The 72,089-nt window shown below is 41.1% G+C and overlaps 2 protein-coding genes across 2 annotated transcripts in view; one reads left to right on the top strand and one right to left on the bottom strand.

Annotated features, from left to right (window-relative positions):
• SRPX2 (sushi repeat containing protein X-linked 2) overlaps positions 1-12,260 on the top strand; it is a 20,062-nt gene extending 7,802 nt beyond the window's left edge. Inside the window, exons 3-10 of the mRNA XM_004441002.3 lie at positions 4,065-4,256; positions 6,361-6,537; positions 6,839-6,965; positions 7,125-7,246; positions 8,354-8,533; positions 8,877-9,010; positions 10,919-11,040; positions 12,045-12,260. Coding sequence (XP_004441059.1) covers positions 4,065-4,256; positions 6,361-6,537; positions 6,839-6,965; positions 7,125-7,246; positions 8,354-8,533; positions 8,877-9,010; positions 10,919-11,040; positions 12,045-12,225 — 1,235 coding nt within the window. The 3' untranslated portion in view covers positions 12,226-12,260. The remainder of the gene's footprint in view (positions 1-4,064; positions 4,257-6,360; positions 6,538-6,838; positions 6,966-7,124; positions 7,247-8,353; positions 8,534-8,876; positions 9,011-10,918; positions 11,041-12,044) is intronic.
• Positions 12,261-15,473: 3,213 nt separating this feature from the next.
• Positions 15,474-63,830, bottom strand: SYTL4 (synaptotagmin like 4). Its single transcript, XM_087427335.1, has 18 exons — positions 63,695-63,830; positions 63,106-63,200; positions 39,512-39,691; positions 39,044-39,259; positions 38,799-38,908; positions 38,471-38,573; positions 30,177-30,278; positions 29,640-29,715; positions 28,951-29,041; positions 28,734-28,837; positions 28,159-28,251; positions 26,969-27,147; positions 26,569-26,671; positions 25,882-26,043; positions 22,152-22,260; positions 19,959-20,058; positions 19,000-19,208; positions 15,474-17,116 (listed from the first exon to the last, which is right to left on the bottom strand). Exons 3-18 carry the CDS (start codon positions 39,619-39,621, stop codon positions 16,968-16,970), a joined length of 2,016 nt encoding a protein of 671 aa, XP_087283461.1. The 5' UTR covers positions 39,622-39,691; positions 63,106-63,200; positions 63,695-63,830; the 3' UTR covers positions 15,474-16,967.
• Positions 63,831-72,089: the final 8,259 nt, after the last annotated feature.

The raw sequence follows: 72,089 nt of genomic DNA, 5'->3' as shown, positions 1-72,089 counted from the left end.
TGTTTAAGAAAAGGATTTAAAAAAGAAGAGGTAACCAGTAAAAAACAGATCATTATTGTAGAGCAAACTGCCCATGTAGTTTGGTGCCATTTTCACTAATCTTGAACGAACATTCATTCCCTTATCCTGACTCCTAGCTTGGAGTGAGAAACCTTTCTCTGAGGTATGCCCTCAGTCCTCTGGGCTGCCGCTTTCCTCGCAGATGGCTTCAGCCCTGGGCAAGCTGGTAACTCTGCCTGGGTTATCTGAAGATAATCACAGAGAAGGCCTTTTCAATCCTGTTGTCAGCACTTTGTTTTCTTATAATCCCTAAGAAGACATAGGTGGATAGCTTCGCAGAGCAGAGGCCATGGGCCTGAGTTCAAGTCCCAGCTCCTCCAGCTTCCAGCTCTTTGACCCTGGACAAGCACATATTATGTGCCAGTCACTGTGCTGTGTATTTTATAAATGTTATTTCGTTTAAATAAATTGCATGCTTTCTATGTAGTGATATGGGAAGATCTCAAACACATTAAGTTTATTTACAAAAAAAAAAGAAAATTACAAAATAAAAAAAAAGTTGATTTAAAAAAGCCTTGGTGGGAATAGTGGGCATAATATGCTACTCTGTGTTAAAAACGAGGAGAAAATAAGAATCTATAGCAAGATTTGCTCTATATGCATAAAGAAACTATTAACAGTGGTTCTTTATGAGGGCCTAAGTGAGGGTAGTCATCGGAGCTGGGGTGGGAGGGAGACTTTTTACTGTGTAACTTTTTATACTTTTTGGGTTTTCAACCATGTGGCTATATTACCACAATGTAACTGTATACTTATACATGTGTAAATGTATATTCAAAAATGTAAATGTATACTTCAAAATAGCAGCCTAAAATGCTACAGTGGCAGATATTATGGTTAGAAAAAAATATGGATTTTAAAGCCAGACAAAGCTTGGGTTCAAATCTCAGTTCTGCCCCTTACTTGCCGAGGGACCCTGGGCAAGTTACTTCCCCATCTGCAAAATAGGCATAAACACCTAACCTACCTCACAGGCCTGTGGGGAGAGCTATATGAGATGATGGATGTGAAAATGAAAATGTAAAGCGTGGTGCCTAGCACACAGTAGCTACTCAATAATGACTAACACATTTCCTACCAGACATTTTCACCATGCTGTATTGAGCCACATTCTTAGTTTCGGTTTCCCATCAGCATTCTTTGGGTACAGTTGTTCAGCCAGTTATGAGTCTCCATGACTGTACTGTCCCCTAGCCTGTATTTCTTCATCTCATTCACATCAATGGCATGAAAGGCATTATCACATGCCTCGCTTACTTCCACATAATGTACCCACCATTTCCCCTCCTCTACCAGTCTGGTGACCGTACCCAAAAAGGAAATGAGGTCAGTCTGGAATTACTTGTTCTTGAGGGCACTTGCAGATCACCACTTCTCTTTCTAACTGATATGAGGCTATGTTTAAATATTCTAGAACACTTTGCTATCAGTGCTGTCAGCCTCATCAGGCTATAGTTCCCAGAGGCTGCCTTCTTCTTCCTTCTGGGGATCTAATGTACAGCATGGTGACTATAGTTAACAATACTATGTTGCGTACTTGAAATTTGCTAGGAGAGAACATCTTATGTACTCTCACTACAAAAAAAAAAATGGTAACTGTAAGGTGACGAGTGTGTTAATTAACTTGATTGCAGTAATCATTTCACAATGTATCAAAACATCACATTGTACACCTTAAATATAGACAATTTGATCTGTCAATTTTACCTCAATAAAGCTGGGGAAACAATTGGGATAGTGTTTTTGTGCTTTTCCAGCCTTCCAACATGTTCCCTTTATGCCAGGATTCCTCTGCACCAGCAAATTTGCACTCACAATAGCTAGACCCTCTCTTCCTGTCTCGGCATTTACCCTGAGCTTTATATTTCCCTTTTCTCTACTTGCTTGTCCTATTCATTCCAATATGATGTGTATTCTCCTTGACAGAATATGGACAAGAAATAGGACGGGGGTGATTGTTGAGGTCCCCACCTCCCATGTAAAGTCTTGGTGATATGTGTTGATGTGTTGGGATTGTATAATCAACAGCCCTGCAACTGTCGTGCTTCAGAGACTTGCTGTAATTTGGAGATGGTGTCTCCAGATGGCAGCCGTGTGTCACAGTCACAGGCTCAAAACTAACACTGGAAGCCACAAGCATGTTGTTGCTTCAAGGATCGTTTTCCCACCGTCATCTGTCTTAATTCTCCAGCTGCCGTCAAGCAGAGGCTCTAGCCTTTCTTTGCTCCTTTAGCTCCTAGTGTGCTTCTTTTCAAAGCCCCCTTTTTTGTCCCTTAGGATTTGGGAACCAAATGAGCTCATATGGGGCTTTAGCCTCCCCCACTCCAGGCTAACAGATCTGTGCCATCCTGTGTGTGCATCCTTGGGCAGGTGGCCCTCTGCCTGTTTATATGTGTCCTTTTAAAATCGGAACCCACTCAAGATGTTTATTTTGTGTAGCCAATGAGGCATCTTTACGATGCTGTTATGATTTTAACAGCCTGGTAACCTTTTGTGCTCAGTACTGAACAGGGATCAGACTGTCATGCCTTAGCAGCCTTCTTTGATACCACATTCCCTTCCTCTCTCTAGCTTACATCTTTGTGTTATTTTTTAAAAATTACTTTAAGTTTACAGTAAAATTCACAATTTTTGGTGTGCAGTTCTATGCATTTTGACAAATGCATAGTCAGGTAATCACAGTACCGAACAGTTTCATCACCTCAAAAACTTGCCCAGGGCTGCCCTTTGAGGTTATCCTTGACCTCTACCCCTGATCTCTGGCAACCACTGATCCGTCCCCATATTTTTCCCTTATCCAGAATGTCGTATAAATGGAATCCTACAGTATGCAGCCTTTTGAGTGTGGCTTCTTTCACTTCACAAATGGCATTGGAGATTCATCCATGTTGTTGCATGTATCAGGACGTCATGCTTTTGTAGGGATAAACCACAGTTAGTCTAACCATTAACCCATAGAAGGACATTTGAGTTGTTTCCAGCTTTTGGCAATTATGAATAGAAATACTTCAAACATTTGTGTACAGGATTTTGTATGAACACAGGTTTCATTTCACTTGGGTAAATACCTAAAGTGGGATTGCAGAGTCGCATGGCAAGTGTATATTTACCTTTATAAGAAACTACCAAAATATTTTCCAAAGTGGCTGTACCATTTTGTATTTCCCCCAGCAATATATGAGAGTTCCAGTTTCTCTCCGTCCTCACCAACATTTGGTATTGCCAGTTTTTTTTTTTTTTAAGTTTAGACAGCCTAATGGGTGTATAATGGTACTTTGTTGTGGTTTTAATATGTATTTCTCTAATGACTAATTATGCTGAACATCTTTTCATGTGCTTATGTGCCATCAGTATATCCTCTTCAGTGACATGCCTGTTCATGTCTTTTGCCCATGTTCTCACTGGATTGTTTGCTTTTTTACTGTGGAGTTTTGAGGGTTCTTTATATATTCTGGATACTAGTCCTTTGTCAGATATGTGGTTTGCAAGTATTTTCTCCCAGTTTGTGGTTTGTCTTTTGTCTATTAACAGTGCTTTTCACAGAACAAAAGTTTTTAATTTTGACGAGGTTCAATTTATTGATTTTTTTTCTTTTATGAATTGTACTTTTGGTGTCATGTCTAAGACCTCTTTGCCTAGCCCTGGATCCCAGAGATTTTCTCCTATGCTTCTTTCTAAGAGTTTTATGATTTTACTTTTTACATTTAAGTCCATGATCCATCTTGAGTTAATTTTTGTAGAGGGTGTGAGACTTAGGTCGAGGTTCTTTGTCTTTTTTTTTTTGCCTATGGAAGTTCAATTGCTCTAGCACCATTTATTCGAAAGGCTATCTTTCCTCCATTGAACTGCTTTTGCACCTTTGTCAAAAATCATTTCAGCATACTTATGTGGGTTTATTTCTGGGCTCTCTATTCTGTCCCATTGATCTATGTGTCCATCCTTTCTCCAATAGCACACTGCCTCGATTACTGTACTCCTAGCTTACTTTTCTTCTATTGCTACAGTCCCCCGATGGTGTTATACATTAAATATCCAGGATGGAGAGGCCACATGCTACTCACCAAGGGGAGGAAGTTATCACAGCAGCCTGGGCACTCGTTGTGAGCTCTCCTGTGACCGGGGCTTTCGACTGATCGGACGGAGGTCGGTGCAATGCCTGCCAAACCGCCGTTGGTCTGGAACTGCCTACTGCAGGCGTAAGTGGTGTGTGTGCAAATGCTGATGTGTGTATGCGAGAGAAGCCAGCTAGCCAGCCAGCCACTGAAGGTATGTGCCTGGAGGTGTTACTATGCCCTCTGTCAAGTGCAAATGGAGAATTTTCCACAGGCACTAGACAGGGCCTTTTCCCATCCTAACATTCTAGCTCATTTTCTCTCCCTGTGGTGAATGCCCAAGCAACATGAGTGCTTAAGTAGCAACCAGCCCTTCAGGCTCAGAAGGCCCAGAAGTACATACATGTAAGGCTTGGGCCTGGGGCCTGATGTGCACCTGGGCCTTCCTCTGGAGCTCTCGAGGATGTATGGTCTCAGACTCTTTCCCCTTTGTGGTAAACTGCTGTACTTCCTGGCCTAAGGCTCTAGAAGGCCTTGGCAGTGAAGCTATGAGACATCTGCTATTCTTCATTTTCTTCTGAAAGTCAAGAAGAATCCCTAAGGCTAGAATGTGGGGATGCTAATACATACACATTCCAAACCATGCCCCCCTCAGCTCCCAAATCCCTACCTTTTAGTCAAACTCTGCAGCCTACCCCCTTTTAGCAACTGAGCTTTGTGTGTCCATATGTCCATGCTGAATGCCATTTGTAGGACATCCATGTGTGCGGGGCCCTGAATTGGTCACTTCAGAAGCTTACTCAACTCCTCAATTACTTCCAGGCTGCTTATGGACAAATGGGATACAAACACAAATGTATGCACATGAATGCAGTTAAGTGGACACAGATAGCTGAGCACTCACAGAGAAATGGGGTTGGTCGGAGAAGATGCTGTGGAGGAGAGGAGAAGCTTGATAGCCAGAAAGAAGGAAGCCATCACACCTCTCTAAGTGACTGTAATTAATTTGTTTTAGGATTTAGACCCCATCATTACCAAAATGAATTTGAATTGGCCTTACAAAGTTAAAATAATGTAAGTCTATAAACGAACCTAAAACCAGTTAAAAGAATGGACATGTAGATATTTCCAGGTGCCTAGAATGAGTTAATTACTATATTTGAAAACTGAATCTGGCTTTGCCCTTCCTCATAAGAGACAGAAGAGTGAACACTTGGATCTATCATTTTCACTGTCATATAATACTAAGAAAACAAATTCTTCTGAAAAGACAAACCTTTTTTCTTGGCCCTGATTTCAAGGTCATTTTTCTATAGGTCTTTACAGAAAAGATACTGGAAAACATAAAAGGCAATAATCTCCAAGTCTGGTTTGAGCAAGAAGTAAAATGAACATAGCTTATAGAATCTTTATTCAGTGCCCCAATAATTGAACTTATGCAGGGTTAGAACTTAGAAAATCTAGAGGAATGTATGGCTTGCCTACCTCTTTCAAGTCTCAGGTATCTCAAATTAGACCTTGGCAAGCAGAGGCTCACAATCAATTCATGGTTGCAGTCCCCGCTTCTGGCATACGCAGTGTCTAAAGCACAGGGATTCCTCTTTAATCAAATACCACCAAAGCTGGCCCTCCAGGCACTGGCCTGACTTGTATTCTCACCTGGACAGAGGGCCAGCCTACTTCCACAGGTAAGTGAGCCTCAGCCGAGGAGTGCTTGTGGTAACACCAAAATTATACTCAAAAAGGAGCCTTGAAGTTGTTCAAAGGCATCTAGCATTTGAGGAACAAGAGACAAAAACTAACAGCTGCTGAGGCCCTAAATGAGCCCAGAGGTTTATATGTATTCTCTCTTTTAATCTGCACAATCCTATGAAGTACCCACATTTTAGTGATGGAAACAATGAGACTCAGAGAGATGAGGTAATTTGCTCAAGTCACAGAGCTAGTAAGAGGCGGAGCTGGGATCCAAACTCAGGTGTGCTTCTCAAGTCCATACACTTGGACAAGTAATTTACTTCTTTGAACTGCCCCCCTCCCCGCCCCAGAGCACTACTATACTTTATAATATAAAAATAAGAAGGCAATTAGGAAAAAAGAGTCAATTAGGCACAAAAATGTAAGGGCAGTTTGGGGTAGGGTCTTCTGTATTTTCTGCCGTCTCTGATACGGATCTCCCTGTGTAGATGCCCAGGGATCACCTCCAGATAGTCCCACAGGCCAGTGAGTTTGCCACTTGGTTCTCTCTTAGAGATGAGATGCCACGCATTGCCATTCATTACGAGTGGCACCTACACCTGTACAAATGGGGTGCTTCTTGACTCCCGCTGTGACTACAGCTGTTCCAGTGGCTACTACCTAGAAGGTGACCGCAGCCGAATCTGCATGGAAGATGGGCAATGGAGTGGAGGCGAGCCTGTATGTGTAGGTAAATGCTGGTTGCTCCCAGTTGTCCTGCTGCAAAGAGCCACCCTGGCATTATGTCCACAAAAGATGTGGAATTCTCACCACAGAAGGCATTCCTGCTCACTATGAGGGTGGCACCCTGGGCACATGCTTAACAAAGTGATCGCTTCCCCTGCAGCGGGGCTTCCTTCCCCAGTTGCATTGAGCATCTCTAACTGAGAGTGCATCTTTTACCTACCCAGTGGTGTGGTATTGCTTCTACGGGTTCCCTTCAGGGAAAGCAAGGGGACCATGGGTCAGCACCTGATTTCTGACCTTGGCAGACATAGATCCCCCCAAGATACGTTGTCCTCACTCACGTGAGAAGATGGCAGAGCCGGAGAAACTGACTGCTCGAGTATACTGGGACCCACCCTTGGTGAAAGATTCTGCTGATGGTACCATCACCAGGTGAGTAACAGATGCCCCTTTTGCCTCCCAGCAGCTTCTCCCAGGCTCTCAGGCTGCCTACACTGAACTGCACAGGCTGAGGCTATAGCAATGATGTGCCCCAGACCCCAATTCCAAGAGTCTCTTTTCTCAGTGGCTCTTTCACCCTGTCCCATGCAGAGTGACACTTCGGGGCCCTGAGCCTGGCTCTCACTTTCCCGAAGGAGAGCATGTGATTCGTTACACTGCCTACGACAGAGCCTACAACCGGGCCAGCTGCAAGTTCATTGTGAAAGTGCAAGGTCAGAAAGAAGTCTTCCATTTCCACATTGCTCATTATTCCTGTTCCACCCTGACCCTCTAGATGCCCACCACAACCCTCTCCTATCTATGTCTGAAACAGACACCTCACTTATATTGGGAGAGGAAAAAAACAAGTTCACCAAACAGGGTCATTCAGGAAGCCTGCATCACACGTGCATACACATGTTTCAGAAACCCTGACTCCTCAGCAAGACTTTCTCATTCTCCTAAATCTAGATAAAATTCACAAAGATACTCTGTCTCCATTTCTTTTCTTGGCCTTCTAATTATCAAATCTAATCAGCCTTCATTCTCAATCTTTCACCTCTGCTGAAATTGGTAGGGTTGGCTGCCTGATTCTTCATCTTTGTTTTGTGTTGTATTGTTTTCTTTTGCTTTTTTCACTATAAAAATGATTCATGCTCATTGTTGAACATTTGGGAAATAAAGAAATGTACAAAGGGAAAAAAATCTATTACTCCACTGTCCAGAGGCAATTGTTGTTAATCTTTTGGTACTTTCATTCCAGTCTTTTATCTACACATACTTTAAAAAAATATATAGTTGATATCATACTGTATATCCAATCTTAGATCACCCTTTGTCACTTTTCATTATAACACAAGTAATTTTCCTATGTTCTTTAAAAATTCTTCAGAAATATTTTTAATGACAGCATAACTACTTCTAAGAATGTATCATAATTTGCTTAACACTTTTCCCACTGATGGATATTTAAGTCTCCTCCGATTTATTTTTCATATTAAAAGTAATTTTGTAAGGTGGTCATCATTACACAGGGTGTCCACAAAGTCTGAAAACAAAAATGACAATATTTTCTTTTACAGACTGATTGATAGTCTTTTGATGATAATGTATACTCACCTGTGCTTCCAGATTTTATGAACACCTTTGTCTACATTTCAGATTTAATTTGTTAAGAAAGGAAAATTCTGGCTCTATCCCTGGCCATTGGAAACACAGAGAAGTCATTCATTCTGATCATCCTAAGTCTCCTGATCTAGAAAACCCGGCATGGGCACCCTCTTAGCCTTTTTTTCCTAAAAGAGATACCATAGTCCCTAACTGGAACTCTTCCCTGACAGTGAGACGCTGCCCAACTCTGAAACCACCACAGCATGGCTACCTCACCTGCACCTCAGCAGGGGACAACTATGGTGCCACCTGTGAATACCACTGTGATGGAGGTTATGAGCGCCAAGGGACGCCCTCCCGGGTCTGCCAGTCCAGCCGCCAGTGGTCAGGATCACCTCCCATCTGTGCTCGTGAGTGAAACCAGGGAATGGGGAGAGTGGACATACTGATTAGGGCTACTTTGGAGGATCTCCCCATGTGTATGGCACAGCTGTCCAAGAGCAATGTGTATGATGTGGGAATAGGGGGGTTCTAAGGTGTGTTTATTTTAAGGGTCAATGTGCCCCCTTAGAATACTTCTACTCCAAGAAGAAGGGTTTAAAATCTCCAAGTGTTCTTTCAGGATTTCCCCCAAGGAAAGGGAGAAACAACCCAGCAGTGTTAACCAGAAAGACTGGAGCTCCTCAGTGTTGTTATGTAAGCTGGGATGAAGGAGAAGGCCAGATCCTGACTGGCCATCTGCTTCTGCCCTAGCTATGAAGATTAATGTCAATGTCAACTCTGCTGCTGGCCTTCTGGATCAGTTCTATGAGAAACGGCGTCTCCTCATCGTCTCAGCTCCTGATCCCTCCAACCGATATTATAAAATGCAGATCTCTATGCTACAGGTGAGACCCACTCCCCTAATTAGGGCTTAGCTCCTTTACATACCCCCTATCCCCACCCCATTACTCCCTTACCTCCTCCAAATCAAGGAGTTGCTCTTTCTGCGGCACAAACCCTCCTTCCTCAACCTTTTTGTGGACGACATTTTTGATCAGTTTTACTGTAGACAAATTTAGCACATTTTAAAAAATTGCTGTGTTTTTACTGAAAAGGCAGTGAGGCTGCTGGAATGGCAGGTGTGACTTGTAGGGGGCTTGATGAAGGATGGGAAGGGAGTGTGGTAAAGCCCACTGGAGAGACTTGTAAGACAGGGATGATCAAATGTAAATGTTGAGAATTAATTATGTTTATGTTTTCAAGGAATAATAGCACTAAAAAACACATAGATGTTAAGTGCTATATAAGTACCAGGTATATAAGTATGCACTTTACACATATTCATTTAATTCTCACAACAACCCTGCTGAGGTAGGTGCTATTACTGTCCCCATTTTATAGGTGAGGAAACTGAGGCATAGAGAGGTTAAGTGATTTATCCAAGATTACTAGCTAGTAAGTGACCAAGCCAGGATTGAACCCAGGCAGTCTGACTCCAGGATCTGTGCTCTTAACCACTACCAGTAGCAGAAGAGAAGGAAAAGTAGTGTGATATTTCAAAGTAAAATGAGGGACTTGCATGATGATTTCTAACATACTAAAAGATATCTAGACAAAGCCACTTAAGGGAGAGGGAGAGGTGGATAGGACAGAATAGATATGACCTTTGGGACTTATAAAAAGAATAGCCCAGATTCTTGAAGAGAACTCAGGGTGTGCTGACAAGACTCAGAGAACTAGCTCTGAGCAGCTGCAAGTGGCTGGATACCCAGGTGAGAGAAGAAGCTATTTAGGGGGTTTCTAAAGGTTGAATCTTAGAAGTTGCCAAGTCAATATTCAGAGGCCCATGATGAAAGCAGCTTTATCAAAAGGATGACCCTGGGTGTCTAGACCAAAAAGGACCTAGTTCCTCCAGGGATCCAAAAAAGGCAGACAAAGGCAATACCTCAGCTTGAGCAGGAAGCAAGAGCAAGAACAGGAACCAGTCAGTGAGGAGAGTGACTCTGAGGGTCAGGACTAGAGGAGTAGCCCAAAGATTAAACAAGGCCTAGGGTACCAGGGAGTGTTCACTGCTGCTTTAAACCTTGCCCCGGCTAACTGGCTAAGAGGTGACCCTGCAGGGCAGGGCAGGACAAAGAGCCAGTATAGGGTTACTGGCTGTCCTGCCCAGTGTGAGGAAGGCACAAAGGGTAACGAAAAGAGCACTGGGAACTGTTTTAGAGAAATCCTAGAGACGGAGAGAAGGCCCTGGCCATGTAGCGTAGTGGTAAGGAGCACACACTAGGGCAGGCAGCATCAGCCTCCACTTTGAATCCTGGCTCAGCATCTTATCGTCATGTAAATTGGGGCAAGTTACTTTCTCCTCTACAGAATAAGAATGATACCACCTTCCTTGTTAGGGGTGTTGTGAGGATTAAATTAGATTATTCCTGCAAACCATTAGGTATGTATGTTAAATAAACAATAGCCATTATTATCATATCACAGTAGCCATCCGTTAAGAAACTATGTAGTTTAAAACTTATGCAAAACTAAGCAAGGAGAGACTATGTTTCTGCAATTTATCACTTACATTTCTCTCTTCTACCCCACATGGTGTAACCAGTTTCTACACTTTTTAGAATAAAGGAAACATTGTTAGGGCAAGTGCTTCAAGAATGACAGAGGGAAGATGTTGCAGACCCCGTGGTGTGATGGTTGGGGGAGAAGCCTCTCCTTTCCCACACTGCCTCAACATGATCCCAGAAGGAATCAGCAAAGTAACCTTAGGCTTGAGTCTCAGAGCCCATTTCATAAAATTTCTCCCCTCCCAGCAATCCACCTGTGGACTGGATCTACGGCATGTGACCATCATCGAGCTGGTGGGGCAGCCACCTCAGGAGGTGGGGCGCATCCGGGAGCAACAGCTGTCAGCCAACATCATCGAGGAGCTCAGGTCCAGGCTGGGAGCCTGCAGGGAAGGGGTGGGCAGAAATCCTAGGCAGGACATTGATCAGAATCAAGGTGGGGGGAGGGGGCCGCTTAAAATACAAATGACCAGGCCCCACCCTAAACCACCTCAGGACTGTGCTTTTATAAGGCACCTTAGGTGACTCTGAAGCACAGCCAGGGCTGACACAGCTAGACCCAAAAGTGACTCAGATAAGCCTCTGATCCTGCTGCCTCATGGCCTCATCTCTTTGCCTTCAGTCTCCAAAGAAGGAAAAGGCATCTTTAGGCACCGAGATCTGAATGATAGCCATCTGCCCCTGGGTGAAGAGAAGACTATAGGTGACAGGTGGTAGAAGTTGACTTTTCTCATTATCTACCCATTATCACCCTTCCAATGCCTCCACATATACTCAGAGCCAATATAGCCATCACTGCTCTCTGTTCTATAAACAATATCTGCCTCTAGGGCTCAGTCTCAGTAGGGACAGAAAGATTCAGTCCCAGGTTGGGGAGAGACTGGGAAACACTCAGAAGAAGGAGACTGCAGACTTTCAGCTACAGATAGAAGAGTTGACCAGGTGATACTGATCAACTTCAGGGCTGCCATGTATGGCTGTGCAGGCTATGCCCAGCCCAACTCTAGAAAACACTAGTCACATCATAGTGCATGCAACTGGTGCTCCCTGGAGTTATTCCTGCATAGATATATGTGAAAGCCCTGCTTAAGGGGGCCTATGAGGGAAGTACAGCCTGGTAATAACAAAGTTGCTCTATCCGGGATGAGGAAGGGACAGCCTGGCAGAGCTAGACACATAGGGGCAGCAAGACTAGGGTCTGAGCAGAGAAAAACAAAGGAGCTTGAGATAGATAGTGGAGGGGATGGGGACAAGGGATCGGGTAGGGAAGGAATTAGTCCATCAGAGGAGCTGTGAAAGGTCAGGGGGTTGTAGAGTCTGGCAGGATGGAGCCCAGACAAGGTCTCACACCTCCCCGGGCTCCTCTCTCTAGGCAATTTCAGCACCTCACTCGCTCCTACTTCAACATGGTGTTGATTGACAAGCAGGGAATTGACCGGGAACGCTACATGGAACCTGTCACCCCTGAGGAAATCTTCACATTCATTGATGAGTATCTACTGAGCAACCAGGAGCTGATCCAGCGCCGGGAGCAAAGGGACATATGCGAGTGATCTTGAGCCAGGGCATGGCTGAGGTCAAGGGAAAAGCTCCCCCCAGTCAGCTGAAACTGTAGCCTAATAAAAGGAGGAAATGGTTTCCTATAGTTCTAGGGACAGGACTCTAAGATGGATGAGCTTCACCAATCCTAGGACATTTCCAGGCACCTTTTTAGGGCTGTGTAATAGTTTCCCTAAGCAAGTCTCTGCTTTAGATAGCACTGGAGGAGCATAAGGGGCTAGGTAGAGACTGAGGACAGGCCCTGGGCAGTGGGTTGGTGGTAGAAGGTCTTCCTTTCCTAACCTGGGTCTCTGCCCAGCTCTCCAAAGTCTTCCAGATAAGTAAATCCTAAATTCACTCACTAACCGGCTGTGTTTTAAATGGTTCCTCTACCCTGAAGTGACAGCAGAGGGCAGCACCATCACAACAGACAACCAGGACATTTGAGCAAGTCTAGCTGGATTCTCCTTACAGGTTAACTGTATCATTGGAGGTGGGAGGAGCTTCAAAACATTCTTGAACTTGTTTGTCATTTCCCCTTTTAGGGCATTGGGCTAGAAATGTTATGTTAACCATTGTTTCATCTAAGAGTTAGGAAAACGCCACAATGGGAGGGAGCTTGGGAAGAAAAATCAGGCCCAAGCCGAATGCTTTCTCCTGACCTCTCCAGCTGGCTCATGGGCAACAATCTCTTTTTACTGAGGCTCCAGTTCTATTGCAAAGGTAGCCAATGCTGTCCCTTCCTCAGAGAAGCCCCCAGCTCGTGATCTAGGAAATCTCAAAACCACCACTGCAAGCGTCTATAAAACTAAATAATAGAGAAGGAAAAAAGACAGATTCAGCCTTATGTATTAACTTACTCAGAAATCACTTTTAAAAGATGAGCACAGAGCCAGTGGGAGCTATGGCATCACAAAGTCAAGCCTTAAGAGCCAGGCCTGAAAGTAAATTGGAGGCGAAGTGGAGCCACACCCAGACCCATGCCCTGGCTTCAGCCGCACTCAGCAGTGTATCAGTGTTTGAAAGGAAAGTGTACTTTCCCATGCTGTCAAGAACCTTCTTTTCTACACTCACGAAACCCAGTGTCCTGGTTAAGACTCAACAGCCTTTCTCCTTCAGCTTTACCCAGGGGGTCATCAGTGGAAAATTAGAGGGGAGAAGGAAGAGGCTGGGTGGAGAGGCAGAGCTAATAATGCTTGAGCACTCACTATGTGCCAGGTGCCATTCTAAATATTCTATTGATTGACTCTGAAATCTTCACAAGAACCTTAAAAGGTAAGTACCGTTATTAGTCCCATTTCACAGATGAGGGAATTGAAGCACAGAGAGGTTAGGCAACTTGCCTAAGATCAGACAGCTAGTAAGTGGCAGAGTCAGGATTTAAACACCAGCAGTCTGGCTCCAGAGTTAATTTTCTTAAACATGATGCTATCCTGCCTCTACTTCTTTTTCTACTTTTCATTTAAAGACAGCTGACAACTCCAAGCAAGGAGAAAGGTTTCACCTTTTATATATAATTCTACTCAGACACAAAACTCAGAGTGGGCCCAGGAGGAAAGAGAGGAATGAAAGGCTCTCAACCCAAGAAAATTCACTCTCCAAAGCAGAGTGATGGGACATAAATTATGAGCCCAGAACATATGGGGGTAGTAATGAGTCAGAGAGAAGCTGTTTCCACTGGGGGATTAGTGGAAATCACATTTTTAAAATGCAAAATAAAAAGTTAGGCAGTTGCTGAGTGGAATGGGACATGGAGGAATGATCAAACTTGAAGCAAAAAGGTCCCTTCTCCCTCTTCCCTCCAGGGAAATACAGGAGTTGTGAAAGGCAGGAGGCAAGTTATGGGCAAAAGGCAAAATACAATGAGTTAATGTGGGAAATTTCCGGTCTAACAGGGTCTGTGGTTCCAAAGGCAAAGACTGCACATCATGCAAGATGAATGCCCTTCCTTGTCTGTATCACTAGCACTTCAAGTGGCAAGCCAGGGCATGCTAGCAGGTCAAAGGCCCAAATGATAACAGGAGGAGGCCCACTGCCTCCTGAACAGAGCTCCCAGCTGGGCCTGACTCTCGCACATAAATGCTCCTCCAGCTTAAAAAATTGAGGAGCTTTTGTTTTGTTTCATTTTACTGAGTAGTCAAGGCAAGTCAATCTTGCTTTCTTTAGGTAAAGTTTTACTGTAACCTCCTTTGGATTATGATTCAAGAAATCCCAACTCTTAAAGCAGGGGAAAGAGACAGCAGCAGAATCAGGCCCACGGCCAGACCCAAAGGGGCTAGCCCAACCCTAACCTTATAGATCCCTGTTTCTGTTTTTCTCTTTCTGCCCCTCTCTGCTCCTCATCTCTCTCTCCCTCCCTTGCTCGCACGCGCACGCGCACACACACACAAGCCAAAACATTCTGATTGTCCTACTTTGTAAACTAAACTTATTTCTTTGAGATATTTTAGAAGAGAGGAGTCATCCCTTCCTGTAAATCTTCGCCCATAACACACATATCATCCTCACAGGAGGCAGCATAGTACACTAGTCAGACCTTGATTCAAATCCCAACTCTGTTGCATGATAGTGGGCTTGACTTTCCTCATCTGTAAAAAGGGAAATTTTCCTAGTTCATAAGATGCTTGGAGAAATGAAGGAAATAATATATAACATGCCTAGCGTAAAGCCTTGTACACAAAAGGCATTGAATATATATTAATGCCCTTTTGAACAAGAAGTCAAGAATCACTTGGACTCTACCTGGAAACCCAGAGCCTTATTTCTGAGATGGGTAACTTAGCATATGTGTTATTTATCTCTCAAAACTAAATAATGGTAGTAGGAATGAAGGAAAACGGCCCTACCTCCTAGAGAAATTGAAGGATCCAGAAAGAAACGCTGACAGCAGGGAATGAATGTCTTCCCTCCCCTGTGCACATCTCTCTCCTTCCTCCCGCACTGGGCGGGGGAGGGCCTACAAAGCTAAGTAGGAGCTCCCTTGGTACTTGAGTGAGAGAGAGGAAAGTGGTGCCACTTTTAATATGGGTTTTCGTTTCTCTCCCTAGATACCAAACACAAAGGACAAGGGATGTACCAGGGGTGTACCAGGCAACAATGTGGGGGAAGGGAAATTTTCTTCAACTCAGCACAGGACGGTTAGGGAAGGGCATTTGTCACTTTGGTGGTTATCCATCAAGCCACCTTAAAAAACAACAACAACAGTAAGTCTGGACATCAAAGACAAAACCATCTATAGAACTAACAAATGCAAACACCTGACAAGTGAGAAAGCTTTATTGAAACACATATATTTCAGGGGGTGGAAAAAAAGGAACAAGTTACAACCCACGATCCCAAGTTATGCCCTCCATTTCAATATCAATCCACACCAACTAAACCTTTTAAAAACACTCCTCCCTGCAGTTTACACATACAATAGAAACCACCCTAGGCCGACTCTATTGAAAGGGATTTCTTCTCTGGTATAGATTACTTTCACGAACGACTTTGTGTAGACACACTTGTAAGAATAAAAAGGTCAGTTTGGAATAGTGAGTTTCAGAAAATGAACCTTAGATCATCAGACTCTTCTTAGAAAGGTCTCAACACATCAGACCCATGACATCTAGGTCAAGTTTAGGAAGCAATAGAAAAAATAGGAACTGAAACCACTTCAAGAAGGAAATCAGAATAACTGGGAGATTCTCTGAACACATTCTCCTGGAGCACTAACAGTGCCCAGCCTGGAGAAACACTGGACCAGTTTAGACAGTACTTGGCTACTCTGGCTGATGTAACGGTATTAGACCATATTCTGTGAGGCAACACACCAAGGACAAACACTAAGAAAGATGGGGTACATGAGAGTGAAGCTGTCTCATCTTCCATTAGAGAAATGAGGAGCTCTCCCACAACCGCAGTATCAGTTTAAAATGAAAAGAATTCAGCATGGGCTGGGAGACACTTCACCCTCAGTCATTCTGGTCCTCTGGGACCACTGAGAAGCCCTTGCTGAGCATGTCCCTGACTCAGTTGAAAGGCCATTATCTAATTAAAGTTCTGTTCTAAAGCAGCTCCATTATAAGGGTCCCCCAAAAGTCTAGTGAAGGTGTCTAGAACTGGAAGAAACTTAGGAATTTTCTTATTCTTTCAAAGAAAACTATTAGACCCAAGCAAGGTGGAAACTGCTTAAAAACAAAAAGAGCTAAAAGCCAAGTTCCAGAAATTTATCAAGGTAGAAATGGAGTTAAAAGCATAAATTGGAGAGGAAGGAAAGGACCTACTCACCTCTCTCCCATCTTCTCCCAAGTCTTTAGTAACCCAACCCTGCTTCCTACAGCCTTGGCCTCAGACAGGCACACCTTAAAACACAGACAGTACAAATACCAAAGGTAGCCAGGGCTTACTGGGGAAGTAGGAACAAGGATAGCAAGACAGGAGATAAAAAGTTGTTTTAAAAGATTTTTAAAGTTAATTAAACCTCACAAAGATATAAGAAAGAATGAAAACATACTAACTCTGAAAACATACTAAATTATGCACAAATAAAAACATTTTGAAGAGACCCTTATTCTTGAGCCTGCTTTAAAAAGAGCAACAAGTCACCATCACTCTAGCCTAATGAGATTTGTAGAAATACGTTTGTACACACGCATACATAACACACACACACACACATACACACACACATTAAATTATAAATCTTTGCTCTTGGTTTCTTCACTTCTTCTGACTGGCCCTGGACAGAGCTGAACCTGCAGAGAAGGACAGGGACTCATAAGCCCAGCTTCTGCTTGGCCATCGAGGAACGGAGCTGCAGAGTCCCTTCTGCCCAAGACCCTGGGTACTGTCGCATCTTCTGCCACAGGCTCACTTCTTCCCCAGTCGAGTCCATCCAGTCCACCACTTCCCCATTACTGATCCCTGAGGAGAAACACCAGAGGATGCTGAACAGGGACCCCACTCCTCAGCCCACCAGGAAAGATGGGTTATAGGGCAAAGGGAGCCACCCTCTAAAAGACAGTGTGCTATGAAGATGGGCTGACAGGGACAGCAGTCTGGAAACTGCTCCCAGTTGATCCTGCGCAGCTATTTCTGTGCTCCTGAGACTATCAAGAGACTTCAAATTGATGAAATGGGACTCCAAATGGCACACAGTAGCTCGAGACCTCTTATTCTGAGGCTGTTACAGAGCTCTAGTGTCTGACACCGCATGCCACAGCTACTGGCCTCTGTTGGGCAACTTGACTTAAACTTTTTTTTTTTTTTTAAAAGGCAGCAGCAGCAGCTGAACACCTTTTTCTCTAGCTGTAGACTCCAGGCCTGAAGTTTGGATTGTATGTGGCCTCAATCCTATTCTCTTGTACATTCATTCATTCAACAAACATTTATTGAGTGCCTACTGTGTAGCAGGTACTCTTCTAGGCTCTGGAGATAAAAGTGATGAACAAAGCAGAAAAAGTCCTGCCCATAGGAAGCTTACATTTCAATAGGGAAGACAGAAAACACACTAGTAAATCAACAAGAGTATTTCAAACAGTGAAGTAAACGTCATGAAATAAATAAACAGGCTGATTTGTAGTGCCTAGATCAGGGCCTCCTTTCAATGGAGTGGTCTGAGGGCCGCTCCAAGGAGATAACTGAGTCAAGATCTGAAGGAAGGGAAGGAGCCAGACTTTCCAGACAGAGGGAACACTAATTGCAAAGGTTATGAAGTGGGAATAAGCTCGGTATATTTGGAGAGCAGAAAGAAAGTCATTGGGGTTGGAGGTGATATAGGATGGATCATAAAGGAACAGAGGGTCCAGATTATCCAGGGGCCTGTATGCATGGTAAGAACTTTGGATTGTTTTCTAGGTACAAGAGGAAGCCACTGAAGGGTTTTAAGTAGGGGACTGATATGAACTGGCTTACATCTATAAAAACATCATTCTAGATGCTTGTGTTAAATACTTTGTATGAGTTATTAATGTACAAGTAGTATTGAAGGCCTCAGGAATGCAGAGACCGTAGAGAGAGAAAACACTAAGCCTTGAGAGCACCAATATTTAGAGTTTGGGTGGAGAATGAGGAACCCACAAAGAAAAGTGTACTGTCGATAGAAACTAAGTATTTCAAGAAAAAGGGAGTGATCAGCTATGTTAAATAGCATTGAAAATTCTAATAAGATGAAAACAAAACTTTGGCATGAGCACTTGCTCAGTGGAGTGGTGGGACAGAAGCCAGATCACAGTGGATTTTGGATTAAAGGAGAGGTGAGGAAGTGGAGACGATTCTTTTTAAGAAATTAGATGGGGGGTGTGGGGTCAAGAGAAGGTTTATTTCTATTTCTTAAGATTGGAAATACCAGAGCATATCTGTTTTCACCTCCTGTAGGGAGGCAGAGAGAATGAAACTGATCAGACAGGAGAGATAGGAGATTCCAATAGTGAGGTCATTGAGAAGGTGAGGGTGTGATCCAGAACACTTGGAAAGAGGTTGGCCTTGGCTAGAAAGGACTCTTCTTTCATTATAGCAGGATGAAAGATGAAAATTATAGGTAGGTTTGTGGATTTTTTTGGTGGCAAAATGATGGCATTCCTGGCAATCAGGGTCACATTTATCTATACACATAACAGCACATGAGCTCAGCCTTCCCCTAGGCCTGGCACAGAGTAGGCACTCAATAAATATTGGTTGAACATTAACTGAAAGGAAAGAAGACAACTCTGGTCATAGAGAAGCTTTGTAGGGAGGGGCACGGGTATATTAGGAGTGAACTATACAAGAGGCCTTTAAGACAGTGAGGATGGAGGAGAGGCTCTCACCAGTGCCAACACCCAGCCTGACCCCTCCCAGGAAGTCATTGCTGGCCAGGGGCTCCCGGTCCCACACAGTCAGTTCCAGGCACATGTTTTGTAGATCTTCCAGCCTCACACCATTGTAGACAAATGTATGGTTGTAGTGGGGATTCAGGGTCTTCTTCATCACAGGAGTTTTACGCTTACTGGCCTTGTTCCTCATGGGAAGGAGGTATCTGGCAGAGGGTGGGGAGTAATCAACAACCTACTCAAAGCTCGCAATATCTATCTAAATCCCCCTTTCCCCTACCACCAGGTATAGCCCAGGAAGGTGAGTCAACATTCAGATCCTAGTACACACACTCCCTCCTTTGAATCTGCTGAAGCAGAGTTCCTACTACCTCCACTAGATCATTCACCTGATTCAATTCCTTTAACCTGGAGAGAAAATTAACATATTGTTATCAGTGAGTTGTTGTTTATACTCCACCAAAAATGGGTTTTAAATATTTCGTTCCACTTCTATTGGGAAAGATCTTCTTTTTAAATAACAACTATAGGCATAGCCAAATATGATTTGCTAGAGAACTTAAGTCAGTGGAGCGGTCTATAATTTGTGGAAAACTGGCATTGCTTAAATATTGTGGGGAACAGAGTCCTGAGTTCCCAAATCTTGACAGTCAGGGACATAGATATTTACTCAGGATTAATTAAGAGCATAAGTCTATAACAAAGGAAAAGTCAGACCTATCTGTCTACCACCATTCTCTTTGGAAATGAACACTACAGCCCAGTCCAAACTGAGCTCAGACCAGTGCACAGTGGGTAGTGGAGGTTTTGCCATTACCTAATTTCAGGAACAAAGTTGGTCACTGGATGTGGTGGGACACACAAGGATAATATCCACAGAGAAAGGTTAAATTGGGTTCCTCTCTTAGCTCTCTTGTCCTGAAACTGGTTAGTTTGGTACTGGTCCAGGGACTCACCCCTTGACAAAGCTGTCTGAAGTCCCTCCAGATTTGGCAGCTGTCAGGTTCTTGGCTTCTTTGATCCACACCTGGAGCTCTCCCCCTTCCCCACCTTTACCTGTAAGGGATGTCACCCATAGCAAGTGAGCCCCCACATCTCCAGATTTCTCTTGAGCTTTACCTACATAGCACTTCCATTCCCTGCTCCTGAAGGCAGCAAGCTCCATGATAACTGGACCACACCTGACTTGTATTCTCAGTACCTAGCACAGTGCCGACAGTAAGCAAGATGTGCTCAATTGATAACAACAATAGCAATAAATGCTTATTGAAAACTGGCTATGTGCCAGATTCTACGTTAAGCATTTCTCAAAACAATGCTATGAGATATAAACTATTATTGTCCTCATTGTATAGATGAGAAAATTGAGGCTTAGAGAAATAAAGTTGCCTGATATTTGTCGAATGATTTTAAAAAAAGGGATCTCCTCCACTTGCGTTCTTGATCCCATCCCCTCTTCATAGGACTCATCAGGAGTCATCAATTTCAACCCCCACCTCCCATTTTTAATATCTCTTTCTCCACTGGTCCCATCCCTTCAGTCTAAATATATGCTAGTCTCATCTCTTCTTTTTAAAAAATCCTTTTATTTTTTTTGTGTGTGTGAAGAAGATCAGCCCTGCGCTAACATCTGCCAATCCTCCTCTTTTTTTTGCTGAGGAAGACTGGCCCTGGGCTAACATCCGTGCCCATCTTCCTCCACTTTATATGGGACGCCGCCACAGCATGGCGTGCCAAGCAGTGCGTCGGTGCGCGAACCTGCGAACCCTGGGCCGACGCAGCGGAGCGCGCACACTTAACCGCTTGCGCCACCGGGCTGGCCCCTAAAAAATCCTTTTAAAAGAAAATCTCCCTTTAACCTTATCTTCTTTTCAAGCTATTCTCCATGTCTTTCCTTTCTCTCACCATCAATTATCCTTAAAAAAAAAAAAAAAAGTCTACACTCACCACCTCTTCTTCTTTGCCTCATTCACTCAGCCTAGTTTCTAGTGAAATCTGGTTTCTGTTTCCACTAATCCACTGAAAATGTAACCTAACACGGATGAGCCATGTCACGATGAGTCATGAACTAAGAATTCTCATTGGGCCTGACTTCCCAGTAGTATTTCAATATTGTTGACAACCCCTGCTCCCTTCTTCAAGCTCTCTCCTGGCGTTGCTCTCTCCTGATAACCCTCTACCTCACTGACTTTTCTTCCTCTCTTCATCCTTTAAAATGTTGCTGTTCCCTATGGTTCTATCCTTGCCTCTCTTCTCTAGCACACCCTCTTTGGGGATCTCATTGATTCCCCAAATCCTATCGATTAGACCTTGCTGAAAGGATATTTTTAAGAACTTTGAATTCCCATTGCCAATGCATCAAGTTTAACTCCTTACCATTATGTTCAAGGCCCTTTCCAGCCAGCTCTAGCCTCATCTCCAATTCCAGCCCCACTCCCACATCTACATATCATAACTCCAGCCCCACTGAAATAAGGAATTCACTCCATCACACTCACACACAACCCCACATTTACCACACCTTTTTAAAACCTTTGCTCATGGTATCTCCTCTTCTGGAAATGCTCTTCTCACCTCATCCTCTTCCTTTCTGCCTAGTAAAGTCTTAAGTACAGTTTCATGATTGCTGCCTCTGTAAAGCTCTCCCAAATGTAAGCAGACAGAATTCATCACTCCCCTATCTGTGTTCTCTTAGCATATGACTGTCTTTATTGCTACACTAAGCTCTTCAAAGGAGGGCAAATATCGCGTCTTATTCATCTACATATCCATAGTCACTAGCACAGTGCCTGTGTGATTTCCTCTTCCTCAGCCTTCAATTTATTGTCCCTCATACTTTACCTCCCCTTCCAACCACCCTTTCTCAGCCCCAAAGTCTCTATTCTGTTCCGCGCTCTTAGTAGCTTGCCACAGCTGGACCAAGACCAAGTCAGTTTAATGACCTAAAAAAAAGAATGCCAACTCTAAGGCATTCCCTTCTGCTTGAAAAAGTCAAAAAAGGCTTACTTAGTAAAGGAATCTTCTCTAGAAGACGCTCCAGGGTATATCTCAATCTGGTCTCTCCAACAGTGCTAGCCACTAGCCAGCACCACCTCACACAGAAACTGTGCAGAAAAGTAAGCTAAACCAGGGCCCCAAAGAAAACTCACTCTTTTTCCGGTCACCTCCAACAGGGAGTTTGGAGGCTGGGATGTATTTCAATGAAACCACCAACTCGCCTTTGTGTGATGGCAAGCCAGGCGGGGACTCAGCACTGATCTGAAACAAAGGGAAACCCAACAGGTCAAGCTGGGCTTCTCAGGAGTTGTTGGGACCTCTCGCTGAGGAGATTCTAAAATTACCCCCAAGAACAGCTTCATGGCATAAGAGGATCCTTCTCCCTATGAATACAATATCCATGGTCCCTAGGCCATGGCAGCCACAGGTTTCTAAGGCGGTTTCTTCAGAAGGAGCTGCAGAAGGACGAACAAGAGTCTTCTGCAATGCCCACTATTTTGCTACTTTGGGGATACAGTTACCAGATTCCAAATACCCTCAAAGGTCTTCCAGCAAGGTTGCCACAACAAACTCACAGGGTACCGACACCATGATGAAGAATCTTGCTACTAGCACTGTTAGTAATAGCCAAAAAGCGGAAACAATCTAAATGTCAATCAATATAGCAAAGGATTAGATGAGTGATTTTAATGCCACCATATGGCATATGGCATGCAATCATCAAAAAGAATGTAGTGAATCTGTACATGCTGACATAGAAAGATGTCAAAGATGTATTGTTAACAAAGCAAGATGCAGAAAAGTATCCCACTTATATTAAAATATATTCATATTTATACATGTGAATATATATGTATGTAAAAAATGATTATCATTACCACCATATAAATGCCAGGCACTGTTATAAGTACTTTAAGTATATCATTTTGTTTAATCCTTAAGATAGTCCCTATGAGATAGGTACAATTATCCCCATTTTACAGATTGTGGAACAGAGAGGTTAAGTAACTTGCTCAAGGTCACACAGTTAGTAATTGGCAGAGGCAGGATTCAAATTCAGACAGACTGGTTCCAGAATCCATGCTTTTAACCACTACACTACACTGCATAGAAAAACCCAGAAGGACACAGACAAACTTAACACTTGTTTCTTCTAAGGAAGGGAGTGAAATAGGGAAAGGAAAGAGGGCTTTCACTTTTTACTTTGTATATATTTATAGTGTCTTTTTAATGAGAATGGCATGTATCACTTATATGATTTTCAAAGATAAAAAGTGTTTTTTAAAAGAGAGCTTGCAAAGATTTGAGGGCTAGGTGGAACTCTGTTACAAGGATTTGAATATGCCACAACTTTTAATTTTACATTTATTTCTGTTACTTTTGATTAATTACTCTACCACCAGAATCTAAATGCCAGGAGGACAGGAATCAAGTCTATTTTTGTTCATCCTAATAAGCCCAACACTTAGCAAAGTACCTGGCACATAGTAGGTACTCCACAAATATTTACTGAATGAATGCAAGAGTGAATGAATGAATGTCTGGGATGAGCAGCAAGTGGTCTAGCATCTTTGGCTATGGATAGCAGAACTGCTTCACTCTACTGGCTCTCTTGGCGGTGGCTCTGTTCTTTGTGATCTGGTATCCAGAACATGAGCTGGTGCCAACCAGAGATGCCCTTTCACCTGCCTGTGTTCTATGGGGCTCCTCTAGCCTATGTCCTCACCACTAAGCATACTGATGCCAGGAAGGCATAATCCACATCGGTTTCGAAAAATGTACCACATGCCCAGAATGCACAAAGTTCAGTGTGTGGGAGAGAGGCAAAAGAATAGGGAGGTGGATACCAGGAAGAGAAAACTGAATGGGAGCAAATAGATTACTAGGGCAAAAAAAGAAAAAAAAAATCAGAGACAATAAACGTAGAATGTTTTAAATTAAAATAGATATGTAATACCGGAGTGGTCTTTTTGTTCTTTATAAAATGTCTACACAATTTATTAATTTCTAGATTGTGAACTTCAGTGGACTCTTCAAAATTGGAGTTTAGCCTTAGCAGGAAATTGGTGTATTTGTTTCAGTAGCCTATTTTCATTCTGGCTCAAAATAATTGCAAAGACCAAATACCTCCATTTTAATGCAGTTCTTTCTTTTGATATAAGACATTTTTATTGGCAGTAGTTTATGATGGTTTACAGTGACATTTCCAATATAATTATATCAGCTGTAGACCCCTGAGAGAATGACTTGCATGCCAAATGCTTAAGAAATTCTAAATTTCTAATAATATACTACAGTTTAGTGATAATTGCTTTCTCATTTTTATCAATATTTAAAGGGACAGATTTAATGTTATTATTTTTTTGGAGGGCAGTGGCTATCAAAATATTGGATGTACATTTCCTTTGACTCAGCAATTCCACCACCAGAAATTTCTCCTATAGTTACATTCACAAAAGAAAACCAAGATATGTTAGAGCATAGTTTTAACAGCGAAAAAAAAAAAGCAAACAATTTAAATGCCCATCAGTGAGGGTATGGTAAATAAATTATAATACAGGCACATGAAAGAATACTATACAGCAATTAAAATGAGATAGATGTGTAAGTGATGGCATAGACAGATGTCCATGATAAATGATAAATTGTTAAATGAAAAAAATGAAGATATACATACACAATGAGGTTCATATGAGCCCATTTGTGTAAAAAAGGAAAAAATATAAATCCATATGTGTATATCCGTGCTGCTTAATACAAAATTTCTATAAATATATCCAAATAGTTGATAATAGTGGTTATTTCTAGGGAATGGAACCTACTCTTTTTATACACTTATATGTTGTTTTAATTTCGAACCATGCGCATATAAATCCTTTTACTCTTAATTTTCTTAATAAGCAATATGCGTAGACATGGTAAAAAGTTCAAATGTTCTAAAAGGGCCTACAGAGAAAACTAAATTGCCCCCATACCTCTGTCTGTCTTCCTAGAGGCAGCCACTACTACTAGTTTCTTATGAATCTCTCCAAAGAGATTCTATGTACCATGTACTATTTTTAGCATTTAAAATGCTAGCGTAAAAAAATTTTACAGAAGAATCTTGCCATTAAACAGTTCTGATAATCAAGAAGTCCTAGCAAATTCATCTTAACCAGAATGACAGTAACCTATTGAATGTCCACTATGTGCCAGGCACTGATGGCTACTTTGTATACAAACCTGCAATATGGGAATATTACTATTATCTCCATTTTATAGATGAAGAAACTAAGGCTCACAGAAGTTAGGTGACTTACCTAAGTTATTTAAAGTTAGGTGACTTACCTAGCTGGCAAATAACAGAATCAGGATTTGAATCCAGGTCTGTACCCAGATCCCAGGCACTATTATGCACACTGCTACACTCTCACCTTAGATGCCACTTCCAAAGTAAAATTTTCCCTGGCTGTGTGACCAGGAGCACAGCAATTGGAACTCCATGAATTGCTTTACTTCCCATTTCTTTAGCGAAAAGGTTAGTTTGGAAGAAGAGTGCAGATTAGGATACACCCAAAAGGTTAGCGTAAAGAAGAGGTGCAAGTTAGGATGTTAGGATACACCCAGACTCTGTAAGGTTAGGAAGCAAAGCTTGGCACACATATGAAAGACTTTTCAAAGGAAAACCATGGCTTCATCCTTTGGGCTACACAGAAGAGATTACTCAGACTTGACATACAAGTGCATCTGAAATTACTGTCAAACACAGAAACCCCAGCAGGGTGCGCTAGAATGCTACAGAAGACTACATTCAAAGACGCTACCAACATGTACCAGCAGAGGTCACTGCAGACAATTCTACCTCAGATCCAAACTGTGGAAGGAGTTGTTAAAGCCGACTACCTTTCCATGTAAAGGGAGGCAATGATCCAGTTTCTTATCAAGCTTCCAGGAATCCATCTGGACCTCTGCCTCTCCAAGGAAAGTGTTTCTGCCAAAACGACCATGATGCCAAACCGAGAACTGCAAAGTCCTCTGGGTCAGGAGAGATTCTGGGATCTCATACTGTGAAAGAAAAGGAGAAGTCCAAGATGATTAGTTAGTGGTAATTCCTCCAAAAAGATTATTCCAAAACCTGAGCAACCACACCCAAAGTCCACAGTCCTGAATATCAAATTACTTTAGTCGCTAAGCACTTTGAGGTTCCTCACTCAAAGCCTCCACTTACCCCATTTCACAAAAACATACCATATTCCATGGGAGGACCTGGAAAATCAATTTTTCCTTGAGTGGGTGAGAGAACATGGGAACATTCAAAAAGAATTGCCATGGAGACTCCTGATCCCAAATGACTTTTTAAAATGAGATTTGTGGCCACGTGAATCTCCAACTTCACAACCATCCAAGAAAGCCAGATCACATTTTCCTCTTCTCTGGAAGCTCGGGATGTGAACAGATGCCCATAGTGTATCCTCAGACACAGACATGGCCACTGAAAACCATGTCAACCAGCCATGTAGCAGAGGAATAGCTACAGCTCAGCGCACAAGACAGAACAAGTTCTCCTACCCTGAGGATCTAGATACTTACTCTGAGGATCTCATCATAGAGTGGATTGACAGTATCCTGCTTGATGCTGGTTTTTCTTTTTCCTTGGCGGGACTTGTCAGGCAGAAGATAAGTCTTCACGTATCTAGAAACCAAGGAGAATACTGAGTAATTTGCCGTCTTTTCTCAAGCCCATTCTTCACTTTCCTGCTCTCCATATACATATGCCATGATGAAATGAAAATGTCACACCAAGCCCTCTTAGACATGCCGTTCTTGCATTTTCCCAATCTAGGTCCCTTTCCCACATCGCCCCTAAACACTCTCAATCACACCTCCTTGTCTGCCCAGGAACAGATAACCTCTATTCAAGAGTGCCCAGACAGATGCTAGGGTATGAGCTCTCATCTCAGAGCATCAGTCAGATTCCAGAAGAACTCACGGGTTAGAGCGCTTCTTGGCTTCATCAGCATAAGCCAGCTGGTGGCACTCCTTCACGTGGATGACCAGAGTCTGTGTTTGCTGCTCATACTTCAGGGAAAAGGCAATCTTGCCAGTCACAGAGATGTTCCCAAAATCGCCAGCTTCGCTATAGATGCTCATCATGCTGCCGATTGTACTCTGAAGAGAATGCACCCACAAACATCTGGTGAAGGCATACACCCCCTGCCACATTGCTCACATCTTCCCTCAGGATAAAGCCATAGTCACTGAACAAAACGCAAGTTTCAGAAGCCCCTGCAAAAGTCAGTACTGCCAACAGTCTTGGACGTAGAGTATAAGACAGCTCGTAGCACACTCACAACTGTCTGGGTTAATAAATCAGCCCATGGCTCCCCTAGGCTCTTAGCTTCTCTTCTGCCTCTCTTTATACACATTTTATTGTTAATTTTCGCCTGCCTCAGAAGGTGGGCAAGGAGTAAAGGAAAAGTGTAACTAAGTCCATTTTTGGTGTATGTTATATATGCTAAAACGTTGGCTAGAAGGGGTCACTTACTAATTAAAACAAGACCTATAGAGAAAAGTGATTGCATCACAATTAGAGAGAAAACCCCACTAGAGGTGAAAAGACATCTTCCTCTTGGGTAGTAATCAGCTCTCCAAGCCCGCCATTCTCTTCCTGTGTGTGAGTAGGAACAAATTCTACTCACCCTGGTTCCTGACTCTATTTCTCCTAAACATCAATCTTCATACTTATGACAGAACTAGGCCCTTTAACTTCATGATTCTGATTGGTATTGTCACTCCTTAATCAAACCCTGATGCCACTTAACCCTTGAATGTGAGATCTGGAGTGGGCCCTGATGAAGAAATCTGATCTTGCTCACTTCATGGCCTGGGTATCTCTTTAGGGGATAAGTTATGGATTATTGTTCACAAGGCTGTGATGAACAACGTCTCCAGCCCTAATTACCTGACATACGAATCTCCAGGGCAGAGGCTGAGGAAGTCACCTAGCTGTATGCTAAGCAACTACAGTCTAAATTGAGGACTAGAATAAACAAATGCACCTCACTTACCTGGAAAGAGTGATTAGGAGGATTTCCCCAGGTTCTGACTCTGCACTAGGGAGGCACTTCCTTCCTTCCTGTACCCCAACATGTCTATAGCCACAGAACTAATAGAACTTACCATGGAGGAGCCACTTCGCATGCTGCTTCTGGCTAGCTTCTGGCGATGCAACTTCACCAGGTGGTCAATGTCTTCTTCTTCTTCTTCCTCTTCCTAGAACAATAAAATATAGACTCAGAATTTAATAAAAATAAAAAAAGTTCAAAGACTAATATCCTTCCTTTAGTGGGAGCCATAATTGTTGCTAAGCTCTGAGGTGTCATGTGCACGTGTACGCACATATCCTTATTTTATGTCTCCTGATTTCAGGCTTCTATGCTATATTACAACCATCTTTCTCAAATCTCAAAGGAATAAGAATATCTCTTTCCCATTTGACAGCCACAACCCAGCCATTCCTTTACATTTAATCAAAATACATGTTTATTTGAGCCCCCAACCATATATCAAGCAATGAATTAGAAGATAAAAGAGACAGTGAAGACAGTCTTTACTTTAGAAATTTGGGGGAATCAAGATTCATGTTGCCTTTTCCTAAAGAATTAAACAGGTTGATTGAGAGTATCAGTTACTACAGTCAACTCTAGATATATAAAATTTCATATAGTGACCAAGTGAAATACAAGGGTACTTACCATATCCACACTGAGGCCTGGGACAGATTTGCTTCTGTCTCCCAAGGAGCCACTTTCATGCCCCACATCTTCTGGGCGAAGATCGATCACAGATTTAGTGTATTCTGAGGGAAGACCAAAACCCATATCAAAAGAGACCTACTCTTCTCCATACCAAGAACCTATCAAGAGTACTCAGAACATCAATCTCAAAAGGCCATGAAGGGAAACCAGCTACCTGAAGGCCTGAGGATTTTTCTGGTGTTCTTCTTGAATATCATTTCACTCTCATCGACAGATACCACGTTTTGACCCCCAGGCTGAGTTTCCTAGGAAGGAATAGGGCAAGGAAATGGAAAAAGACAGTTGGGTAGGTGGAAGGATGGAGTAAGGAAGGATAGCCTTAAGAAGAAAAAGGCGGGGCTGGCCCTGTGGTGCAAGCGGTTAAGTGCACGTGCTCTGCTGCGGCAGCCCGGGGTTCGCGGGTTCGGATCCTGGGCGCGCACCAACGCACCTCTTGTCAAGCCATGCTGTGGCGGCGTCCCATATAAAGTGGAGGAAGATGGGCATGGATGTTAGCCCAGGGCCAGTCTTCCTCAGCAAAAAAAGGAGGATTGGCAGATGTTAGCTCAGGGCCAATCTTCCTCGCAAAAAAAAAAAGAAGAAGAAAAAGGCTCAGATTTTTGGTGAACTATGACAAACTTAAAGGAAAAATTAATTTAATCTTAGGAATTTAATTTAACCCTAGGAAGTAGTATAAAACCTATTTCTCACATGTTTCAACCAAAACCTTAGAGAATGCTCCAAAGTGAATCTGAGCTTAAATTTGTTTAGATGAATTCTTGATTTAAATTCTTCCTGAGAAAGGAAAAAGAAAGAAAAAGAGAGAGAGAGAGAGAGAGGCGCCAACCAATAACTAAAGTTTACCTTTTCTACTTGAGATTTGGGGGCAGACATCTTCTTCCATTCTGGAAAGAGGCCAGATTTATCCAGAGAGTCTCTCCTAGAGGTAGATACAGAAGTTATAACAAACTCACCTCCTCCTCTTCTCCTTCTATCTAGGGACCCAAGCTCTATGGAAGAAGAGCCACTGGCTTGGGGACATCGTAGTAACCAAATCCAGAAGGTAAACTTCATATTTTGAAGGAATGCAGACAATCAGATAAGCAACTTTGCACAAACACAGACACTCACGCCCCCATTCCTAAGGGACAACAGCTTCAGTTACTGCTGGTCCAGGAAGACTCCTCCAAGGTAGAGCAGCCTGTGGAAGTTAGCATGTGCTCAGAGCCAATAGCAGAAGCGCTACTGAAAGACTTGTGGCAAGGTCAGAGTAAATACTTCATTTGACTTCCCAAGGACAAGTCAGGAACACTAAAGGCATAAGAGCCCTGCATCCTGATGCTAGATAACAAAATGAGAACTCGGGTTAAGTGGAGGTACAGGGACTGGGGGAGATCTCACCTGGATGTGCTATCTGAGTCAGCTGTGTAGCTATCCAGACTCTCACTCTCAGCCTCCAGCGCACTCTTCCCACTTTTCAGCTTGGGCACTTCAAATGGCACACTGGAATAAAAACCAAGAGCCAATATATCAAGGGAGTGGGTTCTCCTGCCAGGAGTCAGGCTTTCTGCCCATTCACAATGGTAGCCTAAGTAAGTGATCCTTTTAAGATGAATATCTGAGTATGCTTTTAAAACTGTTCAGTGGTTCCCCATTGCTATTGGGATTGAGTTCAAACTCCTTAGCATGGCAAGAAAATCCTTAATGATTGACCCCTGCTCACCTCTCCAGACTCATCTTTCACCCTCCACTTCTCTTTATACTTTACATTCCAGAATGATGAAGCTTTTTTGGTTCCCTGAATATGCCAAAGCTCTCTCTCTTCCCTCTTTTCTCTGCCTGGGATGTTCTTTTCACAATGGCCATTTTTCTTCACCTGGCTAAATCTATTCCTTCTTCAGGTTTCTCCTTATATGTCAATTCCTCCAAATCTCTCTGACCATGCCTCCACCCCAAGTCTGGATTAGTAACCTTCCTACGTGCTCTTAAAGCACCCTGATTCCTTGGTAGCAGTTATCACCTATGTAATTATTTGCTTATGTATTTTAAACAAATTATTTAATTTGTTCAATAATTTAAACAAATTATTTGTTTAATGTCTTTCTCCTCCATTAGACTAAGTTCCATGAGATCAGTGACCACATACCTTGTTCACTGCTGTGTTCCCAATGCCTAGAAGAGAAACTAGCAGAGTGGGCACTCAAATATTTGTTGACTGAATTCTTGACTAAATGCCCTCAGTGGGGCTTAAAGTATATACATAAATAAGCAGTATGTTTTGAATACAGTAGTCAGCAGACCAGAATTCATTTTTCAGCTGAATGAAGGATGACCCTGGGCATTCAAAACAATAGTCCTCATCTCTAAAGGGAAGGAGACAACTCCTAGGCCCATTACCACGAGAAATTTGTGTGAGTAGCAAGAAAAGGAAAAAAATAATTCGTCCTCAAGTATCTCAGGTAATTTCACTTGGCTGCCAGGACACCACCTTCTCCTGGCCCTCTGATCTCACTGGCTACTCTTTCTCAGTCTCCATTGCTGGTCCTTCCTCATCTCCTGGACCTCTAATATTTGGATTGTGTCCAGCTTTATTCCTTGGACTGCTTCTCTTCACTATTTAGAATTATCCCTAAATGATCTCATCTAGTCTCATGACTGTAAATAGCCTCTATAAACTAATAACAACTAAATTTCTCTCTCACTCAAATGCCAGACTTGTATTTCCAACAGCCTACTTGACATGTCTGCTTGGATGTCTCAAACACAGCAAGTCCAAAACCAAGGCCTTAATCTTCCCCCAAACCTGCTCTTCCGTCAATTTTATCAAATGGCAACTCCCTCCTTTTATTTCTCAGATCAAAAATCTTAAGAATCATCCTTGACTCCCCTCGCTCTCTCATAATATAAATCCAATCTGTTAACAAATCCTTTTGGCTCTATCTTCAATGTATATCTGGAATCTGACCCATTCTCATCCCCTCCAGTGCCATTACTCTGGTCTAAACCACCGTCATCTAGCACCTGGATGGTTGCAATAGTCTCCTAACTGAACGCCCTACTTCTGTCCTTGTTCCCATACAATCTATCCTCAACACAACAGCCAAAATGAGCTTTTAAAATACAAATCCAATATAGAAGTACCATATGACCCAGCAATTCCACTCCTAGGTATATACCCAAGAGAGATGAAAACACGTGTCCACACAAAAACTTGTACACAAATGTTCATAGTAGCATTATTCACAATAGCAATTCCACAATAGGTGGAAACAGTCCAAATTTCCATCAATGGGTGAATGGATAAATGAAATGTAGTGTATCCATACAATGAATTATTATTGAGAATAAAAAGGAATGAAGTACTAATACATGCTATAACATGGATGAACCTTGAAACATGCTAAGTGAAAGAAGCCAGACAAACGGCCATATTTTGTATGAGTCTATTTATATGAAATGTCCAGAATGGGCAAATCCATAGAGACAGAAAGTAGATTAGGGGCTGGGAGAAATCGGGAATGACTGCTTAATGGTCACGAGGTTTCTTTTCAGAGTGACGAAAATGTTCTGAAACGAGATAGTGGTGATGATTGCACAACATTCTGAAAGTACTAAAAGCCACTGAATTGTATACTTTAAAATTGTTAAAATGACTAATTTTATGTTATATGAATTTTACCTCAATTTAGAAAAAGAAAAAATAATATCTTGTCACTCAGAGCCCTCTTTCTCACTCAGAGTAAAAGATAGAGTCATCACAATTGGCAGCCAAGTATTACATGATCTGCTTCTCACCTCATCTCTGTCCTCGTCTCCTACCACTTCCCCCTCGCTCACTCAGTTCCAGATTACTCAAACATGCCAAACAAAACTCACCTTAGGGTCTTTATACCTGCTGCTTTCTCTGCCTAGAATGCTTTTCCCCCAGACACTCTCCGGGTCTGCTCCCTCATTTGCTTCATGTCTTTGCTCAAACATCACCTTATTAAGACTTTTCCCTGGCTATCCTAAATAAAACAGCATATGTACACATGCTTTCCTGGCACTCCTTATCCCTTTAGTCTACTTCATTTTCTCCACTGCACTTGTCAACACCTGATATATGATATATTTACTTGATTATTTATTATCTGTGTCCCCTACCCCCAAATCTAAGCTCCACAAGCAAGGGACTTTGTTGTATTCACCAGTGTATCCCACTGCCTAAAACAGTGCCTGGCAAATAGTCGGCATTCATAGATATTTGTTAAACAAATGGATGAACTAATAAGTGAACAAAGAACGAAGTAACGAAAATCTATAATGTCTTAGGCAGGAAAGAATAAAGTTTCCAGGTTATCACATGATGTTTGAGAAAGCTCAATGAAAACAGACAGCAGGGGTGGAAATCAGAGGGCATGAAGAGGGGAAACAGTGGTCATTTCTTGAGAGATGTATTAGCTTTATAGTCCAAGACACAGCGGGGAGCTTGATTTCATTTCTACTTTAGAATCAATCTTTTCCCCTTTTTGCCCCAAAGAATACAGAAGCCAAATTGGAACCATTCCTCTAGAGAGGTACTTTAACAATGGCCCGTGAAGAGGGTTTTCTGCTTGTATTTTTTCCTAGATTAATACATACTGATCCAGGACTGATACAAACAACCCTAGGGCAAAAAAAGCAATTATTTGGCATCTGTGCAGTAAAAAATAGACTAAGATATGGGAGTCCTGGGCTCTAACTATCTGTATGATCTCAGGTAAATCACTTATCCTGCTTTCTTTTCTGTAAAAATAAGGGGGTTGAATTCAATTATCTCAAAGGCTCTATAATTTTATGGAAAAGGATCATTTATGACCACTTAATCTGTTTCCATGTTTAGGATAAATAAGAGTCTTCTGGGTCCAATGAGACAAGAGATCACAGCCAGCCAGAAGCAGTAGATTTCAAAAATTACATTCTGACCGATGATGTCAGATGTGTTAATCACGTTCAGGAAATAAAAGCCATTCTTATCCTTACCCACAAAGGAAAAAGGGGCCCTCATCACCTAGAATAGATGAGTCACCCACTCAAGGTCGTGTGGATAAACTCACAGTACCTACATACAGCGAAACACTGTACAGACAGCAAAAAGAATGAGGTAGATCCTTGGTGCTGACATGGAAAGATATTATATTTGTCTATAATTTTTCCTTTTACACCTTGCGTTATAACTGACATAAATAAACTGCACATTTAAGTGTGCAATTTGATGAGTTTTGACACATGTATACACTTAGGAAACCATCAGCACAATTAAGTTAGTGAACACATCTATCACTCCCAAAAATTTCCTCGTGCCCCTTCGTAATCCATCCCTCCCTCCCTGCCCCATCCCCAAGTAAGTGTTGATCTGCTTTCTGTCACTAAAATTTAGCTTGCATTTTCTAGAATTTTATATAAACAGAATTATACAGTATGTCTCCTTTTTCGTTTGGCTTCTTTCACTCAGCATGATTACTTTGAGATTCATCATATTGTTGCATATATCAGTAGTTCATTTCTTTCCACTGCTGAATAGCAGTCCATTGTATAAACAAACCACAGTTACCCCTTCAGCTGTTGATAGACATGTGGGCTGTTTCTAGGTTTTGGCTATCACAAATAAAGCTGCTACAAACATTCATGTACAAGTCTTTGTATGAACATATGCTTTCACTTCTCTTGAGTAAATATCTAGGAATAGAATGGCTGAATCACAAAGTGGGTGCACATTTAACTTGTTAAGACACTACTACACTGTTTTTCAAAGTGGCTGCACTGTTGTACATTCCCACCAGCAGTGTATGAGAATTCCAGTTGCTTTACATCCTCACCAACAATTGGTATGGCCTGTCTTTTCAATTTTAGCCATTCTAGTGGGTATAGAATAGTATTTTATTGTGATTTTAATCTGCATTTGGCTAATGACTAATGATGTTGTGCATCTTTTCATGTGCTTATTTGACAGCTGTATATTGTCTTTGGGGAAATGTCTATTCAAATCTTTTGCCCATTTTCTATTGGATTATCTGTATTATTTTTTTAAAGTTCTTTTTCATTTTTTTTCCTTAACACGTATATGGTATGATCCTCTTTAAAAAAGAAGTTAAAAATTTAAGAATCCCACCCATATTTGTACATTTAGACAGTCTGGTAGTCCATACACCAAAACTATTAACGACTATTAACAATAATTGTCCGGGGCAGAAGCAGTGAGGTTACTGGGAACTCATTTTATATTTCTATATTGCTTCTCAACAATCATATAACACGTGATTAAGTCATTTCTCTTTGGTTGAGGTAAAGTTAGGAAAAAAACACAAATAAAAAGCCAAAAATTCACCAGCAGCAACCAAATGAGGAAAGGAGTAAAGCATCAAGTCATAAAGTTCAAAAAGTCACGGCTAAGAAAACAGAAGAAAGATTTAGCTCAGAAAAACTCCTTCCAATGTGGAGATGTGCAGACTATGTAAGTCCTGGGATAAGTTAAGGAAAACAAAAGTCCTCGAGATTTGTGGCCCCAGGTATCATTGGGGGACCCCAACAAAGGCAGACGAGACTGCTGGAGTATGTCATCTCTCAGGGCACTGGTATGAGCTAGAGGACGCATCCAGAGCTGGACTGAGTGAGCCCAGACCCTTAAGAGAATTTCAGGAGACCAAAACCCAGGACCCCCAAGGTGCCTCTTGCCCCTCCCCTCAGGTTCCGAAAAAGAAGTATATAGAAACCAACATTACCTCAATAAAAAAAAATGTAATAAAAAAGTAAGGAATATTCTATCCTTAAACTAAAGTATAGTTGGGTGGGGGGAAGAGATAAATTGTTTCAAGTTGAGGTGAGAAGGCTGTCAAGAACAATTCACACACACTGTATCAGAGCAAACAAAAGACATGGGCAGACCTTCCCATGTTAAACAGCAGTAAAATGAAAAGAAATGGTCAGGCAGATATATAAATAAGCCATGGGGTGGGGAGAAATAGAAACAACTTGCAAGATGGAGAAAGAACCCATTCTGGAGTAGAATATAACCCTAGAAAAAGAAGCAGATTTCTTGCGAGTGCTTTAGACTACAGAAGAACTTAAGAATATATTGATAAAGCACAAGAGCTCAAATACAAGATGATAAAACAACAAAATTGGAGAAAAAGGAAGATTGAGAGCAAAGAACAAATTAAAACCTAAACATGATAATTCATTCAAATAAGTAAATTAGATACAGCAAAAAGGGAGAGAGGGAAAAAGGGAAGGAGGGGAAGAAAGAAAATGGCTGAAAATCAAAGTAACACAGAGGAAAGGGTTGCGCTAATCATGGTTAATTGCTTTCATCTTTCTCTTTTTCTCTTGCATTTGATAGTTAAAGAAAAGGACAGAAATGGAGGATAAAGAAATCCAATGTCCTTGAGGTGGAGAACTTAACTGATGAAACAGAAAAAGAGTTCAGAGGTTACAATACAGAAAAATTTTCCAGCAATGAAGAAAGAACTCATCAAGGATACACCTCATATTAGGCAAAAATGATACAGGATGATCACCATTGAGATACATCCTTGTTAAGTTACTACACTTCAAGAAAAATAAAAGGAATTTTTCAGGCATGCATACACACACACACACGCACACACACACAGAGTAAATTACCTACAAGGGAGAAAAACAAGAGGCTAGCTGGCCTCAGACTTCTCCACAGTGACATTCAGTGGCAGAAGCCAATGGAGTAATGGCTACAACATTCTGAGGGAAAGAAAGCGTGACCTAAGAATATAATATCCAAAATATTGTTCAAGTATAAAGGTACTAGGAGACATTCTTAAGATGAAAGAATGAAATAAATATAGTACCTGTTAGCTCTTCTTTTATTATTATTTTTTTTTGTGAGGAAAATCAGCCCTGAGCTAACATCCATGCTAATCCTCCTCTTTTTGCTGAGGAAGACCGGCTCCGAGCCAACATCTATTGCCAATCCTCCTCCTTTTTTTTTTTTCCCCAAAGCCCCAGTAGATAGCTGTATGTCATAGTTGCACATCCTTCTAGTTGCTGTATGTGGGATGCGGCCTCAGCATGGCCGGAGAAGTGGTGCATCGGTGTGCGGCCGCCAGTAGCGGAGCGCGCACACTTAACCGCTAAGCCACAGGGCCGGCCCCCATTAGCCCTTCTTGAAGGAAGTTCTCAATGATAAAATCCAGACAACCAAGAAATAAATCAAAGTAAAGAATTCAGAAATAGAGAGAAGCTATGGTCCAAGGCCTGGCTGTAAGCATACAATCCTTTTAAACACGAACTAAAACTAAATAAATAGATAAAACAAGTAGATGATTTATGGTTGCATAACAGAATGTAAATGTTTTAAGTCCTGACAAAGTAAAAATAATTTGAGTAATAAAAAGTGGGAGTAGGGAAAATAGTTGGGAGGAAGTGTAAGAAAGCCAATCTCCTCCTCTTTCATAGCAGAGAGTCCACTGATGTTTAATATTGAAACAGGTAGATTTAAAAAATGACTAAATGACCATTTGACCCAGCAACTCCACTCCTAGGTATCTACTTAAGAGAAATGAAAACATATGTCTACACAATAACTCATAACGAATGTTCAGAACAACATTAACTATAATAGCCAAAAAGTGGAAACAACCCAAATGTCCATCAACAGATGAATGGATAAACAAATGTTGTATATACATATAATGGAATACTATTTGGCAATAAAGAAAATGAAGTACTGATACATGCTTCAACGTGGATGAACCTTGAAAACAGTACGTTAAGTGAAAGAAGACAGTTACAAAAGACCACGTGTTGTATGATTCCATTTAAATAAAACGTCCAGAATAGGAAAATAGAGACAGAAAGTAGATCAGTGATTGCTTAGGGATGGTAAAGGATAGGAAGGTTGGGGGAATGATAGCTAAAGGGTACAGGGTTTCTTTTTAAGGTGATGAAAGTTCTAAAATCAATTTAGGTGGTGGTTGCTCAATTCTGTGAATATACTAAAAACCATTGCATTGTACACTATAAATGGGTGAATTGTGTGATATGTAATTATATCTCAATAAGATTGTTACCAAAAAGACACTAGAAAAAAATGACTAACTGCTCAATGGTTTTCATAATATTTTTTCTTAAACTTAGAGGGATATTAATGACTAATATCTTTTATGGCAAAGAAACATTTGCCTGAATATTAGCAATTCTTCAATTTTATTTCAGTGTTTTATTCTGTTAAATTCAAGCAAAATTAAACAGAATGTTTTTAATTTAATACATTATGATCCAATATTATAAAGGTTTTTCAGTCGATCCATCCACCCATCCCTCTATCTATATATATATATATATGCACAAAAGATATCTAAAATAATTTTCACAGAATGTGAATACTGGGGTAGTAGGAATTTGGGTGATTTGTTGTTTTCTTTATTATTTCCTATACTGGTTAAATTTTTAATAATGAGTAGGTGTTATTTTTATTTATCTTCAAATTGTTTTTATAAAGAACAAAGTAAATATGCCAAAATGTTAATGTTTACATGTGGGTAGTAGGATTAGGAATTTTTTTTCCTCCTTCTTTATTCTTTTCTGTACTTTCCATATTTTCCTTCAATGAACACTTATTATTTTATAAATAGAAGAAAGTAAAAAAATAATAGAATTAAAGGGACATGTAGCATTTCTTTAAATGATTGCTTGGTTCTTACCTGGGCTCCTTCTGTTGCTCCTGAATGATTTTTCTTCCTGGCCAGATATCGCCCATCTGTGACTGATGAAGGAGGGACTGTCCCACTGTCTCTCTTTTATTCACTTCAAAACAAACAAAAGCACGGCAGAGTGGTGATGACGAGTGGGGAAACGGAAACACATCACACTTGCAGAAGGGATGGCAATACAATCTTTATATTCCCCACAAACAGGCTGAGCCCATGGAGTGAAGATACCACCAGTTAAGAATACACTAGGATTCCACACCAGAGGATCTATCACTGAGATCAAGCACCTCAAGGAACCATTTCTAGACAGGTCTGGTACCTGCAGGTTTGCGGCGCAGGGACATCCTGATTATCTCACTCCCTGTGCGGTAAGCAAAGCGATTCACTTTCTGGTCATAAAACCAGTCTCCAGTTGCCTTCTTCAGCTCTCTGGGATGGAATGAAAGAAAATGACATATGGATGAAAAATGGCCCTTGTCATTCAACCAACAAAGGCCGAGGGGAGAAAGTCTCACCACACCTGGGGCCTCATTTCCTCTCTACTCAGCCATAGGCGACACTCACATTTCCTTGGCGCACACCTTGCACCTCCAGGTACCATTGCTTTCCTGGATGCGGCAGTCCCGGCACACCAGGTGATTACAACCCCGACAAGTGTTGGTCTTGGGAGTCAAACGGCCCAGGCTTTCCTGGCACCGGGCACAGGTCCGATCGCTATAGTGTTGGCTGCCCCTCTTGGCCCCTTTCCTTTTCATCTCCAGTAACTCATTCTTCAGTCGCCTGCCAAGACCAAAAAGAGAAGGACAAGTGGATTCAGAATCTGCATAAGCTGGATGGAGAGGGCTTGAGGGGTAGAGACAGTAAGACTATTTGGTTCTGTGAAAGCAACAACCTCAGAGCTCAACCTCACTCAATGAGGGGCTGTAAACCTCACATACAAGTTCCTCTGAAAGTCAGATGAGAGGTATAAGGAAAAGTCCAGATATCATTGGTCAAAGGCCTGGGAACCCATGCTTTTTCTGGGAGTCTTACCTAATCCTTTTCTCATCTGCTTTCCGGAGCTCCTCATCTCGTTGTATAACACTGAGGATCAAATCCCTTTCCATGTCAGACAGAAAAGAGAGGTCAAGTATCTCCGACATGATTTATTCTATTTTTTCCTCTACTATTCTTTCTTCAAAGCAATCAGACCAGGAGAGCTACCAGAGTTGCCTGAAATAAGATAAGAACTAATTTCACACACATAATTTACTCCAGAGTAAGCCCACAGCCCTTGAGCCTTTGGGTAGGCTACTTCCCCCTTGAGCCAGGCTAAAGAGACAACATCGAAGTATCTGACCTTTCTACCAGTCATACGCCCACCTGAATCCTGCCCTGCAAATGAAGAGGCTTTGATTTTTCAAGAAGAAAAGGGAAACAGTTGTGTCTTTCAGCATAGGCATCTTATTCTGGAAAGAGTACAGAATAGCTGAGTCAAACTCCCACTCCAGCAAGTGGATCCTCAATCATCCTATTTTCAACTTTAAATGTTTAAATGAACGTTAAATATTTTCAAGTCCCAAGTCTATTAACCCAAATAATCAGAGAGCTGGTCTCTGTGGTGGAGGAGAAAATCACATGGGGACTCCAGCCAGTGAAGCCCACTTCTCCTTTCCTGACCAGCTTCCATGTGCCCAGGATTGAGTCAGCTTTCTGCTACACTTCACAACTTCCACCACCTACTCTATCTCCCAAAGTTCTTACTGCGAACACTACCTCAAGAATATCTTCACCCATTTCACACACATTTGTTGAGCACCCACTCTGACAGGCATCGTGCAAAGTGCTGGAGATACAGAGCTGTGTAAGACACAGTTCCTGTCCTTAAGAAGTTCACAGAGTTAGTAGAGGAGACAAATACATATAAATACAGTACAATGTACTAAGTGCTATCAGAAGATAATAAATTAAGTACTGTGAGAACTTAGAGAAGGAAGTAACTAATTCTATCTTGCACAGAGAGGGGAGAGAGCTGTATATATGAAAGGTTTTACAGAAGAGGTGGATTTTGCCTTATAGAACAGAGTATAGGTTTGTTGGTCCGGGAGAATGGTAGGAAAGATAGGTTGGGGCCAGACTTTATAACTCTCAAATATGTACGTATTTTCATATGTAAATAACACTTGCATATAATGGCATACTATGCATCCATTAAAAAAATTTGGTGAATCTGTATGAAAATACGTCCTTGAATGAAAAAAAAAAAGTAGCTGTAGGACTATACTGAATGATCTCTTTGGTATGTATCCATACATTTGTATATGCAAAGAAAAAGGTCTAGAAGAAAAACCATTATCATTGGTTTCTCTTGGGGAGTAAAATTGGGAGAGGACAACTTTCACTTGTTATTTTACATAGCTCATTTTTTAATATGTCTTACTTTTTTATTGATGTTTTAATAGTTTATAACATTGTGAAATTTTGGGTTGTACATTTTTGTTTGTCCATCACCATATATATGTCTCCCTTCACCCCTTGTGCCCAACCCCCACTCCCATTGCCCCTGGTAACCACAATACAGTTTTCTCTGTCCATGTGTTGGTTTATATTCCACATACGAGTGAGATCATACAGTGTTTGTCTTTCTCTTTTTGGCTTACTTCACTTAACATAATACCCTCAAGGTCCATCCATGTTGTTGCAAATGGGAGGATTTTGTATTTTTTTATGGCTGAGTAGTATTTCATTGTATATATATACCACATCTTCTTGATCTAATCGTCACTCAAGGGACACAGGTTTCTTCCACTTCTGGGCTATAGTGAATAATGCTGCAATGAACATAGGGGTGCATAAGCCTCTTTGGTTGTTGATTTCAGGTTCGTTGGATAGATTTCCAGCAGTGGGAGGGCTGGATCATAGGGCATCTCTATTTTTAATTCTTTGAGGAATCTCCATACCGTTTTCCATAGAGGCTGCACCAATTTGCATTCTCACCAGCTGTGTATGAGGGTTCCTGTTTCTCCACATCCTCTCCAACATTTGTTGTTTTTTGTCTTGGTGATTATAGCCATTCTAATGGGCGTGAGGTGATATCTTAGTGTTGTTTTGATTTGCATTTCCCTGATGATTAGTGATGTTGAACATCTTTTCATGTGTCTATCGGCCATCTGTATATCTTCTTGGAGAAGTGTCTGTTCATTTCCTCTGCCCATTTTTTGATCGGGTTGTTTGTTTTTTGTTGTTCAGTTGCATGAGTTCTTTATATATTATGGAGATCAACCCCTTGTCAGATATATGTTTTGCAAATATTCTCTCCCAGCTGGTGGGTTGTCTGTTCATCTTGATTCTGGTTTCGTTTGTCTTGTAGAAGCTCTTTAATCTGATAAAGTCCCACTTGTTTACTTTTTCTTTAGTTTCCCTAGTCTGGGTAGGCATGTCATCCAAAAAGATTCCTTTATGAATATGTCTTACTTTTAAATATCAAAAAAGAAAATTCAAAGGAGACAGGGGATTATTGCAATCGTCCAGACAAAAGATAATCTAGGTTTACTAAGTGTGCCTCTAACCAACTGGACAAGTCATTTTATTTCTGTCACCCTCTAGTTTCTCATCTACAAAATGACCTACCTCACAAAGTTGTCAAGAAAATGAAATACAGTAGTGTGTGTTAAAGGGCCAATCACAATGTTTGGAACACATGTTTGGACCACACATACTCACCAAATCTGCTACAGGGCAGGCCTAAACCAGGGCAGCAAGCCAAAGGGACAGAGAAGAGGTTTGAGAAGTAAAATCGACAGAATGGAGTGATTGATTGAGAGGATGAAGAAGAAGTCAAAGATGCCTACCTCACATGTCTAGGTTAAACAACTGACTGGCTAGTGATAGTCCTAACAGTGATAAAGGCTGTAAGAGAAGAAACAGGTTTGGAAGTAAGGCAAGAAGTTTCACTTTAGTCATACTGAGTTTGTGCTGCATACAGGATATGCAGGGAATTCGGCCCAGGAGCAGTTAGAAGAGAGACCGTACCTGAAAGTATAGATTTGGAGTCATGGGAGTCAAAGAGCCCAGGATAGACATAGTAAGAAAGGAAATGAGGATTATACATACCTTTTGTGCTCTCTCTTGAAACTAGACCACAAGTCCTTTTCACTTGAATTTTTTTTTTTTTACTAACTACCTATAGGACAATAGAGAGTATAAACAATAGAGCAAACTATATAGGTTCCTGAAACCTCAACATTTTCTCGACTTGGCTATTTCCTGGCCTTTACTGAAGTGTAAGACACTAAACCTCTTTCATAGTCCCTTTCTTAGGTAGTCTTGAGGAAGAATTCTTAGCTTTTATCCCCAAGGAGAATATATATTCTCCATGAGAACAAGGACTCTTTCAATATTCTTCTACGTGTCTGGCCCAACATCTAACACAATATTTGGAACATAGTGTTGCATATGCCACCACTATTGTTGATCATCATCACTGTCATCATCACCCCAACAGTTCCATTTATTGAGAATTTACTATACGCCAGGCAACCAGTACTTTACATATATTAACTATTTGAATCCTCACAACAACCCCGAGAGTGAGGTACTATTATTATCCCCATTTTATAGATGAGGACTCAGGAGAGGTTAGGTTAACTTGCCCCAAAATAAACAGCAACTAAATGAAGTTGCTGGGATTAAAGCCCAGGCAATCTGATTCTAGAGCTAGTGCTCTACTGGCTCCCTCCAGGCAGGATCATAGCCAAAGCAATTATAAAATATTGAACAGAGCAATCAAAAGCATTGTGGAAATGAATTCCCATACATGTGATTACGGCTGAAGCACTGGCCAAAAAATCAGCGGCTCCTGGACGAAATAGGTATCACCAACTACCTGGCAGCTGAAGACCAAGGATGGCACAGGCACAATGGGAATGAGAACAAAACCAAATTTATTAGAAAACTGGTGCTTGTGGAGATGCAGCAGAGTTCTGTGATGAGACAGGTACATTGGCACAAGTACTTTTGATATGTAATATCAAAGGGCAGGGAAGTAAGAACATTGTTGAGGAGATAAAGATAACACCATAAGAAAACGGAACTGCAAGGGGCCAGCCCGATGGCGCAAGTGGTTAAGTGCGCGCGTTCCGCTGCAGTGGCCTGGGCTTCACCAGTTCAGATCCCGGGCATGCACCGATGCACTGCTTGTTGAGTCATGCTGTGGCGGCGTCCCATATAAAGTAGAGGAAGATGGGCACGGACGTTAGCTCAGGGCCAATCTTCCCCAGCAAAAAAAAAAGAGGAGGATTGGCATCAGATGTTAGCTTAGGGCTGATCTTCCTCATAAAAAAAAAAAAAGAAAGAAAGAAAACAGAACTGCTTATACTATATATCTTCCCTTTATTTTTCACTCATGGACTTGGCCAACCAGAACTTCCCCACTCTGAAATCTTAAATTCAAGGATGCCTACTTTCCAATCACAGATCACTCCCACTGTACCGTTCTTCAACCTGATCAAGAGCATAGTCTTCAGCCCACCCTCCATTTTCTCTTGGTCTACTTGCCTCCTGCTGATCTTTATTCCTTTCCTACCCATCCTGGACTCCAGATGGCTCAACATTTGTACCACTCTCACCAGTATCTCCCATATCCATGTACCTTCATCCCTCTGCCACAACTGTCCATCAAAATCTCAAACCTGTACCAATGCTAAGGTCTGCCTTGTCTGCTCCTATACCCAGGTCCTGCATAATTCCTGGTCTCCAACCTCAGCTGGACCCTCATTGTCATCCACAGATCTTTTTACTTGCCCTTAGTTCAGTTCCCTAACCTAGTCCCTTTGGGTTCTATTTTAAGCCTTCATTCATCTCACACTCCCACTTCTCTTTCCTCCAATCCCATGAGACATCCTTGTCTCACACTTGTAAAAAAAAAATGTTTTTAGAGTCCATCAGCCATGACCTCCATCAGCTCCCTGCCTCCTCTCCCCCATCAGTTGCCAATCTGACTCCTTTCAGAAAAGCCACATCCCACCTCCAGCCCTACCTTCAACCATGGGTTGCTGCTGTTTCCAACACTAACCCTGTTACCAGCCAGCTTACTGGAGATGGGATCTTGCAGAATTAGTAGTGGGGAGAAGAAAACAGAATAAAAAAAAAATTAAAGTCAAGGAGAAAAAGAAAGCATAGAAAAATGAGACAAATAAAAAGCAAAAGGTAAGATGGTAAAAACAAGCTCCAATACATTAATAAACACAAAAAACATATAGGAGCAAAACTCACTCTTTAAAATACAGGGATTAACAGACTGGATAAAATGTAAAACTCCAGCTATGTGCTATTTTACAAGGGACACACCCAAAACCTAAGGACAGGAAAGATTAAAAGTAAAAAGATGGGGAAATATATACCAGGTAAATCCTAACCAAAAGAAAATTTGGTATTTTATAGGTAGGTATATTAATATCTAAAAAATAAAAATTATATCTAAAAACTAAAATCTAAATAATATCCAAAATATAAAATTTCAAGACAATAAAAGTATTAGAAAGGATAAAGAAGATTACTACATAGAGTAAATAAACCTGTTTGCACTAATAAAACACCTCCAAATATATAAAGGAAGATTAAGGACAACTAGAGAGATAAATTGAAAAATTGGCTATCAAAATGGGAGATTAATGAATCTCTTTCAATTACTGATAATACAAGCAAATAAAAAATTAGTAAGTATATAGACAAGTTGAAACACAAAATAAGCTTGATTTAATGGATACATGTAGAATTCTATATCCAATTGGAGAATCACGTTCTTTTCAAGCAGATATGAAACATTTACCCCCCCAGATGACCACTGTACTCGGTTATAATGTAAGTCTCAGTAAATTTCAAAGAAATCATTCTCATACAGACCATGTTCTCTGACCCCAAGGAAATTAAATATGAAGTTAATAACAAAAGATAATTTTTAATCCCAATACTTTTTGGAAATTTAAAGACACTTCTTAATAACTTAGAGGTCAAAGAAGAAACATAATTGTACTAAATCTATCATTAACTTCTTAAAGATAAGAAGTTATCTGCCATCTGCCTCACCACCACCACCACCAACCCATACCATAGGATAGAATATTTTCTAGAAACTCAAAAAGGAAAATATGGAATAAAAATAATGTTTTCATACGCAATGAGTTAAGTGATATATTTTTATGGTAAATGGTAAATCACATTTCGAAAAATATAACTCAGAAAAATAATGAAGGCACAAATAAGAAAACCAGACAGATTTGAAGTTAGAAAACCTGTGACCTTTCATATTCACCCTAGACAGATACTAGGGTTTAGTGGAGAAACCAAAGCCCAAGGAAACTTAACGCCCTTCATTGAAATTCAATCACAGATGTGCAATCAAAAGGGCAAGGATTATCTACTGAGTAGAAGACCACAGCTCAGGTAACAGGAGTGTCTAAATCCGAGCTCTGATGGACAATTTGTTCCATGTTAGTCGTGGGGTGTCAAGACTCAGATGAAATATCTTAATATAGCATCCTTGTGGGACCTCATGCCCACAAGAATATATCTTAGAAAAGATGGTTTGTTTAGTTAGAAAATTATATACATTTATTGTTCAAAATTCAGGATAATATTTTAATGCAAATACTTACAAAAGCAAGGGGGAACTGAAAAATCTACCACCAAAGTGGGAGGTTAACATACCCTTTCAATTATTGATAGTACAAGTAGATAAAAAAATTGGTAAATACATAGACAAGTTGAACAACACAATAAGCTTGATATAATAATGAACATATGTAGAATTATATTTTCAAATGGATATATCCAATTTATATCCTATTTCTATAGATTAGGAGATAATTAATAAATGAGTATTAAAACTAACATAGCTAGTTTTCAAGAAGGGGTGGGAAGAACTAACTCAAATTATTTTAAATTCTGAAGACCAGTTTTAAAAATGAAAAACTGGGCCAAACTGACAGGAAACATGGAATAATGAATATAGTGGTGTAAGACAGACTTGGGTTCAAATCCTAGCTCTGCTATTTATTAGTTATATGACCTTGGGCAAGGGCCTAGAATATAAAAAAGATTATAAAAACATAGAATTCCTTCTAAGACTAGTACTTAGCTTAAAAATCATTGTTGGTGTTCCCAAAATGGAAACTGATGTGAATTAGAAAAACACCAAATAACATCCCTGTACTGAGCAGCAAATAAAACAGATTTTGCTGTGTTTAATTTGTTGAGCACATCAGTACCCCTCTCTCTCCCAAACATGCAGTGCACATACAAATGTGAAGATGGTAATACTCATGCTCAGACTAGAACCTTCTACCAGATGTGACCTCCTTGAGGGCAGGCACTGTATCTGGACTTCATACCCCCAGGAACTTACTTAGCACAGTGTCTGATACACAGTATGAGTTCAGTAAATGTTTACTAAATGTCTTCACTCAGAAATCTATTTGTATTTATATGTTTAAACTTAAACTCACAGAAACTGAAGAGTGGTAATAGAGCTGAGAGAAAGTGTTTTTGTTTTCCTGAGGCAGTATGATGTCATGGTTAAGAGCATGGACTCTGGAGCCAGACTGTCTGAATTTGCATCCCAACTTCACCATTTACTAGCTGTGTGACCTTGGGCAAGTTATTACACTCCTCAGTGCCTCAATTTCCTCATTTGTAAAATGAGGATAGTAACTGTACCTACCATGTTGGGCTTGTTATAAAGATTAAACGAGTTTTAAAAATATGTAAAGTGCTGAAAGTAATGTGAACACAGAGAATGCTCTTTAAGTGTTAGCTAACTTTATTTTGTCAGTTTTTATATCTGCATTTGTGTTTTAAGACTTAACTGGATACTGTGAAATGACATTTATTTTCTTTTAAAGAACAGAAATGAATTTTGAGTTCAACTGCATCTAGACGCCATTTAAAGTTTCAGGCATTTTTTTTTAAGTGAAAAAGTATGCTAACAACTTTAGAGATGACAGAAGAATTTCAGAAAAATTGATGCATGCTCAAGGGCAAAAAGGTTGAACTGGTATTAAATTATTCCTCTAAACTTATAAGTAGTAATTATGTGATGATTTTGCATATAAATTCTATTGTATTATCAGTCAGCTGTTTGGGCCAAGGACAATGGACAATTTGGGTAAAATTTATACCTCATTGAACATGAAAAAGTGAACCAGAGTCTTTCAAGGGATATTAGTTTAACCAAGAAGCCCTGAATTAAACTGCTATTGTCAAGCAAATGTACTATGTTTTACAAAGAAACTGATTAGTGATGTGAGAAGATTTACACTACTGCATGTCAGATTCTGTATACTTTTGAACATTGATATTTAGAACTGATGGTGTCTACATTTTTTAAAGATTAGTATTGAAATTGGGCTACAAATTATAACTGGTCATGGAAATTTGGGATTATAAAATGTCAGTGGACTTCTACATCTGGCCAAGATGGAGTAACAAAGAATGGATGGATTTCCACCCTGCCTGAAACAAGTCCCCTCCTCCCCCCCAAAAAATGGATAAAACACATGAAGCAACTTGTGGTTTTCAAGACACTGAACATCAGGCAATGAAGGACTGTGATGCCTGAGAGACAAGAAATAAATAGGGTGATCCCTCTGATTTTCTAGGCTCAGTGTCTTGAGACAGTTTCCAGGCATGGTGCAGGGAGGAGGAACCCAGGCAGAGCCTGGTGAACTCCATGAATTGAGGTGTAAGAGCTGGGAATCTGGGAAAACCCAGGTGGCTAGTTTATAGGACAGAGTACCTGAGAGAGCTGCACAGAGAGAGACCTTCAGAGAGCTGCAGAGGGTCCCCCTCAAATATTCGGCAAAGGACTGATCAGTGCATGGCATGCCTATGAGGAAATTACCCTAGGCAAGGGAAAGAACCAACTGTAAGGATTCAAAAGAACAGTGCCTGTCACTCACACAGGGCCAGGAGTAGTGCCTGTTCCACCAGCTAAACTGGAAAACTTCATGATTCACAGGGCAATGGGCAGAGTACTCAGAAGGGTCTTGCCTCCATAATGGGAAATAATTAGCTCTAGACTGTGTACTGCTCTGGTCCTAACAAATCCAAACAGCAAAGCCTGAAAGGATCAATCTGTTTCCAAGTAACTCAAGTGCATCCCAGAACAGAGCTAAAGAACATTTATAGTAATATAAAAATACACAGCACACAATGAGGTAAAATTCACAATATCTGGTGCCCAATAAAAAATTAACAGGCACACAAAAAAGCAGGAAAATATAGTCCATGATGAGGAGAAAAATCAATCAAAAACTGACCAAGAACTGACACAAATGTTAGAATTCGCAAAGTCATTAAAATAGTTATTATAACTGTATTCCATATTTCAAAAAATTAAAGACTTGGAAATATAAAAAAGACCCAAATCAAACCTAGATATAATAACTACAATATCTGAGATGAAAAATACACATGATGGGATTAACAGCAGATTACACATAGTAGTAGAAAAGATTAGTGAACTTGAAGACATAGCAATAGAAACTATCCAAATGAAACAGAAAGATACAAGACTGAAAAAAAAGGACAGAGCATTAATGAGCCATGGAACAACATTAAGCTGCCTAATATACATATAATTGGAGTCACTAAAGGAAATGGGGGCAATGAAAAGATATTTGAGAAAAGAAAACAGATCAGGGGTTACAGGGTACAGTGAGGGACAGGAAGGAAGGATTACAAAATGGTACAAGGAAACTTTTGAAGGTCATGGATATGTTTACTGTCTTGATTTTGGTGATGGTTTTATGGTTATTCAGATGTCAAAATTTATCAAATTGTATACTTTAAATATGTACAGTTTATTGTATGTAAATTATACCTCAATAAAATTGGTTTTAAAATTTTTAAGATTAAATGTAACTAAACCTTCTTGTAATCAGAAGTTTTACAATCGCAGAACACCTATAAGGCAGTAGGAGACTTTAAATGCATTCAAACAGTAAAATGTTGTTTTATATCAAAAAGTTTTTTTAATAGAGAATAAATAATACAGAGTAGATTTGAAAATGTTTCCATTATTATTTTTTCTATTAAGGTATAATTTACATACAACATTATAATAGTTTCAGGTGTACAACATGATTTGATATTTGTATATATTGCAAAATAATAACCACAAAAGTCTAGTTAACATCCATCACCATACATAGTTATGGAATTTTTTTCTTGTGATGAGAACTTTTAAGATTTATTCTCTTAGTAACTTTCAAATATACAATACAGTATTATTAACTATAGTCACCATGCTGGACATTACATCCTCATGAATTATTTATTTTATAACTGGAAGTTTGTACTTTTTGATCCCCTTCACCCATTTTGCCCACCTCCGTCCTCCCCACCTCTGGCAACCACCAATATGTTCTCTGTGTCCATGAGCTTGTTTTATATGCTAAGTGAAATAAGTCAGACAGAGAAAGACAAATACCATATGATCTTACTTATATGTGGAATCTAAAAAAAAAAGTTTCCATTATCATTTAATTTTGTTGCCTAAAAGATGTGTTTTATCTTCCAACTCTTCCAAATGAAGAATTTCAGTAAGTTTTGAATCATCTGTTAAAAACGTGAGAAGTCAGCATGCTTAGAGCAAGGAAGCTGGAACAGCACCAAAACATTTGTATAATTGTTTCCTGGAACTATAATATGAGTATAATTATTTAGTAAGTGCATCCAAAGATATACTTCTTTTATTTTTAGATGTACATGTTTTGTGAAGTATCTTTTTCAGCTATGACAGTCATTAAAATCAAGTATAAAAATAAAAAGAACTTAGAATCAGACCTCCAAGTAGCTGTATCATAAACTAAGATTTTCTTTAAATGAAGCACACCTAATGTCACTGCTCTCAACAAAATGAGAGCAAAGGTTATTAAACCATTAATATTAAAATTAATTTTAAAGTGTTTATTTCATCTCTCATCCTCTATTTCATTTTTGTGAATGCTTTATAATATATAATAGTACAGTGGTAAATATATAGTTTATAAATAAACATATGTATATAAGGGTGATCAAAATTTTTGGTGGTAAGAGAGAATGATGAAAAAAGTTGGGAAACCCTTTGCTTAAAGGAGGGTGAAGGGAAACCATTCTTACAAATCGCCATATGTTATCGTGATTCTGCTTGCATATAGTTATGATGCACGTTAACTAGGAAAGAATAAACCATCCTGCTGACTGCAATGCAGTTGTCCCGATGCAAGAAGGGCAACGCAATGAATAAGGATTTGTGCTGCCATAAGGTCCATTCCAAAGTGGACTCTGTTAACTAATTGCGACCAAGGCAATTACAGTATCTGAAGCAGACCAATCTAACGCACTGTCAGAATTAATACCTATTACATGTGTGGGTTTCCAAAGCATGGGTGAAGTATAGCCCTAAAGACTAGCAAAATCCAGCCCCTTTTGGAAAAAAAAAACTAATTATTTGAAAATCTAAAGGTAAAAGAGAGTGGATTTTAGAGCACAGAAAAATGAGACCAAAACAGGTTATGTGGTGAGTCTGCAGAACTTACAAAAAAAAAAAAAAAAAAGATTCCACGTAGAAAAGAAAACTTCCGGGGATGCAGGGTTTCCCTAAATAAATCCCCTTTTTTGGATCCAGCCACCTATGCGCAAAGGTACCAACTGGTAACGTCTTTTTGGTTGGTAACAGTTGAGTGAGCATGCCACATTGCTTACAGTCAATAAAATGTTTACATTGGGATACTGTATTGGTTATTTTATCAACTGTTCCTTTCAATTTTAGGGTGATGTCCCTCCAAGAAAACAACTCTAAATATGTTTATTAAAATGTGTCTGTCTTAGATATCCAGTCAAGGCCAGTCAGACAAATTTAAGGTAGATTCAAATTGCAAAGCTGCTAAGTCTGGTTTCTCTGATCTTTCCAAGTTCTCTTTGGATACAGACCCACACTCCCATCCCCCTAAGCCCCTTCTGGCTCCTGGATTAAATAATGTAAATGGATATAGCCCCAAAGATTCTTCTGTGAGACCTCCCTCTGCTGTCCTGGTAGTTATCTTTGAATGTCTGTGTGGTTTGAGGCCTTCAAAATCCTAGTTCTCTGCCTGGCTGGAGCTCTGTATTCTGTACTGTTTAAAGAATGCTCATTAGCTAGGAGGGCCAACTATGTGCTAAGTGCTGTGCTAGCTGGCTAAGGATAAAAGAATAATGCATAGTCCCTGACCACAAAGTGCTCACAGTCTATTGAAGGGGGTACTTAATAGATAATCATAAATGAACATGGTAATCAAAGAGATATGCCCACAGGGTATTATGAGAATACCAAGGTGGGGTAACTACTCCAGCTTGTGGAAAGGGGTCTAGAAAGAGATACCAGCAGCAGCACATGAACTTGTTGTGAATAATGTATACCAGTTGGTTAACCAGGTAGAGTGTACAGCATTTATGAAAGCATGGAGGCATAAAGCAACGTGGTATGTGCAAGCAGTGCAGTGATACTGGACAGTAAATTGTAAGGGAGGATGTGGAAGAGGCAGGTGGGTCTCATATCACGTGGGAGAAGGAGCTTGATATGCTATGCTCAGAAACATGGATAATTAGTCACTGACAATGGGAACCACTGAAGAGTGTTAGGTAAGGCAAGGACTTGTTAGATCACTCTGATAGTTATGCAGAATATAGATTTGAGGAGGCTGTAGTATAAATCCAGGGGGAAGATGATGAGAACCCAAAGTAGAGGGCAGTGGCGGTAGATACGGAAAGGGGCATATTGAAGACATAACACTGAGGTAAAATCTGCAGGACCTGTGAATGTTCTAACAACACAGAACAGCCTCTTCTACTAGGACTTGGGGTTTCTGATGTGCTAGATTTCTAATTAAGAGCAGTATAACATCAAACAATGCCTACAAGCACTGAATCTGGGGCCAGGCTGCTTGCGTTCAAATTATAGCTTCACTACCTTTTAGCTGTGTGACCTTGGGCCTCCCTGAGTCTCAGTTTCCCCATTTATAAAAACGGCGATTAATAACAAGAGGTCCCGCCTAAGGCTGTGAGGATTCAAGTATACATCATGTGTAAAGGGCATAACATAGTGCCCGATCTGGGAGAGGCACCCAACATTGGTAGCTGTTTAGTTTTAATTATTATTAACCATATGCTTTGGAAAATATATAAGCATATGGCTGTTTTGACTTCTTACTGTGAAATCTGAGAAATCTAATCAGTATTCTTGCCCAGATGGAAAGTCACCGTAACCTCTCTGCATGGAGGTAGGCTGACAAACATAAATATTAAGCATATGTCAGTAATTTGATATGATCAGTTTAAAAGATATTTATTTATTCACTGTTCCAGACAGGACTTTAAGTGACTTACAAAGATTCATAAAACATAAAAAAAATAGCATACATTTAAAAAACAGGATCAAAAAGAAAGCAAACAAGACTGGGGACAAAGTAGAGTCATCAGAATCAAGTCTCCAAAACCAAAGGGCAGCTGAGGCTTCCCAATGATTGGTGGGGTCTAGACCCCCACCAGCCCTCCCATGGAGCACATGCACACTGCACACAACATGTCCAGGCCTGTCTGAACTGAGGTCCATTCTCAAAAAGTGTTATGGTGGCCAAGTGGTTTTTTATTTTCCCGTAACAATGAGAAATCTGTAACTAGCTCTCAATTTTACAAGATTCTGATTTTGGTTTTGCACTAAGATTCTTTTGCCCCCTACAATCCCTTTCAAAATAGGTTCTACAAAAGTGGAGTTTGCATGTACTAAGGCATTTTGCAGTTTTAGCTCCTTTTAAGATATCCACCAACTGATGAAGAAGAAGAAGATGACGATGATGATGATAGCAGTTAACACTTCTATAATGCTTACTGCGTACCAAGCACTTTTCTAAGCACTTTATGTACACGGAGTCATTTAGTCCTCACAATCATATTTTGAGGTAGGTACTATATTATCACGTTTTACAAATGAGGAAAGTAAGGCACACGTGGAGCAAATCACTTGCCCAAGGTCATACATCCTATAAGTGACAGTCTGGTTTTTGAACCCAGGCAGTCTGGTGCCAGAGCCTGAGCTCTTAACGACTATGCTACACCATCTCTTCATATTCTGATAATATTGCTCGTACATGGTAGTATTTGGAAAAGGGGACATCCTACCCTCAGGAACTGGAGATAGTTTTTTTTTTTTGAGTCCTCAGCTAATAACAGATGAATGTTTGAGAGGCCCTCAGTCCGGCTTACTTTCTCAGCCCCCTGACCTCCCCATGCGATGAGGTATAACAGGCTCAGACCAACTCCACACATGGGAAAGGACCCATTCTCCGCATCCAGGATATCCCTTCTGAAGAATGGCAGGAGCATATGGGGGAAAGCAACTAAAATATAATCTCTTCTGTTAGCTCTCAGAGTCATAGATGGGGACTTTCCTCCAGATTAAATTTACACGGTTGCCTTTCAAATACCACCAAATTCTGTTCATAAATGGTTTGAGGAAATTCCCACTTAAAATAATATATACTTCTCTAAAGTAAGTCCCAGAGGGAAGCTGGATGTCTTAACATATATATATTTCTCCTGCAGAGTGGTTATTTGGATACACGAAAATGTGGTCTTTTTTTCATGATTTGATACTTTTTTCCTGCTCCTCAGCAACTCCAGCCATCTTAAACCTACCACCATTCCTAGAAGGCAGCTCTCCATAAATGTGGTATACAGATGTAAGTAGAAAAGATCATAAAAATGAGACCACGTGTCCAAAACTCCCCTTGGCAACAGGGGAAATGCATATATTAAGACAAATCCCATTTGGCTTTCCAGCTCGCAAGACCTAGACATGGAGCTTCCTCTCACATGAGCCAGACAGGCTCACAAGAGCCCCATGAGGTTGAGGGGGCAAAGGATGGCCAGTTCTTCCTCTTCTCTGCCAAAGTCCCTTTCTTTAACATCCCCAAAGTTTAAAAAGATAGAAAATCCTCCACTAAAAGAACAGAATGTTTTAAAATCCACGTCATTTATATGCATAAAACATTTTTTTTAAAGTATGGTGAGAGCCGACACGTTGTCATTTTTCAATAAGCCTCATCACCATATGGAACATCACTATCTTTCCTTAGTCAACAAGCTTTGATAAACCAGCACCCCCACAAGGAAGACCCTTGTCTCCTGCCAGGGTCACAGATGGTGGGGATTTCTAAACTGAAGTCTAGCTAGCATCTAATCATTTCTTTCAGGCCACAGCACCTAAAAATCACCCACGCAGTCCCCTTAAATGACAAATCATGATGGTTTGTGACTAATCCAGCCCATCTTCACACTTAACTGTGATTTCATGCATTTGGTTTCTTTTTTAATTTTAGGGACGCTGTGATCTAGCTATGGCTACAGAAACCTTAAACACAATCAAATAACCTGTGGTTGAACTTAAATTGAGCTGTATATGTGGCAGATAATTTTAAGGTGTTATTTAAGGCTTATAATACATAAAATAAATGCTAATTTCTTCCAAATAAAATTTTAATAAATATATGCATGAGTATACGTACACAAAAGAATAGGTATAAATTGGAGAATATAAAATAAAGGTAAAATATTAACGTACCACAAGCCCTCTTTCCCTCCTAAACTGCTTCACCATAATTGCTTTACACATTACATCAAATCCCTAGAACAAGATTAGTACATGCATTATCAACATCTGGTCTACAGCCAGGAGCAATGTCCTAATATTAAAAAAAATACTAAAGCATAAAAAATTTAAAACTGCTAAAATGTTCAAATTACATATGTATATATCTGTTTTATCTTCAGTTCTGACATAGCATATGAAAGTACCTTAAAAAGTTCTAAGCGGGGGAGGAGATATGAATTTTCATAATTCAGTTAATATAACTTACAATAAAGCAAGGCACTCAAACTGTCTAGATGGACTTTCCTAGTCCCATAGATGTAAATATGTGACCTTGGTATTATTATTAGTTCTAAATACAACTACACATTCAGTAATCAGCATATCAATGAGTAGGCCCTATTATTTTATAAAAATGAATAATCTCCCCCACTAGATAGAAAGCCGTATGAGAGAAGGGGCTTTGTTTTGTTCATCTCTGTACCTTCAGTGCCCAGAGCACTGTCTGGCACATAATATGCACACAATAAATATTTGTTGAGTAAATGAGCTGGCATCAAAAATACCATACATATTCAGCCACACCCAAGAGCTTATCACCCAGGACTTCTCCACTTTTGATATCACTAATTCAAATACTCCCCTCTGACTACAACCCCCTATCCTTGCAGCCTGTTCACTCCCCAAGCCCCACATCAGTTCTCAGACCTCATGGGTGGGAGAGAGTCTTCCACAGACCCTTCTGCTTTCACCTTGTCAACTCCTTCCTGTCTTCACTTCCTTCCCTAGACACTTTGGATTCTACTGTTTCAACTGTGCTCTTGTCAATATCTTCAATAAACCCAGCTTCATTGCAAATATCTGATAAAAACATAACCCTAGAGGAGCTCAACTGTTGTGCTTTATGCCTGCACTGGGACTACTAAGATCTACCAGAGAAAAAAATCACACTCTGGTACATTATTATCAACGTGAATTCTCGGTCACCAAGCTCACCTCAACTCTGCCTGACACTCCAGCTATGCCTCCCTGGTCCTAGCTTGCTCTCCTGTTTGCCACAATAACTATTTCAAACCTTCCTCAAGCACCTCCAATCTTCAACCCAAACCTTGCCCCACCTCAACCCCTACTCTAAGAGATGACCTCTCCTCTTACATCATAGAGAAATATAAATGCCCTCAGACAAGTCCCTGCCACCAAATCTATAAACCTATTTCCATCTATATCTATTCACTTTTTGTTCTTCCCTACTGCAATGTCCTTCCTCTTGTTTAAGGGTAATCCCTCCACCTCATTCTGGATCCTCTCCCATCTGGCATAAGGACTTTTCCCTGTAAGGACTTTGCTTTACAATTATCCCTTCCTTCCCGTCAGCCTTTAAAGATGTCTAAATCCCTCCTAAATTAAAACAAAAAAAATTCTCTGGATCTCAACCCTGCCCCTACCACCCTCTCTCTGCTCTTCAGAGGCAAATTTCTCTAAGGATTGTCCATATTCACTGCCTCCACTTTCTCATCTCCCCAGTCATTTCTCAACCCACCAAAGTCTAACATTCCACCCCTCCCCGAAATTGCTCTCATTAAGGTCACCAAGAACCTCCTAAATCCAATGGACAGTTCTCAGTCTTTATATCTACCTCCCTAGACTTCCCTGAATCTTTAGCACCGCTGACCATTTTTTAATGGAGCTATTCCATTTTGAAAAACTTATCCTACTGATATTCAAGTAGATACACAAATATAAAATATCATAAGGATGCTCAATGTTTGAACCAGCAAAAAAAAATTATACAACAATTTAAATATCTATCAATAAGAAACTGATTAAATAAATTATGGTACATACATATAATGGAATTCTATGTTGCTATTAAAAAAAAAGAAGCAGTTCTATATATACTGACACTGAAAGCTTGCCACAAATATTAAGTAAAAAATACACTGCAAAACATATATATTATGATCCCATTTGTATTTTCTTTTTTTTGGTGAGGAAGATCGGCTCTGAGCTAACATCTGTTGCCAATCCTCCTCTTTTTGCTGAGGAAGATTAGCCCTGACCTAACACCTGTGCTCATCTTCCTCTATTTTGTACATGGGACGCAACCACACATGGCTTGATGAGCGGTGTATAGGTCCGCACCCGGGATTTGAACCTGAGAACACCGGGCCACTGAAGCAGAGTGCGCGAACTTAATCACTACGCCACCAGGCCGGCTCCCCCCATTTGTATTTTTTAACATATAAGTGCAGACAGGATAAACGGATAGATGGATGGAAGGAAGGAAGGAAGGAAGCAAGGAAGGAAGGAAGGGAGGAAGCAAGGAAGGAAGGAAGGAAGGAAGGAAGGAAATATTTTATGTAGGCATGGAAAACGTCTGGAAAGAGATACAAATTTAATATTATTACCTCTGGGGAAAGGGATGTAGAGAGGAGAACAGAAGACTTATGTTATCTTTTATGGGGTCAAATAATAAAAATGTAGTTAGATCTTTAAGCACACCAACATTTGCAAAGTACGTAAAAAAAGAAGTTCAAAGGAGATCAAAAAAGAATGGTCCAAGACTGGGTAAAATATATTTTAGTGTTTCCAGAGCTAAGAGAGGAGAGATAGAAGGGTGCTTAATGGTTCCAAACATGGAAAGAGACCTCTACTAAAAACAAGGAGAGGTAAATATCCAATAGACAAAGATCATGAACAGATAATTCTTGAAGGAGGAAGATCAAATGGCCAATAGATATAAAAAAGAAAAAGTTTCACTCCTACTGGTAATAAAGATATTTTTATGTTTGCCTATCAATTCAGAGAAATTTTAAAAAGACAATATTCGATTTTAAAAAGGGAAGACATAAGAGATACTCTCATACTTCGTTGGCAAATGTAAATTGGTAAAACCTGTTGGAGAAAGCAATGTGATGATTTGATTTCTAAAAAACTGAACTTCACAGAACTTATCACAATTACAATTAAATCATTGATTATGTGATACATTGTTTAACATAGACCTCCTCTGCTGAAGTAAGTTCCATGAAAAAAAAGGCCATCATCTATCTTCTCCACTACCTAGCCTAGAAACTGGCACATTGTAGGCCCTCAGTAAATCAACCCATGCTTTCTGACAAGTTGCAAGCAATAGTTGAAAGACACTGATACTAAAGCTATTCTGATGCCTGAATTGAGAGCGCTACAAACAAGAAACAGTGTAGACGCCATGGAAATTTTCCATCTCTTAAGAATTACTTGAGTTCAAGGTAGGTTTAGATAGTCACAGATATGAAAGCCACTGTGGTCCATCAATTCAACTATTCCACCAGCACCGTCTGATCTCCTGCCTTCTTATATTTCTGTCACAGCCACCCAGAAAAATCCCCCAACCTAGATTGTCTACATTCTGTTTCTACACCTGGGCTGACGAGTGCCGCTGAAGAGAATGGATACAGGGTTCTGGGACTTGGGGCAGAGACAAATTCAAGTTATCCAAACCTTTCTTGACTCACTATGATGTGGTATCTGGATGATATGCTTCTAAAGAGCTCCTCTTTCCACCCCTCTCAAATGCTATTCCAACTCCTCATCGCTCTCGTCAGATGGGTCCTCCCTCAAAATCCTGTCCTTCCACAGCTCCTTCCTTCTTCACAGCTTCACCAGGCCGGCTTGCCACAAATATTAAGTAAAAAATATATTGCTCTGTCTCAATGGGAGAGCTACCTCCCTTTCTCTAATGCCAATCTTTTCACCTCTTTCAATCTGGAGCCCCCACCCTCCTGCTTCCTCAGAGACTCTGCCTCATCAAGGTCTGTGCCATCTACACATAAATGGGCTCATCTCTCTCCTATATTTAAAACAAAATGAAATTAACAACATTTTCTTGTCCCTTGTGCCCTACTGTCTATAAGAAACACTCTCACCTTCCCATCATAGCCAAGCCTCTTCAAACTGTATACCATATTCCTTATCAGTCCTTCTTCATGCTCACTCCCCAACCCTCTACAATCTGCCTTCTCTCCTCCCGCAGCACTGATGTCGTCATTGACCTCCTAATTGCCAAATCTAATGAACATGTTTTTTAAATGTTTTATAGTGTGTTTTATCTTATTACAAGAGGGGTACACATCATGAACAAAGTTATGACATATGACAGACTAGAGAGAAAAAAACTTGCACTATATAACAGGCAATGGGTAAATATTCCTAATAAATATACTGTTCTTATAAACAAATTAAATATATAACCCAAAAGAAAAATGTGCAAAGGATATTAAAGAGTAAGTCTCAGGAAAAATACACATAGCTAACACACATGAAAAGATACTCAGCCTCACTAGTGATCAGAGAAATGCAAGTTAAATCAGTTAGATACTATTTTTCACCTATCAGATTGGCAAAAATTAAAAAGACTGTCCATCCTCAGCAAGGGCCTGAGGAAAAGCAGTCTCAGTGGTGAGAGTGTAAACCTTCTTGGATGTCACTTTGGCGATGCTCATTCACATTTTTAAATGTACATATCCTTTGACCCAACAGTTCGCCTACTAGAAAGCTATCCCACAGAAATATTTATGTGTGTGTATGTCTATATCTATAGCCATCCTCGAGCATTGTACAAAGATGTTTATTGCAACCTTGTAGTGGCTTAGACCAGAGTGATAGGCAGAGGAGATGGAGACATGTGGCAGAATATATGACACAGCTGGAAGGTCAGGTCAACAGGACTTGCTGACGAATTGGATGCGGGGGGGTGAAAGAGAGGAATCAAGGGTGACCCTAGGTTCTTGATCTGAGCAACTGAATGGATGATAGTGCTATTTTACTGAGATAGGGGAGGCTGAGGGAAGGGGCTGGGGATGTGAGAGGAATAAGGAGTCCTGTTTGGCCATGCTACGTTTCAGATATCTATATGACACCCAAGTAGAGATGTCAAACAGGCCACTGGACAAATGAAGCTGCAGCTTAGAAGAAAGGCTTGGGTCAGAGACATAAATTTGGGAGTGATGAGGTGTATAGATAGACGGTATTTAAAGCCATGGGGCTGGAGGAGTGTTTCTAGGAAGATTCTGGATGGAGAAAAGTCCACGGACTGAGCCCTGCGTCACTCCAATGTTCAGAAGTTGGGGAGATAAATTTAGTAGAAGAAGGGGCTGAGCAGAAGTTTTTTGTACAAACTTGAGTTTCAAAGAAGTTAACATAAATCAGATGGTGGAGAATCACATACGTACCACCGTAACAGGGGGCCCAACTCCTTCCAAGCCTGTCTTTTAAGGGATTCTAGCGTTTTTTTCTTTCTGGATATTTCAAAATACATTTAAACATAATAGAACTTTTTTTCTTTTATGTTGCATAGTGGTTTCCTCACACTGTATAATTCTCCTAGTATAAAACTAGTCAAGTACTACACAAGTAGCACTCAGCAATGGCTTTTTCATAAAATTCATAATCCGATAACTACCTCATGCCTAAAAGGCTAAGGGTGACTTGCGGTCAGAAGCTTAATTCGCGGCATCTTTTATCCTTTTGGGCTGTTTGCTTCCCTACTGCACAGTAACTTGCACCTGCTTCTTACTTACGCTTACACCAAATGCCTAAAACACCTCAAAACATCTGACAATCCATGTCCCTTCCTCTCAGTGCAGCCCCCCTTCCCACCCACAAGAAGCACAGCATCTTTACATTTCCACTTTAAACTTTAGAAGTTTCCATTCAGAGACTCATGCCTTAAAAAAAGAGAGGAAGTACTTCCAACTAGGTCCAAGTTGTCATCAGGAATATAATCTGAAAGCAAAACTCAGCAGAAGGAAAGCTGTGTGAGAACTGGGCCTGAGGCAACCTTATAGCTATAGGGTGACTGACTGGGGACACTTAGTTTCAGGTCCAGGAGAGCACAAAAGAGGCCCAATTCCTAGAACGGTCATGTCATTCATTAATTCATTTAACAAATATTAGTAAGCACCTATGAGGTGCCAGGCTCTGTTTTGGGTGCTGGGATCCACTGGTGAATAAGACAGACAGAAATCCCGGCCCACATGGAATTTACATTATGGAGTGGGGAGAGGAACAGACAATAAAAAAGAAAAATGAATAAAATACACAATATGTTACACTGGAGTAATAAGATAGAGAAGAGGCATATAGAATGTTCAGGGAAGGGGTTGCAAGTTTAAATAGGGTGGTTAGGGAAAGCAGGTGAAAAACAACTAAGAGAGGTGTTAGGGCTTTCCTAAGGTGTAAATAAAGTGCTTTAGGACACAGGATAACTGGTAATTCTGCTTAGGGGAAGGAATTGTGTGTTCAGTAAGGTTGTCCCAAAGGAAGTGACTTTAAAGCTAAATCTTGAGAGATGAATAGGAATCAATGGCAGAGGAGTGAGTCTGAATGGCAAGTTATCTTTTCAGGGGGAAAAAAAAAGGAGCAGCTTGAGCAAAGGCCCAGAAATGGGATCAGGGAGGACATTTTCTCCTGGACTGTCCCTGCCTAAGGTACTCCATCCATCCCAAGAACACACTCACCCTCAGGCTCCCTGGTCTGGTTGCTGGGAAATCCTTATCACTTCCCACACTCTCATTTCTCCCCTAGCCAGCAGGAAAGGAAGGAGTTGAGTCAGCCCTAGGATCCAAAGTTACCCTCTCCTAACTTCAGGACAATTACTACAGAGCTGAGAGCCCCAGAGGCTTCATTCAGGCGGGTACACTCAGGGGTGTGTGCTTTTAGTGGCAACGTGGCAATTGGCCCCATGTTGGAAGTAAAGTGGGCAAGTGGGGAAAATACCAGTGAGGTAAGTAGTCAAAAGTCTCCGCAGTGCATCTGAGGTGGAGGCAAGGACCAAAACTTATGCTTCAGCTTGGAAGGGAAATTTTTAATCACTTAGTCCTCACCTATGAGCTATTTAGTGTTCCCAACATCTAAGACAGCACAGGTGGTGTGACAGGGGATAAGAACACAAGCCCTGCAGTCAGATGGCCCAGCTCTGCCCTTCACCAGTTGGGTGATTTGGGGCAAGGCACTCAACCTCTGAGTCTCCTTTTCACCATAACATGGTTACAATTGTAGTGCACAGAGTTACCATGAGGATTATATGAGATAGTTATGTATAGAATTTATCACAGTGCCCAGCTCAATGGATTCTAACAACCATTATTAGTAGCAGCCTTGAAGGGGAAAAGCCCAGAGAGCATCAACCAGAAAGCTACCCTCACTCACAGATTATGCCTGAACAGGCCTCCAAACTCCATTTCACTGCTCCCACCTAGAGTGAGGCACCTGAAATTATGTTATCAGAAATGTTCATTCCCTGCCAGGGAAATCATTTGGTTAGCCAAGTTAGTGGTCTTTTTCCACTAGGATTTCCAGCAGGTGCTAAAAAAACTACGACAACAAACTTCATCAGGGACTCAACTCTTTGCATTAAACATTGTTCTCTCCACAGACCAGCGGGTAAACACATTAGGTCATTAACACCTTAATATTAATGGATTTATGAGGGGTGGGGGTGGGGAGCTGAAAGAGCAGAAAAGAAACCAGTTAAAAATAGGAGGTCCAGGATGTACTGAAGACTAATTTCTGTCACAAATGTACAAGGTCTAAGGTCCACCCTGCCAAAAGCAGTATTCTGGAATGCTAGGTCCTCTCGTCCTGAAGAAGCAGGGTGCTGGGGAAAGAAACTGTCAGTTAATGAGAAACAGACCACCTGTTCAAGTCGCCAGAATTCTAACCAAATGAGTTCACTACCAAAAACCCCAACCATCTCATCCCACGTGAATGGCTGGAGGCCCATCTCTCTGCCCCTTTGCAAAGTATCACAGAAGACAAAAGCGTTCCGTGCCCCTTCTAAGGGTTCTGGGGACCCTCCTCCAGGAGCAAATCCCCGCAGCCTGCCTGAAGGGTCGCAAGATAAAGCTGTTCGGCTCCAGGGCACACAGCCGGGTCCCCAGTCCCTAGCGCAGAGGGAGTCCACTGAGGCAGGACTCGGGGCCAACTGGCCTCCAGCCCTTACCTGAGGCGGACAGACCGAGGCCAGGGAAGCCGACGCCACGACGTCCAAGGTCCGGAAGCAGTGCGGGGCCGAGACCCCGCGCGACGGGCCGGGCGCTGCGAGAGGAACCGCGGAGAAGGTGACTCGACGCCTCCGAGGGCGCAGTGCCCGCTAGGCAGCCGGCCGCATCCCCGCCGCCAGGGCCAGCGCTCGGGCGGCCCCAGCGCCGGCGGGCGGGAAAAGCCGAGCCGCCCGGCACGAGGCGAGCCAGGGAGGAGGCAGAGCCGGAGGGGCACAGCCCGCGCTAGCGACGGGTGGGCCGGGGCAAGGGCCCGCAGAGGCCCAGGAGACAGCAAAGTGGCGGAGAGGGACCGGCCCAAGCAGACCGGAGTCCAAGCGTGGGCGTGCGGTCCAGACAGGCAGACAGGGCAGAGGGGACGGGCGGTCAGCTAGAGCCGGGGAGGAGGAAAGAGTGGGAGAGCGGAAGGGAGGAGGGGAGGGCGCGGCTCCCCGAGATGGGGGTGGGGGCGCTTGGGCAGCGAAAAGGGGCTGGGGGCCCAGGAGGAGCCCCAACCCAGGGCGAAGGGGCGGTCGCTAGCCGCGGACTTACCTGTCACCTGCAACAGGTGCCGCGAGAGGGCGAGATGTCCCAGTGCCGGATTCAGGGCAGGGTCTCCGACTCACAGAAGACCGCAGCCCAGCTCCGGCGGCCTGCCCTATTCACCCTCCCGGGAGGCGGAAAAAGCTGCAACTTTCCCTAGAGCGGGGAGGAGCTGGGCTCTTAAAGGGGCCGCACAGCGCTCCGGGCTCCTTAGTAGGGGGCCGCGCCACCCGAAGGGGAGCTCTGGGAGCCACAGCCTTAAGGCACTGGAGAAATGTCGTCCCGGGTTAGAAAAGGGAGCTTGAGGACTGGAGATAGGGGTCTAACACTAGACCTGCCCCGCCTTTTACTTCCATCCGTGGTCACTCTCTCAGATGATAAATCACTTGCCTCTTGCGCTCTGCTGAGCCAAAAGTTGTCAAACTGTCGTGTACAGTGGGATTCGTGTCTAAGACGATGCAGAGTCTAGACCATAAAATTTTAGAAGATAAAATATGATACTATTCTGATCCTTTGACTTTCATACTTTTATGGCAAATACAAGTCTGTCTAAAATAGAAACATTTTGGGCAAAAGACGTAGACTAACTTCACACCCACAAACACAACTGGTTAAAATATTCAACTCACTAGTAATCAAAGAAGAGCAAATGAGAACAATAATGAGATTCTTTGGCAAAGGAATTTTTGTTTGTTTGTTTTTATAACACTTAATGATGACAAAGTGGCCACCAAACAAGCTCTAACATAATTCCTGGGAAGAGTGTATGTTGGTTAAAAATCCTTTTAAAAAGCATATGACCAATATATATCAATAGATTTTTAAATGTTTATATCTACCTAGTAATTGTTGATTCCTTTCCCCTTCTCTCTCTCCCACCTTTGCTCTCCCTCTCTTTTTCTCATCAGCCATTAACCCTGCTCAAGTCCCTCTCATCTGTCATCAGCAATTAAACATGCTCAAATCTCTGGCATCTTAAAAAAAAAAGTCCTCCCTACATCCTAGGTACCTCTCCAGCTCCTCTTTAAGGGCAAATTTATTGAAAAGGTACTTTACAGGTACATTTGCAATCTCCATTCCCTTACTTCTCATTCAGCAATTTGGCTTCCTTCCCCAACACTTCACTGAAATTGTGCTCAACAAGATACCCAACCAATGACCTCCCTGTCAATAAATCTATGTCAATAAATAAATAAATAAATAAATAAATAAATAAGGCTTTTTCCCTCATTATCTTGCTTGACCTCTCCCCTACATTTAACGCTGTTAACCATTCTCTCCTCCTTAAAAGTCTTCCTGTGGCCTCTATGACTCCATACTCTTTTGGTTTTCCTCCTACCCCTTTGCCCTCTCCTCAGTCTCCTTTGTAGATTCCACTCTGTTATCTAACCTCTGAAAGCTGGACACTCTCAGGACTGGGCTACATATACTCTCTCCCTAAATGATCTCTTTCACTCACTTGGCTTTAATTATCATCTATATGACCACGACTGTGATTTTATAGCTCTGTCCAGAGCTCTTCACTGAGCTCTGCTTTCTTGACATGTCCACTTGCATGTCTGGCAGGCACCTCAAACTCAACACATCTAAAGCTGAACCCACCATCTTTCCTCTTAAATTTGCTGCTCCTCCAGTGTTTCCTATTTCAGTAAATGACAACATGCCATCCAAGTTAGAAACTTGGCACCTAGCATAGTGCCTGGCACATAGTAGGCCCTCACTAATATTTGTAGAATGAATGAATGAATGTGTCCTAAGGAAACAGAGACATTTGCAAACTTTTTCTACAACAATGTTAATCCTAGTATTACTTACAATAATAAAATACTAGAAAAAAAAACCTAATGGTTCAATGGTTAAGTAAATTATAGTATAATCATACGATGGAATAATAGCCAACAAAACTGGTATTTACACATAGTTCATAATGACAGGAAAATGCTTATGTCTAATATTAATTGAAAGTAGGATACAACATTTAATATAAAATATTGTCACAATAATTAATGGAAATTGGGGGATAGGTGTGGAAAAAAGACTAGAAAGAAATATGCAAAATATTAATAGTGGCTATCTCTAGGTGGTAGAACTAAATGAATTTTTCATTTTCCTCCTACTTTTCTGTATTTTTCAACTTTCTTATAATGAGCATATATGGCTTTGATAATATAAAACATCTTTTTTGAAAAATATTAAAAGGGAAAGAGAAAAATCATTTTAATTCTGGCAGACAAAACAGTAAAATTCAGCTCCCAGGCTCTCCCCACAGTTTTTTTCCATCCTTTAGCCCTTCAATACCCACCTGCAGCCTGAAGTGTGAAGAAACCACTTCAAAAAGGAAATCCTTTTGTTTTGTCTAGCTTTGCCAGCTCAGTCCTTGGGGCCTCTCTGCTCAGCCCTAGGCTTTGAATGTGTTCCACCTCTCTAACATGACCTGTGGAAACTCCCACCAAGCTCTTCTCTGCTCCTTCTTTGCAGTTGGTACTTGGCAGGAACTGGAAACACCCTTGGCCGGAAGGGACTTCAGAAAACATTTAGTCCAATCCCCTTATTCTTCAGCAAAATTTCCAGATGTTATTTTAGGTTTTTTACCTTTTTCTATGTGTGCAGTTTCTCACTCGCCAAGGTCCACCTCATTAAAGAGGATGTAAGGATCTGACTCCTTTACTCTAAGATAGTCTCACTGAACCAGCTGGAAATACACAGAGACAAGCATAAACAATGAACCAAAACCAAGTTCGTCAATGGCCTGTTCACATAGATTCTGTGCTTTGCAAACTGCTGTCCATTTCTGTTTGATCCTCCTTGTTTGCCACAAAGACTCTGTGCTCAAATTCTTATGCCAAATACTGAGAGGGGTCCAATGCAAGCAAACCCAGGCAGTATCCTGTGCAGCAATGTAAACAGGAACTTATGGATTATTATCCTATGTATAGTATGTAAGCTCCTGTCTCATAGTGAATGACTGGCTTCAATGAGTTGTTCAACTTTGCCACACTGAGGAAGTTCTGGCTGGTGCAAACTAATAAGATGGAGATTTTCCTCAGCCCCAGGTGACAGGATGCCTCAGTATTGAGCAATTGCTCATTCTTAAAAGTATTAAATATTTCAAAAGTACATGAATATATAGAGAATAATATAACAAGGATATGCCCACTACCCAGGTTAAGAAATAAGGCATTACCAATACAACAGAAGCCCTCTGTATACACCTCCATCCTAAGGTTTTCACTGTCTCAGATTTTATCTTGATCATTTGCATGTATGTCTTTATACATTTGCCACATATGTATCTATCCCAAAACTATAGGTAGTATCACTCTGTACGTACGGTCTGCAATTTGCTATCTTCACTCAAGATTATGCTTAGGAGATTTATCCCTATTGATATATGTAGCTTTAATTCATTCACTTTTACTGCTATAGAGCATTCCAGGCGTAAAGATATTGTAACTTATATATCTGTTTTTCTATTGATCAAGTACTTTTTTCAATTGCCAAGTCTTTTTTTGTGTGTGTGTGAGGAAGATCAGCCCTGAGCTAACATCCGTGCTAATCCTCCTCTTTTTTTTGCTGAGGAAGACCGGCTCTGAGCTAACATCTATTGCCAATCTCCCTCCTTTTTTTTTATTCCCCGAAGCCCCAATAGATAGTTGTACGTCATAGTTGCACATCCTTCTAGTTGCTGTATGTGGGACGCAGCCTCAGCATGGCGGGAGAAGCAGTGCGTCTGTGCGCGCCCGGGATCCGAACCCCGGGCCGCCAGTAGCGGAGCACGCGCACTTAACTGCTAAGCCATGGGGCCGGCCCCGCCAAAGTCTTAATTCTGGATGCCAGGACACTACCTCTTCATTTCCTGTTGGGTAACAGTTTACTTTTGTAAAAAACAACAAAAAATGCAGGCTTCCTGACAAAGCAAATTTAGTGCACTAATGGTCCTCAGTGAGTATAGGGTGTAAAAAGTAGATTCAGTCTCTTATTCACTCAAGATCAGGGTTTCTCCACCTTCGCACAATTGACATTTTGGGCCAGGTAACGCTTTGTTGTGGGGGCTATCCTGCGCATTGTAGGATGTTTAGCAGCATCTCTGGCCTCTACCCACTAGATGCCAGTAGTGACAACCAAGAATGTCTCCAGATATTGCCAAATATCCTTAGCTGAGAACCACCAGTCGAGATGTACTGAGCACCCATTATATGCAAAGCACTTTATAGGTGCTATGGGAAGAAAGAAGATGAATAAACACTGAAAAAAAGTCCTTTCATTCAAAGATATGTTCGAGGGCCGGCCCCGTGGCTTGGCGGTTAAGTGCGTGCACTCCACTGCTGGCGGCCTGGGTTCGGATCCCGGGTGCGCACTGACGCACCGCTTCTCCGGCCTTGCTGAGGCCGCGTCCCACATACAGCAACTAGAAGGATGTGCAGCTATGACATGCAGCTATCTACTGGGGCTTTGGGGGGAAAAAATAAATAAATAAAATCTTAAAAACAAACAAACAAACAAACAAACAAAAAAAAAAAACAAAGATATGTTCGAGCTTCTACTATGTGCAAAGCATATTGTGCCAGGCACTGGGATTTTAGTGACCCTTTCCTCAAGGAATTCACAGTTTATTGCATGACATGGGGGGAGGCAAACCACAAACATAAAATTATAATATAGTGTGGAAAGTGCAAAGCTGGGAGATACACAGGATATGTGGGAGCACCTAGGAAGGCCACTTACACCAGCTTGGTGGGGAGTGGTCAGTGAAATGTCCCTGGATAAAGTAATAGCTTCTCTGAATCTTTAAGAATGAATAGGAATTAGCTAGACCAAAAAGGCATTCCAAGCATTCCAGGCAGAAGAATAGCAAAAGCAAAAACAAAAAGGCTGGAAACTCTAGGTCTATACAAAGGAAGTACAAGGAAGTTGGTATTGCTGGAGCATAAAGTGCAAGAAAAAAGTGATGATAGATGAGGCTAGAAAGATGATGTATTAATTTGCTAGGACTGCCATAGCAAAGTACCACAAACTGAGTGGCTTAAATAACAGAAACTTGTTGGCTCACAGTTCTGGAGGCTAGATGTCTGAGATCAACATGTCTACAGGGTTAGTTCTTTCTGAGGGCTGTGAGGAAAACTCTAATCCCATCTCCCAGCTCTTGGTGGTCTATTGGAAATCTTTGGCATTTCTCGGCCTAGAGAAGCATCACCTCAATCTCTGCCTTCATCTTCACGTGGCATTCTCCCTCTGCATATGTCCTTGTGTCCAAATTTCCCCCTTTTATAAAGATACCAGTCATATTGCATTAGGGTCCACCCTAATGACCTCATCTTCACTTAACTAATTACATGTGCAATGACCCAGTTTCCAAATTAGGACACATTCTGAGGTACTGGGGGGTTAGGACTTCAACACATGAATTTTGGGGGGACACAATTCAATCCATAACGGATGAGTAGGGATTAGAACTTCAGAGGTCTTGTGAGTCATTTTAAACAATTTGGACCTTATTCAGTAGCTAACTATAGTCATTCAAGGATCCCTGGAGTTCTCTACTCCATCATTTTTGGTGACATCACTAGAATCATTCTTCATTCTTTTCATGGCTCAATAATATTCCGCTATATAGATATACCACATTTTGCTTATCCATTCATCAGTTGATGGACATTTGGGTTGTTTCCACATTTTGACTCTTATGAATAATGCTCAAATAAACATTCATGTATGAGTTTTTTTGAGCATATGTTTTCAAATCTCTTGTGTATATACCTAGGAGTGAAATTGCTGGGTCATATGGTAACTCTGTGTTTAACCTTTTGAAGAATCACCAGACTGCTTTCCAAAGTGGCTGCATCATTTTACATTCCCACCAGCAATGTATGAGGGTTCCAATTTATCCACATCCTCCATAACACTTGTTATTATTGGTTTTTTGATTATAGACATCCATTCGGTATGAAGTGATATCTCACTGTAGTTTTGATTTGCATTTCCCTGATAACTAATGATGTTGACCATCTTTTCATGTACTTATTAGCCATTAGTATATCTGCTTTGAAGAAATGCCTATTCAAATCCTTTGTCCATTTTTAAATTGTTATTTGTCTTTTTAGTATTGAGTTCTAAGAGTTCTTTATATATTCTACTTAAACTCTTGAAAAGAGAGGGTGGGTAGGGGGAAAGGAGAAGGACAGTCTTAGAGGGGGAAGTGGCATAGAATTGTATGCAGATCTCAATTGCAGATTTTTTTGTTTGATTTAAGAAGAGAGTCCAGGTCAGGGAAAAATGTACTGAATTGTATTGAGGATGGGTCCTTTGTGGTTATGGCCAAAACTAAGTAAGTGCAGGATGAGGACTGGTTTGTTTTTTGGAGGTTGATAATGCAAGGCCGAAAACTTTTAAGACCTAGTCAAAGATTTATTCTGGGTGTTCATTCATTCTAATAAAAGCATTTCTGGGGGAAAGAAAACCATTACTTACCAGGATATGAAAGCAAAAGATAGGGACTCTTTGTTACAAAATGCAATGACTGTATTTTAGTTTTATTTTCCTTTGACACTCTAGCAACGTTTGACACTGTTGCCCATGTCTTCCTTGTTAAAGTCTCCCCTCCTATGGTTTCTGGAACATCACAGTCTCCTGGCTCTCCTATTTCTCTGGCTATCTTTCTTAATCTAAGAACCCACTTTCTCTGCCCACACCTTAACACTTAAGGCTTAAATGTCACATTAATTTATTCAGAAGAAGTCTGAGAGCACTAACATTTACTAGTGCCTGTTACATGCACTGTTTTTAGGAGCTGAAAGTGCAGCAGTAAACAAAAAAAGATCTGGTGCGCATGGAGCTTACATTCTAAGTCAAAGAAAAATAAGCAATAGCACTAATAGCAAACAGACATAACACTTACTGTTATTCTAAATACAGTTCTAAGGTATTAATCTAAGATAAACATGTCCACATTTAGTCCTCACAAAAATCCTATGATGTAGATACTATTATTATTCCCACTTTACAAATAAAGAAACTGAGGCACAATGAGGTCAAAAGGTTAAATCAGGATTTGAAGCCAGACAGTATGGCTCCAGAGTTCAGGTTCTTAACTAGTACTCTATATTGCCTCTTGGCGGTAAATAAATATATCAAATAGGACTTACCAAGAGGTAGCCAAAGTGGCCTTTCAGTGATCATTCCTCACCATTCAACTCCAGTCCATATAAGAGAATTCTAGAGATCAATTGGATGAAGAGAAAGAGAATTTTTTGAGGGGAATTCATGGGAGTAGAAAGCACTACAATTTCCCTGCTCAAGCTAAGCAAAAAGGTCCCAATTAAACCTTTCAGGAGGGGAGACTGGCATCTTCCTTCCAGGCTGGAGTCTTGCTGCACTACAGAAATTTTTAGGCCTGCCTGTGTTGCCACTGAAGCAGGAAGAGTTCGTGGGAGAACCTCACATGTGTCCTGTGGTGTCTGGAGAAGATAGACACTTGTGCTTGACTTTTACCTGAAGAAGTCTGAAGGCAGAAGGCTAGTTGAAGTTGTTCACAATGGCAGGGCAAAGAAAGAGATCTAGACTTCCGAGGGACCATGTTTTCTATGGGCCAAGTAGTTTCCTCTGAGTGTAGCTGGCAAGAGCCAAAGGGGAAGACAGTCAGAGGGTACATTGTTCTCATCAGGCATGGTGCAGGGAAGAGGTCCTCACTAGGGGGATAGGGAGTGAAGGGGTCTCTGAAGAAACCACAAAAGCACATCACAGAAAAAGGCAGTATTTGGGTATCTATCTCACAAAGGGTATTGATAGCCAGATTACACTAGCCCCAGTCAGTTAAGCCTCTCACTGTTCCTTTAAGACTTCCTCTCCCTGTCCACTCCACCCCTCAAAGCTAGAGGAGCCAGAAGCAGCAGAGCAAGTAGGGGAGGAGGTGGAGTAAAGAGAGTGAAAGAATAGACCAAGTCACCTTACTTCGCTAAAGATCTGTGGGATCTCCAGTCAAGCTGCACTGGAGGTTGGGGGCTGGAGGAGAAGCTTTAAATTGAATGTGAGATGGAAATTTTGATTTTGAATGGCTAAACTTTTTAATGCCTGTGAATTAAACAATTGTAAATATCTGAGAGTAACCAAAAAGCTAATGGGTTACATACATAACATAATATGGAATAGTGATATGGTACCAAAAAAAGCAGGGTAAAGGAATAGAAAGTGATGGGGGTGATATTTTATACATGTTAGTCAAGGAAAGCCTCTCAGAGGATGTGACACAAATGAAGTGAAGAACCAAGCTATACTAGTATCCTTGGCTCGTCTCTTTTCAGTATACACAATCTCCTTGGATGATCTCATCCATTCCCATGGCTTCAATTTCCCCTGATGGTTCTCAATCTTGTCTCTACCCTAAATTTTCTCCTGATCATCAAACTCA

This window comes from Ceratotherium simum, chromosome X (assembly GCF_057802395.1).
Source record: "Ceratotherium simum simum isolate JZ-2026a chromosome X, ASM5780239v1, whole genome shotgun sequence".
NCBI classification, from domain to species: domain Eukaryota; kingdom Metazoa; phylum Chordata; class Mammalia; order Perissodactyla; family Rhinocerotidae; genus Ceratotherium; species Ceratotherium simum.
The sequence above is the reverse complement of the archived record's forward strand: the minus strand, read 5'-3'. Positions and strand labels throughout refer to the sequence as shown.

What these genes read in the sequence shown, in the direction of transcription:
- SYTL4 (XM_087427335.1), bottom strand. Translation starts at nt 39,621, where the DNA reads ATGTCGGAGATACTTGACCTCTCTTTTCTGTCTGACATGGAAAGGGAT. An exon ending in TGCGAAGTGGCTCCTCCATG is followed by an intron (nt 27,148 to 28,158) that starts GTAAGTTCTATT and finishes CATTCTCTTCAG; the next exon opens with AGTACAATCGGCAGCATGAT. An exon ending in CAGGCTGGGTGTTGGCACTG is followed by an intron (nt 17,117 to 18,999) that starts GTGAGAGCCTCT and finishes GTTTCTCCTCAG; the next exon opens with GGATCAGTAATGGGGAAGTG.